The following is a 72,089-nucleotide window of genomic DNA, read 5'->3' on the forward strand; positions in this document are numbered from 1 at the left end:
ATAGATCTTATCCAACCCTAATTTAAACTAAACTTATCTGATCAAAAAATAATTTAACTTTAAACAAATAACTAAAGAAATATTTTTTTCCATCATTATCTCAATGGCTCCTTTCTTTTTCTTCTTCTTTTGCATATTATATATACAAAATTCAACGCAATCAAAATCCATTATGCTTTTTTGTTTTCCAAAACCCATAATTAAAATCTTAATAAAAAAGTTGACCATATTTTCACAACTTGTTAGATGAAGACATTTCTTAATAACATGAGTGGAGTCATTTCAAATGGGAAATGGGATGGGAGTGAATTTCATATTCCTTGCCTTTCACATTAACCATTGTTGTGGCAGAGTTTAAACCATTTATTTATTTTTCTCATTTACTAATGTCTACTTCAAAATGTTTCTTCAATTTACATAATTTATTGAGTGAATTTTAGAAACTTTTATTGTATATACAATTTTTTTATATAATGTTTATTCCAACTTAAATTATTTTTGAAATAGATCAACACCTAATTAATAAGCCACAACTTGGAGTTCCTATTATATATACATTTAATATTATATTAGTGCTAGAAAATTTGATACAACAATAAACTTATGTTATTGAAAAAGCATTTTAGTTTGCTTTTGTTAAAGTTAGTGTTGAAATAGATGTTGTAGCAATTTTTTCCAATAGAGTTGTTTTTCAAGTTAAAAAATGGAGCAAAAGAATAATGAGATACCAAAATTGTTTATATAGTTTGGATTAAACAATTCTATTTTTGAGGAAATTTTCCCAAAGAATGAATCTATTAAACAACTTTCCTGACACAACCATTGATTTAAACCCAATCTATCTAAAACTCACAAGGATGATTGTAACCTCAATGTTTCACAATTGTTTTCAGTCACTCTCCCCCAAACAACCTTACTTATAGAGTAAATAATCTCTCCAATAAACTACCAGCTCAATAAAATACTTTGATTCTTATAAAAGTTTGTTAAAACTCATGTTGTAACAGAAAGTTCCACAGTCAAAGTTCTAACAATCTCCTCATTTGACATTCTGGCAAAACCTTACAGTAAATGAAACAAAAAAAATTCACACATAATGAACTAAATATAGGGAACTATATTAATTAACAACATACTCCCTTAGCTATATGAATAATGAATCACCAAGCATGTTCAAGCTTCTCATCAACAACAATCAAGCATAAAAAGAAAGTATCCAACAATCATCATATCTCCAAGATAATAATCATCAAAATAGAACAACCATCCAAGTTAATAAACATCATAGTAGCAAAAGAACACCTCTAAGAAAGTATAAGCAGTTAGCACCAAGTTCAAAAACATTTGCTGCCAAATGTTCTCCTTCTTTTTGGCAAAGATGTCAAAAATAAACTTATGAAAAATTAGTGAAGGCTTCAAGGTGTGTATCAATGCCACTCTCATTAAGGTTATATTCTCCCCCACCTATATTATAGGGGTACAAAAGAGTTACTAGTAAATGAACGTCAAGATACAATGAAGCCAAATTATTCTCTATGTTTTTCACTGGCAGAAACAATTCAATGTGCATTGAGCGGAACATAGCAAGAATATCAATTTCTATAAAGAACTTCTATAATAATTCTTTATAGAACAATCTAAGAATATTATAATATAGAGGAGAAAAGAATAAAACTTTTTTATGTGTTTTTTGTTGTACCAAACAAATGAATTTTGACTCCTATTTATATGAGTTCTCATGTCTCTTCATAAAGACATAACTATCCAAATGGATAGCCACACAAACATAATTATTCAACAGATATCTACTTGAATAGTTATGACTCTTTGTTAATAATCAAACAACCTAACTTTCGATTACAAGAGACATAATTCATCACAATGAATAGTGACAACTCTTGGTTAATAACCAGGTCATTCAACTCTTTATAATTAAGAGACATAACTTATCACTATAAATAACGACAACTTTTAGTTAATAACCAAGTGATATAACTTTTAGTTACTTTTAACTTTTCATTTGAAACTATTGGAACATTTGTAGCACCCAAAACCCGGCCCAGATGTTATGGCCGGATCCGGCATGCCACATCAAAAACATAAAAAAAAAAAATTCCATTCTAAGTCCAAAAAATCGTACTTGATGTTCAAAAGATTAATTCATTAAAGGTTAAAGTGAATGGAAGCTGTGCACCAGGTAGGAAACCGGAAAAGAAGTGGTGAGTCCATCGGATCGCTAATACCAAGCTCCTTCGGATCCAATCCTAGACATGCATACCGCCATTGCCACACCTTAACGTCATGGATATTTCTAGGAAACCGATTTGATTAAGTCATTTTTAGGAAAAGTGATTAATTTTGGAAAATACTTTCATTGCGGAAGCTTTGCTTGTTGACGTGTTATTTTGAAATCAATTGTTGTTTTTGAAAACGCGCCTTAAAGCTATCCAATTTCAACAGTTAAAATAAGTATTACCTATCTTAGTAATACATATTAAAACCATCAAAAATAATTAAGCGGCCTTATTACATTTAAAAGCCCAAAAACTTCAAACGTAAATAAAAGGATGTCCAGTTCACCAGAAGAAAATCAAACTTTCAGAATGGGTGGCCACTCCGAATTCCCTCACAGCTCCAAGCCCACTATGGTTGGGGATTTCCTGCGTGGATGAAAATAAAAGGGGTGAGTTTGGGGAAACTCGATGTGTAAGGAAAACCCATTCAAAGCTCAAGTCAGCTCAAGCCTATTGGGCCTAAGCCCATTTAGGTAACAATGGTACTGGGCCAGAGCCCATTTCAGATTACAATAAACTGGGCCTTAGCCCCTTATTTAGATAATAGTATGGCCCATAGGCCCATTTCAAAATACATGCAACATCAATAAACATATGCAAGCCCATTTGGGGAGACTACTCAACCCACCAACCACTACACTCCACTCGTACCAGCCATACACTCCATGTGGAGAATAGCTCAACCCACCCAAACCTCACTCCATTGCTGCCTTTGCTTGCTCGATTATCGATAAATTGAGGCAAAGCCTCCAGTACGTGGACAAGCCACTTTCAGTACTTCCTCCGTCAATATCCTAGTCCCATGCATCAGATAAGAACAACATGGCATGCAATAAATAACAATAGTCAAACATGCATTTAGGTCAATTTAACCCTACGGGTATTTCGGTAATTTATCTCCCAGGGGTAAAACTGTAAATTTTCCACTTTTAAAGATATTTCAGTAATTTATCTATTTTAGGGTTTTTCATGCATATTCCTACCTTTCACGTACTAATGTAATCACTACTGAGGGTTCTTACGAATTGGGCCGATTGGCCCATCATTCCAATTTTGGCCCATTAAGCCCAAAAATATCGAGGCACGTAAATCATGCACTTTGCGGTCAAACATTGCAGCTTACCAAAACATTAATCGATTTACCTCACGAGCATTCGCACACTCGCAAATCTACAAAATATCGGTTTTCGGCTTTTTGGCTTTTGCCGATCTAGACTAAGAAAGAGGTCATTAGTTACACACACATTTTTATGACGATATCTTGTGAGATCCACACATGAACCGCCTACAATTGGATTACTAACACGTTAATCTAACTATTCAAATACAAACTACGATTAACCCCTTACAATATTCGCCAACCACACCTATAGATCATAGTAAGCTTATAAGAAATCAATAAGCAACTCATTAACAAATTTTTGTCAATGTTTACCACATAATCATAATTTCACTGCAAGCTGTCTTCCTAAGCAACAGTCACTAAATTATTTATAACTGAGCTACGAAACTCCAAATCAAGTGCCGTTAATTTTCCATGAAAATAGACTCATATATCTTCTATCCATAAAATTTTCAGAATTTTTGGTATGGCCAATCAATACCAGATTTTTCTTAAAGTTTCCCATGTTTCACTGTTTGACTAATCTAACCACTCTTCATTTCAAATCAAATTTCTCATTGTACAGAATTCAAAATATATTCTCGTTTATTTCATTTGAAACTAGACTCATTAAGCTTTAATTACATAATTTATTCAGCTTATTATTCTTCTCCCACAATTTATGGTGATTTTCCAAAGTCACATTACTGCTGCTGTCCCAAGCAGATTTATTACCAAATCACTCTTTCACACATACCTTGCATGCATGTTATTTAAACATGTATATCACCAATCAATCATCACATATCTATGATTTTACTTAAGTATAATCTCCATTTCATCATTTTAAAGCACAACATGTTAGCTGATTTTTCCCTTTAACATCTAAGGCACATGCATGCTCATTTGTTTGGCTCAACTTCACCTATCTTCCATTTTTCATCAAAAGAACATGAAACAACAACCATTTCCTTCATTTTAATTCATGACTAAATGCTCACAACACAAGTAAAAACCAAAATATGCTTCAAGAGTTAAGGTAGAATCAAGATGAACTCATGAACCTCAAAATAAGAAGCAAGGTACCAAGAACTTACCTTCAATTTTCCTCCTCTTAATGACCGAATACTCAAGAGCTTTCTCCTCTCCTTTCTCTTCTCTAACTTTCAGCTATGATGAACAAAGATGGACAAAACATTGTTCTTTTCACCCCTTTTTCTTTTAATAAAACTTCATATTTCATCCATTTAATAATACAAAAGACATGAAATTCTTATCATGAAACATTTACCTAACCCATTATCATGAAACATTTACCTAACCCATTATCATCGAACATTTACCTAACCTATTATCATGGAACATTTACCTAACCTATTATCAATTTGTATCAATTTGTACCATAAATTATGGATATCAAGTGTACATTTTGTCTACAACAACATGATGGCTAGCCACTTCATGTAAAATGGGAGGTTTGTCATGCAAATCCTCCTATTTTGCACTCCTATTTATTTGGCCACTTCAATTTAGCCTATAGCATTTTCAAACATTTTCACATAGGTCCTATTTCATAATTTCACTCCCTTTTTCTTATGGAACAAAAATTAATTAAAATTACCGGGTTCTATCTTAAGCTTAGGCCTTCTAGAGGCCCACTAACATAATTAAACCTATGCCAACATTCACAGGATTCCCAAAAATTGGGGCGTTACAACATTATAAATATTTTGAAAATGTTCCAACACACTATGTGGTATTCTCTAAGTCATAAATCAACTAAGCAAATTTAACCTTCTTGACAACTAGCTTCTAAATTTCAGCATTGATGAAGTTCAATTCAACCTTCAACTGATCAATGAATCTAGCCTTTTTTGTTGTTGTTGCTAATAGCAATATGGGAGCTATCGAATTTGTTGTTTCAACAACAGATTGAACATTCATGCCTTTAGTTGTATCTCTAAAATTTTTGAAATCATCAATATGTCTAGCATCAAAACAATAATATCGGTAGCATAACTATAAAAAATATTACTCCTCTTTCTTGTAAAAGCAACTAAAGTCTTGGATCCCCCTTATTAAGTACTACTCCCAAGATCATGTAGGAAGCCTATTTAAGAACTCTATTTTTCCTCAATCAACCTCTTAATAATTTTGCCAAGCCTTGTTGGAAAAGTATAACATTAGATGTTGTAACATCAATTTTATCATTGCATGTTCAATTATTCAATAGAAATAAAAACCATCTCTCCATTAAGTGTTGCACCATTAAAAATCATTATATGAAAGCAATCACTAGAAACCATATAATGTATGAAAATTAAAAATAAAAAATAAAAATAGCATAATTACTCCCTTTACTGCATTCCCATGCCTTTCTTTAGTCTAATCTCCCATTGTTTGTTTGCATCAAGTTTATTCAAGGGTAATTCAAGAAAAAGCTTATCCAAGGGGACAAAGTGTTACTTCAACAAATCAGAAAACTCGCAGAACAATGAGGATCTTTTCCATGAAACCTTGATAGAGTTTAAGTGATAGTTTAACTATCTTTATGCTGATTAGTATGTGTTAAGCATCAACTTGTCGTTGATCTTCATGAGTAATATGCGATTAATCTTTTCTAACATATATCTTCTCTAGTTGGTGTCTTCTCATTCTCTATGATGTTGAAACAATGTGAATAACATGTCTAAAAGTTTTGCATCTCAAATCATTCAACATATTGAAACAGCGTGGTATGATATGGCCAACAAAACCATGATAATGGTATACAAGTTTGACTTTCATTGTAACACCCTAAACCCGACCTAAAAGTTTAGCCGAATTCCGGATGTCACATTGATCACCAAAGTGATCTAGGTAAAATTTTAGTTACAAAACCTTAATTATCAACACAAAGTAGTTTAATTCAAATAGTTTAATCCAAACATTTTGTAGCGACGTGAAAATTTTTAACTTTGGGGTCGCTAATTGTGGCGATCTAGTGAAAAAGTTTGAAAACTAAAGTTCGATTTTGAAATAAAAAGGAGTCGCCACCGATCCTTTTTTATAGCTGTGATCGGACACGTATTAGATCTATTTTTTAAAACAAAAGAAGGCTGAGTTTAGGTTTACGTCAAAATCCAGAGAAAAATTAGGGTTCGGGAGTCAGTTACGTGCGAGGAAGGTATTAGCACCCTCGCGACGCCCAAAATTGGTATCTTTTAAACATGTGTTGTCTTGATTTTCAAAAGTACGAGTTCAATTTAAATTCTAATCGTGATCCAATTTAAAAGACGAGAACTTTCAATTTTTGATTTTTGAGAAGGATATACCGATTTAACACGAGCCGACAAATTCCATCCAACATAGCGATGAAATTCGATGACTTAATATTAAATCCGTACATTGCCTTGATTATTGAAATTAATTAGAAAACAAGAACGCAATTTTTGTTGTAATGAAAAGCAAAGCTAATATGGAATAAAAATGAATAACTGACATAACCAGAAATATATTGAAGCAAATAATAATCGCGGCAATAATCTCAAAAACAATAATCATGCATGCTATATTAAACTAAAACATTATAAATATATATATATGTATATATGAACATATATTAGCGGTGATAATAATAGTAATAATAAAAGATGTATATATATATACCAACTAATACATAATTAAAAAAGTAAGTGAAAATAATAGGTATAATAATGAATGTAATAATATACAAAAAAATACTATATGTAAAATGTATATACAAGAATAATGAAATATGTGTACATAAGATCGTATAAAAATATAAAACAAAAATATTAAAGTATATACATAATATGTATAAAAACGTAGTATGGTATTGGAAATATATACATGGGATAATATGGAAATATGTACATAGTATAATGTTAAAAATACATACTCGATATAGAGTTATATATATATATATATATATATATATAAGATCAAATGTAATACAAGATTAGAAATATGTACACATACAAAATACAATACTAAAAAATACATATATGTAATATATAAAATGCATAATATAATGTTTAAATATTTACATAATATATATATGCATAATAATAATGTTGAAAATACCTATGAATAATATTACGAAACATATACTTATATGTATTAAGGATATATACATAAATAATAAAACATATGCTAATATTAATGGTAATAAAATAATGTGAAATATATGCATAAGATTGTATGAAAAATATATATATAAATATTATGGTAGTTAAAAAAATATGTGGAATAATAAAAGAAACATATAACAAATAACATAAAAAACATAATATATATAAGAAATTAGATAATATGTACACAATATACATGTAAAAATATATGCATAATATAGTATTAGACCATAATAATACAACATTAAAATATATGATATATGTAAAGTATAGTATTAAGAACACATATATATAATATATGAAGAATATACATATACATATAATACTAAAACATTTAGGTAATATATACATATTAAAATAAAAACTTTAGTACTAATATTACATAAGTATATACAAATATATTAAGCATGTATACGTATTACAAGTATATAATTGTATAATAAAACATAAGCTCATAATAATAATAATAATAATAATAATAATAATAATAATAATAATAATACTAATATTATAAAAATAACAAGAATATTTAATAAGAAAATAAGAATAAACAAAAAAAGGACTAAAATTAAATAAAAAATAGAGTTGTGAGGCCAATTTAAAATAAAAACAAAGAAAAGGGACTAATTAAAACACGCGCATAACTTGGAGGGGTCAAAACGTAATATTGCCTTACCCTCAAAACGCAGCGTGGCAGTAAAGACTAAATTGAAAAACGGGTGAAATTACAGGGCCGAATTAAAACAAAAAAAATCTGATTGTGAAAGCATGAAAAAACGGAGGGGCTAAAAGTGCAATTAGCCCCTCAGATGAAAAAACACGCGAATCCTTGGAGCGGGTCGGGTCAGCAGACGGGTTAGGCCAAAACGACGTTGTTTTGGGGCTTAAGTATAGCCCCCAAAACGACGTCGTTTTGGAGGGCTATAAATAGGCCTAATTTCAGAAAAAAAATCATTTGTGAGGGGAAGAGAAAAAAAAAAGAAAGATAGGAAGAGAAAGGAGGGAGAGAGGGGGGCTATGGCCAGAGGGCCGGTCACCGGTGGCCGGAGAAGGTAAAAAAATTTCTAAATTTTTTCTTTTATTTTTTTGTTATTTGTTTATTTTATTAGTTTATTAGATTTTTATGTGTATGGGTGATAAAATTAATTTTAAAACGAAATAGAAATGAAAAAGAAATAACCTTTAGTTTTTAACTTCTGATTCTTCGATCTTTGTTATTTTCTTGCTTAGTCTGATGCTATTCTTGTATATAGATATAGACAGAATCCAGGGTTCAACATTTCTTTTTCTGTTTTTTCTTTTTTTCAAAAGGGAACCCCTTTTACATTTGTTTTTACAGCTTTTATAGCCTTTTTACACTGTTTGTTCCCCTATTGCGTGCTTCCTTCTTACTTTGCAGGGTATGGGCACGGTGGAGCAGGTGGTAGCAGGTGGGGGAGAGGTATGGTGGCTGACATGGTGAGGCAGAAGGGTGGTTGCGGCGCCACTTTAGGAGCTAAGGTTAGGGTTAGTTTTGGGCTTCTGTTGTAAAAAGGTAATTGGGTTTTGATGAAAATGGGTTTGAAATTGGGCCATTCGGGTTTTATGGGCTGAGGGTATAAATGGGTTTGTAAAAAATGTAAATGGGTTCAAGGGTATTGGGTTCAAAATTGGCCTGTACAGCTGCCCCTCTTTGCTCATTGTCGTGCAACGGAAATAGAGCAAAGACACAAAGAAAGGTCAATTTTGCTCAATCTTGCGGAGTCTTGACTTCATTGGCGCTCTTCTTGTTCAGGTAGTCTCCTTCCAGTCCACCATATCTTGTAGTTTCTGATGTATGCCTTGTAGCTGCATCTACTTCAATGTAGCTTCAAGGACATGAGATTTGTGACTTCGATCTACTTCACTTTTAACTTTGGAAAGATTAGATATACATCTTCAATCGGCTCTTCTATCGCTTCAGTGAGATAGGGTTTGTGGTTTTCTCTTTTGTAACTTTGGAAAAGCAAGATCTGAAATCCTTGATCAGTTCTACTGCAACTCCAGGGGAACGAGACTTGCAACTTTGACCTGCTTCACTGCAACTTCAGGGAAGCCAAATCTGGAGTCTTTCATCAGCTTCAATCTTTATTCTTACTTGGCATGTGATCTTGAGTTCAACTCGTTTCTTGCAATACGAATTGACTCTTTAAAAATAGACATTAAAGATAGAAATTGAGAATAGCTCAAGACGTGAGCCAAAGCTTAACTCACCTCTCGCAATATGAGTTAGCTTTTGAAACTTAAAAGCGATTTTGAAAAAGCAGAATTAGAGGGCTCAACTCACCTCTTGCAATATGAGTTGATTTTTGAAAAACATGAATTTAAAAGGCTCAACTCACCTCTCGCAATATGAGTTGATTTTTTTTTTGAAAAACATAAATTGAAAGGGCTCAACTCACCTCTCGCAATATGAGTTGATTTTTGAAAGGTAGAAATTGAAAAAACAAAAATTGAAATTACCTCAGCGTGTCCTGAGGCTCAACTCATCTCTCGCAATATGAGTTGATTTTTTTGAAACTTGATTTGAAAAGTAGATTTTGAAAAACAGAAATTAAAAGGCTCAACTCACCTCTCACAATATGAGTTGATTTTTGAAAAACAGAAACTGAAAACAGAAATTGAAAATATCTCAGCGTGCCCCGAGGCTCAACTCACCTCTCGCAATATGAATTGATTTTTGAAAAACAGAAATTAAAAGGCTCAACTCACCTCTCGCAATATGAGTTGATTTTTGAAAAACATGAATTAAAAGGCTCAACTCACCTCTCGCAATATGAGTTGACTTTTTGAAAAGCAGAAATTGAAAAACAGAAATTGAAACTACCTCAGCATGCCCCGAGGCTCAACTCACCTCTCGCAATATAAGTTGATTTTTGAAAAATATAAATTGGAAAAAAAAAGAAATTGAAAATACGTCAACGTGTCCTGAGGCTCAACTCACCTCTCGCACTATGAGTTGATTTAAAAACAGACATTAAGAACATAAATTGAAAATACCTCAGCGTGTCCTGAGGCTCAATTCACCTCTCGCAATATGAGTTGATTTTTGCAAAATATAAATTGAAAAACATAAATTGAAATTACCTCAGCGTGTCCTGAGGCTCAACTCACCTCTCGCAATATGAGTCAACTTTTTGACAAACAATAATTAAAAATACCTCGGCGTGCCCCGAGGCTCAACTCACTTCTCGCAATATAAGTTGAATTTTGAAAACAGAAAAACATCAAAATACTAAATCCTGTCATCTGGTGGAATTCAGGTGTCTTTTCCTTTGATTCAGTACAGCTATCATCACACCCTCTTGGTCTACTGGAGTACCTGTATATGTCATGCATGATGTCATCATGATATGCACATGTTTGTCTTAAATGCCTTTATGCCTACATGATTATGCAATGCGCCTTAGGCATGTTTGTCGTATGCCCCTTTTTCGTCACGATTTTTTTGGATCTGCGTTCGTTGCTTTGACTCTTGACTTTCTCTTCAGGCTTTGTACCCGTCTCCAAGTTTCACGATTAATCTGTGTTCCTCAGATATCATTCTTTTGTCCCTGGTTGAACTTTGTCCTTGCTTTGAGGCTCTTGTATTTGTCAAATTTTCATTCAGGTAATGCTTAACATTTCTTTTGTTTAGAGTATGTCATTTCACTATTTATCATGTAAATAAACACATAATGAGATGCATGAAAATGGTTAGGTAGGGGCAAAAAGGCTATCTCACATTTATTTATTTCAAATGTAGCAAACAAAGAAAGTTAATCAATGATAGTAAAAAGTGTCATAAAGAGAAAAGGGATCGCATTCAACGGATACAAATGCTCTAGATATTCAACACATGAACTCTTCCACGTTCCTTCATCTAGAATCTTTTTGAGCATGGCTTCTTGCATAGAAGATTTCGAGCTTTCCAAAAATGCTTCAAATACTGTAGTCTCGCTGTTTGACCCACTGTTCAAAATGCCTTGCTCTTTAAGCCCAGTGTTTGTTTCATTAGGATGCCCTTTTCGGGTTTTCATCCTAATCTTTTGTGTTAATCAAGACGCCCTTTTCGGATTTTCACCTTGATCCCTTTTTTTTTTTAAAGATGCCCTTTCGGGTTTTCATCTTGATTTTCTTTTTTCAAGCATAATATTTCTTCACAGCATCTGAATTTATTGGATTCGGTAACTCCTTCCCATCCATCTCAGTGAGAATCAAAGCTCCACCCGAGAATGCCTTCTTTACAACGTATGGACCTTCCCAATTTGGTGCCCATTTTCCTCGCAAGTCTTTTTGTATTGGGAGAATCTTTCTCAACACGAGTTCTCCTTCGTGGAATTCTCTTGGCCGTACTTTCTTGTCATGGGCTGCGATCATTCTCTTCTGGTACATCTGTCCATGGCAGATTGCCTTCAGACGTTTTTCTTCAATAAGGTTTAACTGGTCATATCGAGCTCGAACCCATTTTGCTTCTTCTAGTTTTGATTCGATTAAGACTCGTAGAGAGGGGATCTCAACTTCGATAGGTAGCACAGCTTCCATTCCATAGACCAGAGAGAAAGGAGTTGCTCCCGTAGATGTCCGTGCAGATGTGCGATATGCAAACAGAGCAAAGGGTAGCTTCTCGTGCTAGTCTTTATATGTCTCGGTCATTTTTCCAATAATTCTCTTAATATTCTTGTTGGCCGCTTCCACGGCTCCATTCATTTTCGGGCGATAAGGTGATGAGTTATGATGCTTTATTTGAAATTGTTCACATACTTCTTTCATCATCTTGTTGTTCAGGTTCATGGTGTTATCTGAAATGATTCTTTCAGGCAAACCATATCGACAAATGATTTCCTTTTTCAAAAACCTACAAACTGCGATCTTTGTCACATTGGCAAACGAAGCGGCTTCTATCCATTTTGTGAAGTAATCAATAACCACAAAAATGAACCGGTGTCCGTTAAAAGCTTTTGAAGAGATAGGCCCTATAACGTCCATGCCCCACATAGAAAACGGCCACGGAGAAGTCATGACATGAAGGGGCGAAGGGGCTACATGAATCTTATCACCATAAATTTGACATTTATGGCGTTTTCGTGCAAAACTAATGCAGCCACTTTCCATCATTAGCCAATAATAACCGAGTCTTATAATTTTCCTGGCCATAGTGAAACCATTGGCATGTGTCTCACAGATTCCTTCATGGACATCTTCAAGTATTTTTCTGGCTTCAACAGCACCCACGCATCTCAAGAGCACCTGATCTTTTCCTCTTTTATATAGGATGTCCCCATCAAGAATAAATCCCGCTGCCATTCTTCTGATTGTTCTTCTGTCGTTCACATTTGCTTGCTAGGGATACCTTTAATTCTTGATGTATTCTAAGATATCATGGAACCATGGCTGCCCATCTGGCTCTTTCTCAATGCTGAAACAATGTGCAGGGACTTCATATATGCTCATTTGAAGAGGCATTATTTTTGTTTCTCTGTTTGCTTTAAACATTAAAGCCAAAGTGGCCAGGGCATCAGCTAACTGGTTTTCTTCTCGTGGGAAGTAATTAAAAGTTATTTCTTTGAATTCTTTAATCAACCCTGCCACGAGATCACTATATTTGACTAATTTTGAATCCCTCACTTCCTAATCTCCACGGATCTAATAAATCACCAATGCCGAGTCTCCGTATACCTCTAAACTTTGGATGTTTCGTTCAATTGCTACACGAAGCCCCATGATACAGGCTTCATATTCCGCTATGTTATGGGTACAGAAGAAATTTAGCCTGGCAGTGAACGGATAATGGTCCCCTTCTGGTGATACTAAGATTGCTCCAATCCCATGCCCCAATGCATTCGATGCACCATCAAAGCTCATCTTCCATGACTTTTCTTTTGATGACTCACATTCTTTTTCTGTAATGCACATTAAGTCTTCATCTGGGAAATCAAATTTCAATGGCTCGTATTCCTTCATTGTTCGAGTTGCTAAGAAGTCAGCTATTGCACTCCCTTTTATCGACTTTTGGCTCACATAGACGATGTCATATTCTGATAGTAAGATCTGCCATCGTGCTATTCTTCTTGAGAGTGCGGGTGATTCCATCATGTACTTTATTGGGTCCAACTTTGAAATTAGCCATGTCGTATGATACAGCATATATTGCCTGAGTCTCCGAGCTACCCAAACCAGAGGCAAAGAAGATTTTTCTATGGACGAATACTTTGCCTCATATTGATAAACTTTTTCTTTGAGGTAGTAGATCACCTTTTCTTTCTTTCCTGACTCGTCATGTTGCCCCAGTACGCAACCCATTGAATTCTCGAACACAGTCAAATATAATATCAATGGTCTTCCAGTATTAGTGGTACTAGCTTTGGAGGATTAGACAAATCTGTTTTATCTTGTCAAAAGCCACTTGGCACTCCTCGCTCCATTCTCCGGATTATGTTTTCGAAGGAGTCGAAGATTGGGTCGCATTGGTTGGTAAGTTGAGCGATAAATCGGGTGATGTAGTTTAATCTCCTAAAATCCTCGACTTCCTTTTGCGTGCTTGGGGTGGTAACTCTTGAATGGCTTTTATTTTATCCGGATCAACTTCAATGCCTCTCTCACGACAATGAAGCCAAGCAATTTTCCTGAGGTAGCCCCAAACGTACATTTGGCCGGATTGAGCTTTAGCTGGAACTTTCTTAGTCTGTCGAACAACTTCTTCAGGTTTGCTACATGCTCTTCTTCCCCTCGGGACTTAGCAATCATATCATCGACGTAGACCTCTCTTTCTTTATGCATCATGTCATGGAATAATGTTACCATAGCCCTCTGATATGTTGCCCCTGTATTTTTTAAACCAAATGGCATCACCTTGTAGCAGAATGTTCCCCACATTGTTACGAAAGTAGTTTTCTCCATATCCTCAGGGGCCATCTTGATCTGATTATACCCCGAGAATCCATCCATGAAAGAAAACAAAGAGTGTTTTGTTGTGTTATCCACCAACGTATCAATGTGTGGCAAGGGAAATTATCTTTGGGACTTGCTCGATTCAGGTCACGATAATCCACGCACATTCGTACTTTGCCATCTTTTTTTGGTACTGGGACTATGTTAGCGACCCATTCTGGATATTTGGATGCTTGTAGGAAGCTAGCATCAAATTGTTTCTTGACTTCCTCTTTTATTTTCAACAACATTTCGGGTCTCATCCGTCTTAACTTTTATAGAACGGGTTTGCATTCTGGCTTTAATGGGAGCTTATGGACCACTGCATCTTCATCCAATCCTGGCATGTCTTGATATGACCAGGCGAATACATCTTTGTACTCGCGAAGCAAAGCAATCAAATTATGTTTGGTGTCCTTTGAAATAGAAGTCCCAATTTTCACTTCTTGCTTCTTTTCTTCAGTTCCCAAATTTATTGTTTCAATGATTCTTGATGAGGCAAAATCATTTATCCTCTTGTTCCACCATTCTTAGCAAGTCGGTGTGAGACATAGTCTTCAGCATTTTCTTCGACTTCAAATTCTCCTAAACAAATAGCCTTCTCAAAATCAATTTCAGGACTCATAACGGGTTTGTTCATGCTGTTGATATCCGAACACCTGAAAGTTGAATGGAAAAGGAAACTATAGAGGGGCATCCAAGTATTGGAACCAACAAACGAAATGTTATGCCATGGTATGAGGCAAATGTACAGACAGGCCATGAAATGAGGAGATGATTATGAAATTAGTGATAATGCGAAAGATCGTGACAAAATGCATCTTCATTGATATTCATTTAAATGATAAAAAGCGAATGCAAGCTCTTACAAAAGAATTCTATTATATCTAAGGACACAATAGAGGGTTAATGTTTGAGCATTACTCTAAAGACTTATAAACTACAAGAAGGTCCTTGGCAGTCCAATTGTTCAACATGAAACCAAGAGGACAAGGGCGTATCGTTGAAACATCTTTAATAGCCTCACTTCCTTTGTCAATGACATTTATACTGACATTCTGAAGACCCCTTTCAATTAATAACAGCGTGCTTTGTATATTATCCTGTCTGGGGTATATCATTGCCGCAGATGTAAATGTTTTTGACAAAAGAGGGTATGTTATGGGCTCCCATTCTACTTCTCGACCCAAAGTTCTCGCAATCCTTCTCTCCTGATCCTTCTTCCACTGTTTTCTTCTTTGACGCATGTCTAGCTGGAACCCCAAACCGTATTGGGCCTTGTGGTGCACTGGCTTTAGAGCCCTGACTATTCCTTACAGATATCTTCCTAAACCTTTTCTCGCTCGAGCTCCCTTCCTCTGATCGGTTTGACACCCATCCCGGTATTTCTTAACAATTTTGGCGCGGGAATTCTTTCCCAAGGATGGCGAATGTGGCATTGACAAATTCAAGGGATTGGAAGGAACATTCTAAAGCATCTTTACTCACTTCAATGTATGGTGCGTCGGTAGAAATAGATGCTACAATATCTTCTTCTCCCTCGACGGTGACCAAACAGCTATCCATGATGAATTTCATCTTTTGATGGAGGGATGATGGGACTGCTCCAGCAGAATGGATCCAAGGTCTTCCCAAGAGACAATTGTATGATGGTGTAATGTCCATAACTTGAAACTCAACATCATATATATAGGGACCCACTTCTAGAAGGATCTCGATTTTTCCCATGACTTCTCGTCTTGTTCCATCAAATGCCCTTACTGTAGAATGGCAGGGCCTTAGATAGGACAAATCTATCGAAATCCTAGAAAGTATGGTCAAAGGCATGACATTGAGTGCCGATCCATTATCGATGAGCACGTTCGGTATTATATAGCCTTTACAACGGGTTGTGATATGCAATGCTTTCACTGAGCCTCTACCATTGGGCGGTATTTCATCATCACTAAAAGAAATGAAATTATTCGCATTCAAGTTGTTCACCCACCTATCCAGTTTTTCAAGGGATATATTGTTTGCCACGTAAGCTTGATGCAACACCTTTAACAAGGCGTTCTGGTGAGGTTCTGAATTTAACAGCAGAGATAATACCGAAATTCGTGCTGGCTGCTTACTCAATTGTTCCACCACATTGTACTCACTGTGCTTAATAAATTTTAAGAATTCCTGTGCTTCCTCCTCGTCTACAGGCTTTTTAGCTTCTTGCTCAGGCACAGTTTCATACTTGTCTTCGGTCACATGCATCGGTGTTTTTCCTTTCTGTTTCAAGTCACTGTTCTTCTTCACTGATTCGACCTCTTTCAAATAACATCTTCCACTACGAGTAAAATGACCTACTTCCCCAATGCTTCCAGTCATGGCTTTGGGTTTTTCATCTTCAGGTGTGACGATATTGACGTCATATTTCCATGGTACTGCTTTATCGTCCTTGTAGAGGAAAGGAGATGGTACCTCGATTATAACTTTTGGTTTCACCGGCTCCTTCTTCGCGTCATAATAAATTATTAACGGTCGATCGGCGCTATACAGGAAACCTGATGATTGATGGTCAGAGGCGCATATTTCTCCTCTATCGGTCTCTTCACCTTTATAGAAAATCCCAATCTCCTTATTATCCATCATATTTTGCAGTAAACTTCTAAACTCTTCGCAGGATTGAATGTCGTGCCCCTTAATACCATGGAATTCGCAAAAACTTTGACCTTTTGTATGCCTTCCCTCGAATACTCTGTTAAGATGACAGAGCAACCCCTTTTCAACTAGCACCTCTTAGATTTTCTACAGAGGTGTTCTTATTTCAGAAACCCATCTTCTACTTTGTCGTTTGTCCTCTTCTCCCATTGCGCTCACATTTCCTTCGGTGTGGTTTGGGAATGGGTTCCCGGATGTACCGCCTGTGCCATCAAAATGCAGAATACCCGCATCGATGAGTCCTTGAACTCTCCTTTGAAGGCTAGGCAGTTCTCCGTAGAGTGCCCCTGGTTCCCATCATGGTATGCACAACTAGCATTTGGATCGTACCATTTCGGGTATGGAGGTTTAAGGGGTGTCATGTAATGGGGAGATATTAATTACTTATTCAGGAGTTTTAGGTACAGTTCCCCATACGACACAGGAATAGGGGTAAATTGCTGTTTCTCGGGATTGGGCCTTGTTGGTCTTGGTTCATTTCTGGGTTGGCTTTGAGAGGGTAGAGTGTTTTGTGGGAATGTCGTGACGGGCCTTTGGTTATTCATGGCGTATACAGGGTAGGAAGGAGGTGGTGCTTAGTAGTAAGGGGTCTGAGGAGGATAATAGAAATTCGGAGGTGGATAATTTCGAGGTCGGGGTTGATTTGGATATGGATTAGGGGTATAACGGCTTCTCATTCCCACCATATGGGCTTCTGGTTCTTTCTTCTTCGTGGGCGCTGCCCTTTTTGAACCTTCCATCCTCCCACTTTTGATGGTATTCTCTATAAGCTCACCGGATATTACAATATCCGCAAAGTCCTTCGTGGCACTTCCCACTAATTTGTCATAAAATGGCGCTTTCAAAGTGTTGATGAAAAGAACGGTTATCTCCGTTTTCCACTTGGGCTGAGACATCCCTCCATCTCTGTACATACTGTCTAAAAGTTTCTGACGGCTTTTTCTCCATCATTTGCAAAGTCATTTGGTCTGGCACCATATCTGATACATGCTTGTATTGCTCACAGAATGCTGATGCCAAGTCCTTCCAGGATCGGATCTTTTCCCTACTAAGCTGGTTGTACCACTGAAGAGCCGATCCTACTAGACTATCCTGAAAACAATGTATGAGTAGCTTGTTTTCATTCACTTAACCAGTCATTTTCTGGCAAAACATGACAAGATGAGCCTTTAGACATCTCGTACCATCGTATTTTTTAAAATTAGGCACCTTGAACTTCGGAGGCAGAACCAGATCGGGCACCAAACTGAGCTCTTTGGCACTTAGTGCAGAGAAGGCTTCAATACCCTTTATTGCTTTGAGTCTTTCCTCTAAGCTCTTATACTTCTCTTGAGCCTCGTGGTCAACGGTTTTCAACTTGGCTATTTCTGCTGGATCATCCAAATCTAGAACGAGTGGATCAGTAGGACTAGCCCCCGGGTTTGATACGAATACTCCTTGCCCTATGTGAGCAGGTGGCACTGCCCGTTGCTCCAAGTCTGTGGGTTCCCCTTGGGTGTACCCACTTTGTGTTGCGTGGGCATGCGGCAGAATGAATCCTGGGGGATAGAGCGGATCTTGACTGTGATTAACTCTTGATCGAGGTTCCTCGACGTCAAGACTCTGCATGGGTCCCTTTCCTTTAACTAAAGCTGACGTCATCTCCATCATCTTGGCCATTTGCTCTCTTTGTTCAAGCGATTCTTCTCGAGACCTCACCATTAAATCTATTGTCTCTTGCTGCGACTTGGCCAACTGCTCTTGTAATTCCCTCTGAAATCTTTCCATCCTTTCAATTATTTCATTGAATTCAGCCTCCATTGCCCTAGCTTGTCGACGCGTTCTATACAAATAACGTGGTTCCAGTCTCGTAGTATTACAACTGCGAATCGTATGTTTTAAACTCAGCGAACGATTATGGGATATGCAATGAATGAATGAATGAATGAATGCATAAATGTCAAATGAATGTTAGTCATGAAAGAAATGCAAGAAGTTGGTGTTGATTTCAAGATAGCCCCTATTTTAGGCATTTCATTCATCAAAAGAGTTCATTACAAAACATTTTGCCATTTTTGATTCAGCTTCCTAACTATATCGCCGTATTTCTTTACTCGCGCTAAGAACTCTGATATGTTTGATCTTTGACTTGGAGGGAATTGGCAAATGAGAATTTCAGCTTCTTCCGATAATTGTACCACGTGCATGGCTACCCCACGAACTTCATTGATCAAATAGCTAAGTTACATTTCTTTTTCCTGGAGGCCCTCTTCGTAAGCACGAACGTCTCTATCATACTAACTATCTTTTTCTTCCAAAGCCTTCAAGAGAGTATCTAACTGTTGTTGACGATCTTACAGCATATCTTCTAATTCTCGTATCCTTTCTTTTAGGTCTTGACGTTTAGATTGACTAGTCATTACCTCGATAGACACAGCTTCATATTCGGCGTTCTTCTTCCTCAGTTCTATCATAGCCCGCGCAGCCTTTTCCTCCTCTTTCTTCGCTTTTCCTTTCAAAAATTCCATCCCGCCTTTAATGTTGCTTATTTCTTCTTTCCATTCTGCCGACGACTTGCCCAGCCCACTATTTTTTATTGTGCCTCTTAACTTTTTATTTTCTAGATGGAGATCCTTTAAGTCATTTCTCACGACTTCAACTTCTTTTTGCACTTTCTCGGTTCTGGATCTTTCAATCTGAACGTCGATCTTCAATTGATAGTTTTCATCTTGAAGAGCACTGAGGTCTCGATACATCTTGGCCTTTTCTCGCTCAAATTCTTGTCTTGCCATTTCTAGCTCAGACGGCATTTCCCCCGAAAAAGGATTCTGGACGGTGTAGTTCGTTGACGAGATTTGCTGACTGTTCACTCGTTGCTTTCTCCATATGTCGTAATCTTGGGTAAGGGTATCAGCATATAGAGCCAATTCCATCAGATGAATTTTTGCAGTGTCTCGGACCCTCTTCATATACCCTTCTCCCGCAAAAGCAAACTCGGACTGTGCTAATCCTCCAGTGGCGGGTATGAATTGTTGCGAAGAAAATTGCCTTTGGACTAATAGCGGGGCATATCCAACTCCTCCCCATAATCCGAGTAGTGGTACTCAATCTTGATTTCCAACCTTATATAATAGAACCGAAGGGGGGATCCATGGTGCTCTCCACGTTATATCCTCAGCGCGAAGGTTCTGAAAAACTGAGACCCAATGTTGTTCAGTGACTTCCTTTGGCCATTCGTCCTTGAGATAAGCTTCCAACGGGGTAAATGTTTTTGGAAACATATGGAACGGTGTGCGCTCTACTTTCCAGAAGTGACTCAAAATCCAGACATTTAGTAACTGCGCGTATCCGATAAAGCGTCCCTTCCCCACCTTCCTACAATTGTTTAAGGATCTGAAGGTCTCGGCTAAGATAGTCAGGACAGGGTTAATTCATTGCTTTAATCTTTCAAAGAAATCTACCACCGCAACTTCTATGTGTCCAAAGACTTTCGGGAAAATGATCAAACCGTAAATGGCCAAAGCAAATAGATTCACTCTCTTCAACATGTCGGGATGGTTCAGAACCAATTCTCGTAGGGAAGACCATGGAATGCAAATGGTTTCATTTTTCTTCTTTATCTGTTTTTCGGCCCATGTGTCAGTTATGTCAGTCAATTTTACTATTTTTTTCTTGAAAGTCATCGACTTAGGCTCTTTCACGTATACTTTATAGAATTGCGCATTTTCAACACGAAGCAAAGCAACGTACTCCTCAATAGTCGGAGTCATATCTTCTAGATTGACGGTAAAACATTGGTAAGTCGGATCCCAAAATCTAACCATGGCTTGGATCAATCGTTCGTCTACGTTGACAGCAATCAAATTGGTTATGTCTCCATATCTCTCGGTGAAGATACCCTTAGTGTCTGAGTCCCACTGATTCCAAACCCGAACCAAATCTTCAAGGTTATTCTGGCAAACATTCACAGTTACGTACTCGGGCAGATTAGCAATACATTCCTCCACTAGACTATCCCCTTTTTCTTTCTGAGTTTTTAGAGACCAGTCCCGAACCATGGCATTCTTCTCGGTTGTTTGTATAATTGACTCTTCCATTAGAAACCCGTTTTTTGGTAACCAATCTCTAGTCAACACCTTCCTAATCGAAATGCCTATGATGCATGGTGAACAATAAAAATAAAAACAAACAGACTTGGTTAGTAACCACAACAAATATAATTTGAGAAACAAATTAAGCTACCTGATTCAATCTTCTTGCATAAACAGAGAAAATGAAAGGCAAGAGGCACTTTCCCCGTGTACTTATTTGGGTGACTATTAATGGACAGAGGTTCGGCATAGCTCTAATTGGGTGGCTCGTACGGTTCACTATATGTGGTTTCAGTTCTAGATAGGTACTCAAATTGTCCGTACTGTCATCTACTAAGATTAGTACGAAGCCTCGGTTGTAGCCCATCACAGGCTCACGAGTTCAATTCGAGGGATTACATTTACTTATGCATATGCGGAGGGACAAGTTAACTCAACGAAAGCATAAGTCATATGTAACCCGAAAGTATTCACTAGCCTGTGCGGAGGGACGAGTTAACTCACGAAGGCGTAGCGTTTACTTTCACTTAAACGGACGGAGCCCAGGTAGAGAGCTCATGTTATGCAAAATGCGAGTGCACGGTGTATGGGGAGAAACTCACAAACCTTTACGTTTTATTTGAAAACTAAACTAAAACCATACAACTTAAAGCTGAAAAGCAACAGGTTAGAAAAGTATATACAACGCAATACGAATGCATGATTTTTCAAAAACACAATTTTGGAATCACGACTAAATATTAATTTGAACAAGGAATTTTGAAAATTTTGACAACACATGTTTTATTCGATTCGACTCTCAAAATTGGTCCCCAGTGGAGTCGTCAGTTGTAGCGACGTGAAAATTTTTAACTTTGGGGTCGCTAATTGTGGCGATCTAGTGAAAAAGTTTGAAAACTGAAGTTCAATTTTGAAATAAAAAGGAGTCGCCACCGATCCTTTTTTATAGGTGTGATCAGACACCTATTAGATCTATTTTTTAAAACAAAAGAAGGCTGAGTTTAGGTCTACGTTAAAATCCAGAGAAAAATTAGGGTTCGGGAGTCGGTTACGTGCGAGGAAGGTATTAGCACCCTCGCGACGCCCAAAATTGGTATCTTTTAAACATATGTTGTCTTGATTTTCAAAAGTACGAGTTCAATTTAAATTCTAATCGTGATCCAATTTAAAAGACGAGAATTTTCAATTTTTGATTTTTGAGAAGGATATACCGATTTAACACGAGCCGACAAATTCCATCCAACATAGCGATGAAATTCGATGACTTAATATTAAATCCGTACATTGCCTTGATTATTGAAATTAATTAGAAAACAAGAACGCAATTTTTGTTGTAATGAAAAGCAAAGCTAATATGGAAGAAAAATGAATAACCGACATAACCGTAAATATATTGAAGCAAATAATAATCATGCAATAATCTCAAAACAATAATCATGCATGCTATATTAAACTAAAACATTATAAATATATATATATGTATATATGAACATATATTAGCGGTGATAATAATAGTAATAATAAAAGATGTATATATATATACCAACTAATACATAATTAAAAAAGTAAGTGAAAATAATAGGTATAATAATGAATGTAATAATATCTGAAAATAATACTATATGTAAAATGTATATACAAGAATAATGAAATATGTGTACATAAGATCGTATAAAAATATAAAACAAAAATATTAAAGTATATATATAATATGTATAAAAACGTAGTATGGTATTGGAAATATATACATGGGATAATATGGAAATATGTACATAGTATAATGTTAAAATACATACTCGATATAGAGTTAAAATATATATATATATATATATATATATATATATATATATATATATAAGATCAAATGTAATACAGTATTAGAAATATGTACACATACAAAATACAATACTAAAAAATACATATATGTAATATATAAAAATGCATAATATAATGTTTAAATATTTACATAATATATATATGCATAATAATAATGTTGAAAATACCTATGAATAATATTACGAAACATATACTTATATGTATTAAGGATATATACATAAATAATAAAACATATGCTAATATTAATGGTAATAAAATAATGTGAAATATATGCATAAGATTGTATGAAAAATATATATATATAAATATTATGGTAGTTAAAAAAATATGTGGAATAATAAAAGAAACATATAACAAATAACATAAAAAACATAATATATATAAGAAATTAGATAATATGTACACAATATACATGTAAAAAATATATGCATAATATAGTATTAGACCATAATAATACAACATTAAAATATATGATATATGTAAAGTATAGTATTAAGAACACATATATATAATATATGAAGAATATACATATACATATAATACTAAAACATTTAGGTAATATATACATATTAAAATAAAAACTTTAGTACTAATATTACATAAGTATATACAAATATATTAAGCATGTATACGTATTACAAGTATATAATTGTATAATAAAACATAAGCTCATAATAATAATAATAATAATAATAATAATAATAATAATACTAATAATACTAATATTATAAAATAACAAGAATATTTAATAAGAAAATAAGAATAAACAAAAAGGACTAAAATTAAATAAAAAACAGAGTTGTGAGGCTAATTTAAAATAAAAACAAAGAAAAGGGACTTAATTAAAACACAGCATATTATTTTGATTTCATACTTTTGTGATTATTTTATTTTCATGTGCATACATGTTTATATGAAACACCTTCATATATTATTACTACTACTATATGTATTATTTATTTAGGCTTTTCATGTGTATATATTACTTTGTATATTATTTACTTTTAATATTTTATGCATATTATTTATTTTGGAATTTCATTTATGCTTTACATATATATTATCTTTTCTTTTTTTTTTTTTTTTTTTTTAATACAGTTCAAACTTTCACTTGAATTATTCACTTTATAACATTTATTTTAAAATTCATTTGTACATTACTATTTAATATATTATTTCTTTTTTTCCTATTTTTTTAAATTCTTATATCTATTACTGTTTTAAAATTTTCAGTATAGTTTGTATAGTAATATTTCTAAATTTTTTTTCCTATTATTTATTTTATTTTATTTTGAAAAACTTATTATATTTATGTGTGTGATTTATTTGAAACTTCTTTAAAATTGGTTTCTTATTCATTGACCCTTGGATATAAATGGTGGTATTTTTATAATATATGATGTGCTGCTGTTGCATGTATTCTAAGTTGTCCCTTTGCATTTCTTTATTATTTTAGATTATTCATGAGATGTTATTGCCACGTGTTTTATTCCTTATGTTATCAAATTATCTTTTTTTAATAAAAATACATTTCATTTATTTATTACATTTTATTTGAAATTTTAAACAAGGCAATACTCGGTATTTGGGAGCTTTGGGAAAATTGTGCCCTAACTTACTGGGTTTCAATTTTTCTCTTTGAATCTAAATAACTGAGTACCCTTTTTCAATCAAAACGTGAGTTTTAAATAAAATCTTATTCTAGGGAATTCAAGATGTTATGTCCTAACTTACTGGATATGACACTTTATTTTCTCGAGGTAGGGATTTTTTTAAAAAAATAAAGGCAATATTCTGTATTTGAAATTTTGAGAGATTGTGCCCTAACTTACTGGGTTTCGATTTTTTCATTTGACCCAAATAACCGAATATTTTTTTTTAAACTTAAATGCATGACTTTTGAAAATTAGACAAACTTATTTTCGAGGATTTGAAATGTTGTATCCTAACTTACTGGGTGTGACATTTTATTTCTTCGAGATAAGAGGGTCTTAGCATTCCATTTAATTTATTCAAGTGTTCTTTTTAAAAAATAAAAATAAACGGATCGTATTCTAAAATCTTTTTAAACATTCGACGTTAAAACATTAATTAATCAATTCGGTACCAATTTTAGGCGTTACGAGGGTGCTAACCCTTCCTCGTGCGTAACCGACTCCCTAACCTTTATTCTCGAATTTTGTAGATCAAAATTGTCGTTTTAATAAATCATAATGTTTTATTAAAATGATCAAACTCAAGGTGATTCGATCACACCTCGGAAAAGATCGGTGGCGACTCCATTTTTTGTTTTTAAGTCGACTCCCGTTTTTCAAAATAAAAATGGTTTCGACACCAATTTGTCGAAGCTATCCAAGACCTTCGCGTACTGAGCCCATCAACAGAATCTAGAACTGTACCTGAAAGGGGAAACAGAATAGGGGTTGAGCTACACGAGCTCAGTGTGAGACCAAACCGACTGACTACAGGATCAGAAATAGAAAGTAGTTTAGAAGCGAAACGTACTTACAGAGCTATACAGTAACAGTTGGTACATTCGAAACGGACGTACCGGTAGACAACAGTATTAGAAACATACTAAAAACCACACTCAGTTACACAATCACAAATACTAGTCAGTCTAGTAACAAAACTCTCAATAGTCACTAGTTCCTATTCAGTCAGTCAGATACAATCAGGGTTTAACAATTTCACAGTGTCATAAATACTTTTCAGTCATAACAGACAGTCGCATTCACAAAATAGTCAATACGATGCATATGAATACAATTGAGTTAAAGAAAACCCACCTATCTAGCTAACACGTCTCTCTGTCTCCCATCACTCCTCAATGAAGCTATTAAGCTTATCCAACCAATCACTCTATATAGGACCTCGAAAAGCCCAGCGAACCCTACACTCCATATGATGTCATCCTGAGTTGCCTGGCACAATGACCATCAGCATTGTCCACGACCCTCAAGGTATTGGGATTGCCCACGACCCTCTGGGTATTAGGGCTAACAGTATGCGGATAAACTGCCAATCACATATATTACGCAACAAAGCTAACGTATAAGCTATACTATGCAATACGGTAAAGCGTGGTACAGACATACAATATGAACTGCCAGATCAAATAGTGGTACGTAGCATAGCTACTGTATATGCGGTACAGTGCAATGCGATAATCCGCTATACCGATAGATTGCAGTAAAACTACCAGTTCCGTTAATGGTATGTAGCGTAGCTAACGTACATGAGGTACAATGCAATGCGATCACCCATTATACCGTTATCAGTAAAGTCCACGACCCTCAGGGTATTGGGACTAGCAACCACAAGATCAGCTGCCAGTTCAGTTTAGTCAATCTTCATTCTCTTCAAAATCCCATTCAAAACACATTATGCACATGAATGTGTGTCAGCAGTCAAACCTATATAACGGAACAACAATTTCAAACAATAATTCAAAAGCAGACGTTCACATCCAATCAATCAGTTACAAAATCAGATATATGCACACTCATAACTTGAATTCAGTATCAAGCTTATCACACAACCAACTATAAACACACACATATCAAGCTCAGATTAGAGTCATAATTACCCTCAGTAAAGCTCAGTCAAGGTTTGGAACACACAGAGTTGCGCTTACACTTAAATTGACCCAAAATCATTATGTGGCGAGATAGGGTCACACGCCCATGTGAAGGGTTACACACGGCAGTGTGACAAAAGCACACACCGTATGAATTAGAGACACGATCGTGTGAACAGGTCGTGTAACCCACTGTCCAATTTCACTAAAATAGGATGCATGGAAGACACGACCGTGTGAGGGGTTTACACGCCCATGTACCCACCAAATACGGTCGTATGTTCCGAATCATATGCCCGTGTGGAATCTCCAAAATCACTCATATGGCCATATGGCCAGGCCGTGTGACTCCAGATCCCTAAAACCCTACTTCCCAAACCTATACGCCCGTATGCCCAAGGGACACGACCATGTGAATTCTGAAAAAATCTCCAAATTGACCACATGGTCGTGTGGCCAGGCCTTGTGGCACCCAATTTCGCCCGAAAACCCTAGTTCTGAAATCTACACTGGCGTGTGCCGGACGCCCATAAAAGAGGTTACAAAACCACCCTAAAATAGCCTTGAAAACACTGTTTTAGCCACTCAAACCATCCCCAACCTTAATCACATCAAGAATACATCGCAATATGACGTATTTCCTTCACTTTCAGCGATCAAAACCCCAAAACCTTCGGGTTATCACATATTCAATAAAAGTCAAACGTAAACTTTGCAAAATAAAATAATGTAGTTAAAGTTTAAATCCCACACCTGTTTTGCGATCGAAGATGACGAAAAAGGAGTGAGATTCCCAAACCCGCAGACAAACAGTTTTGGAGAATTGTTTTAGAAATCCAAAAAAGAAAGAAGAAATGAGAGAGTGAAAGGAAACGTAACTTTCAAAAAAAATAGAAGTAAAAATAATAAATAAAATAAAATCTAAAACAAATAAGTTACCAAAATAAAACTATTAAACCTCAAAATGCACTTGCAAAGACTTGATCCTACGACCTTGAAGTTTATCAACAATCACACCACCACCAGACTAGCAAGCCCATTCTGTCACTAAATCGCACAACTAAACACATATCTGCGACCTTCTCACTGTCCCTATGCTCAAGATTCAAAACTTCTAGGCCCAGAATTCGGGGCGTTAAAGTTGCAGTCTTAACTGCCAGAATAGATAACAGTACGTAGCAAAGTTGATGCATATGTAGTACAATGCGATAAATCACTGTACAAGTAAAATTAAAGTAGAACCGCCAAATCATATCAAAATCAGACTCCCTTCTCTTCACAAACCCACCTAAAATCCTTAACTTTGTGTAAGTGTATGCATGCACACAAATTCAGAGAACAGAAACATTTACACAGTCAGTCGGACAGAACAGATATGCAACACACCTCATAGACTAGATTCAAAATCATACATCACACATAATCTTCACGGATATCGAGTCTTAAACACTCTCACTAAACTTAACTAAGGGTCGGAGCACATGCAAACACCTATTCAGATCAGAAATGTACACAGAACCAATATAAGTGACTTAAAACCACACGCCCGTGTGCTCTGGTCGTGTGGTAATGCCTAGGCCGTATGGGAGATCAAAAGACCATGTGAGGAGGGGCACACGCTCGTGTGAAGAGAGGCACACTACCGTGTGACTAAGGCACACGCCTGTGTGGACCAGAAACATGGCCGTGGGGACAGGCCGTGTAATTCTCTGTCCATTTGTACTAAATTTGAGTACAGGGCTGACACGACGTGTGAAGGTCTCACATGCCCGTGTGCCCACCAGACACGGTATGCCCATGTGAGATCCCTAAATTCATAAATTAGCCATACAATCGTGTGGCCAGGCCGTGTGGCACCAAATCACTTAATCTCTTATTCCCAATCACACACGCCTGGGTACCCGTTGGATACGGCGGTATGAAAATTGACAAAATCCCTAAATCAGCCACACGGCTGTGTGACCAAGCCGTGTGGCACCAAAACTTGTCGAAAAACCTTAATTCCTAATTCCACACGGCCGTGTGATCCTATACACACCCGTGTGGCCTCGAAAACACCCCTAAACAACTGAAAATCAAGTTTTTTTGGTAAGTAAATCGACCCTCAGTCAATGAAACTTAGAACCACACCAGCCTAAGCAGATTTCCGCGTCATTTAACAGTGCTATCGAACTTTAACAATCAATTTCTGAAAGTCACCAAGATTTTTCATATTCCATCAAAAACAAATTTACAAATCATAATTAAAATAGAAGGTTTCGAATCCCACACCTATTTTGGACCTACGACGCTCCGACACCGACTTTGACGATGATGAAGCGACTCCTAGAATTCCCCAACAGCCCGTTCAAAAGAAAAGAAATAAAAAGAACCAAAAAGAAAAGAAACAGAGAGGAAACAGTGGGGAAGAACGTTCAGGGAAAAGAAATAAAATAAAATAAAATTATAAAAAGTAATTTCATAACAATAATTAATAATTATTACTATTAACTACAAACAAAACAAAATAAAAAGGCTCTTCAAAACACGCCCCTAAAGACTCAAACCTAGAACTTTAAGATACACTAACACACAATCTACCACCAGACCAGCAGGCCTATTCTGACACTTAAACACGCGATTAAACACAATATCACACCCTTCTCCAAGACCCTAACCACAAAACCCCATAACTCAGGTGTTACATTCATCTTGTTACATACATGTTGTCTAGGTATTGTTTTATGAAATGTTTTAACATTATACTTAACATTCCTTTTTTTTCTTTTCATATTTGATCATTCATCAACTTGTCACATTGAGATCTAATATGTCCAACCTTTTCATAGTGGTAACAAACATGTTTTTTTATTCTTTTTTTTACTTGTCGTAAGGGAAGAAGTAGATGTTAAATAACAACTAGCAGTTAGTGTGCCTACATTTTCTTAAGGATAACAACTAGCAGTTAGTTTTCTCTTAAGGATCTTGGGGATCTTCATTATTTCTCTTAAGGCATGCATGTATCACATCAGAAATATGCTCGTGAGTTGTTGGAACAAGCAAACATGAGCAATGCTAAGCCAATGCCTATTCCAATGGTTAGTGTTCCTACATTGTCTTCACTCACTGGAACTAAGCTGTCAGATGGAACTTTGTATCGATAGGTTGTAGGAGGATTACAGTATTTATGCTTAACTCGACCAGACATTTCCTTTGTTGTCAACAAGGTCAGTCAATATATGCACTCTCCACTCTCCTCATGATGAGCATTAGTGTACAATAAAGAGGATAGTAAGATATGTTAAAAGCACTAATGATTTTGGGCTGAAGTTTCAACCATCTGTAGTTACCTTGACAAGCTTCTCTGATGCAAATTGGGCAAGTTCATTGGAGGATAGGAAATCAACATCTGGTTACTGTGTGTATCTTGGAGCTAATCTTGTTAGTTGGTCCTCCAAAAAGTAAATTGTTGTGTATCATTCTACAACAAAGGCAGAATATTGAAGTCTAGCCAATGCCACTTCTGAGCTTGCTTGGTTTCAATCTTTGCTTACAGCAATTGGAGTTATGTTTACTGGAGTGCCAACAATTTGGTGTGACAATGTGAGTGCTGTCTCACTTGCAGCAAATCTAGTTCTTCATGCTCGAGCCAAGCATATTGAGATTGACTTGCACTTTGTTCATGATAGAGTGTTGCGTGGTCAACTACAGGTTAACTTTGTACCAGAGAGTGATCATGTTGCAGACATTCTTACTAACCCTTTGTCTGCTGGGAGCTTTCAACGTTTTAGAGATCAATTAAGTGTTATAGCTTTTACTGATTTTGAAAAAAAAAGTAGGGAGGATGTTAGATAACTACTAGCAGTTAGTTGATTTGTCAAGTCAGTTAGTCTGTTAGTAGTTAGATGAAGTCAATCGGTTGTTAGCTAGGTAGTTATTACTCTGTTATGGTAGTTACTACTCAATGCTATATAAAAGGGTGCTAATGACTTGTGCTAATTAAGATAAGAAAATGATTCGTTTCTTTACGTGAGTTTCTATCATTTGCTGATAGTAGAAACCATCTATTTAGATTTAACAAAAACTGTAGGAGATATAGGTTTCTTGCTGGTGCAACTAAGTTCATTGTGGTCAGGTTCGAATCTTCTAGAAGCTAAGATAGAATTACCTTTCTTTCAGGTCTTCATATAAACCTTACTCAGAATACATGAAAACATGTCTCGGGGCCCCTACCAACGTATACCTTTGTTGAAGTTGCTACTGAAACTAAAGTTGTAACAAGTTTTTCGATAATGTTGTTTTGCAGAAGTTCTAACTCCACATTTAAACATGCCATTTAAAATATTACGAGTTAAAATCGTCTGCAAAAGTTTATGAAAACTAATATTATAACATATAGTTGGACAGTCAAAAGTTTCTAACCATTATTATCTATTTTTTTTAATAAAAAAAAGCCCCTACCATACAAACTTGCTATCCTAGTTCCCTTTTTTCTTTAAAAGGAGCCCCTGCCACCATATATTTATATTATAAATGGGGAGTGTTTGGGGTTTGAAAACTTCCCCACATCACACGTGAAAGGGTGTGTGCTTTTTTCAACACAAATGTTACATCTGAATCAAGCATATGGTCCATGGCCAGATAAAAGGAAACAAATGTTATTTTCTACTTAAAGCATGCAGCTGCTATGGCATCCTTTTATTACTGATCATTAAAGTGGATCTATATTACTCAGATACATATACTAATACTCAGTTACATATTCATCTTTTATATATATATATATATATTCTAAAATCTGTTCAATCCAACTTTGTATTGCGGTATTTTTAAAATATATATTAGGTAAAAAAAAAAAAACCTTTCAGCATTTAGAAAATAATAATTTAATTTTTTTAAGAAAACTCTCAAATATTAAAAACGCATCAATTAAATTCTTTAATTAACAATTGTCATCATTGATCATTATTGTGTTGATGTTGTTGTTAACAACCGTTGAGTCAACCGTCGTAATGTTGACATGGTAGTCTAAAATGGACAACCATGTCAATAAAAATTAAAAATTGAAAAAAATATATTAAAAAATTAAAATTCAAGTCTAGAATTAATCTAGATGTCAAAACTTGAACAAATGGACATCCAAGTTCATTTTCATCAGATTGATATTTGTACAAATTCATTCCAACATAATTTTTTTAAATTATAAATAAACTTAAAAATAGTAAAAAGTTATAAAGTGATAAAAAAATGAAAAACTATGATTTCTACTTTTCTTATCATCTCGCATAAATCTCTTTTGTTTTTAACAAGTTTTTGATGTTCTTGGTGCTGATTTTTTTTCCTTGATTAAGACATTGGTATTTAATATACTTTCCAGGTGATTTTCTCGACCAACAACTAACTTCAATACATAATATAAAACTGTAATATCGGGAAAAAACAACGCTTATTTTATGAGTAGACATGTAAATAAAATACCAATAGGTGATTGGAAAATTGCATAAAACTTTTATGTATTTGGATTCAAATAAATCTTAAGAGTCATTATTATTAGAAGAAATTCATCTAAATATCACCATAATCTGAATAGAATTAGTTTTAGGCTATAAAAAATTTTATGGTTTCAAATTTCATAATTAATTTTAGTTCAATTGGCACCGTGATTATTACGTCGACGAGGAAGACATGAATTAAATAATTTTTTCTTTAATTTAAAAATTGAAAATGTTTTGCAAAATTAGAAATACTTGACTTTCCCTTTCCATTGTTTTGAGTTTTGACTCTCTTTTTTTGTCAAAGAACCTTATATTCAAAAGTCATAACCTCAAAACAGATGAAAACACCTATAATTATAATAAAAAAAAACAATGGGTTCAAGTTCCATAACTGAAATTAATTTAGTTAATTAATTCAATTAACACCATTGCTATTGAAACGAGAAAGAAATTAGTTAAATTTTTCTTTTTCTAATTTTAAGATCGAGAGAAATATGAATGAAAATAACATCGTAATGAAAATAACATTGTATGTGTTTTTTGCAAAATCCGAAATACTTCCATTGTCCTGAAGAGAAATTTTTTTATCAAGGACGTAACCTCAAACATGGAAACCTCCCACAATATTTAGTCATTTTTAAACATTTAACATCAAAATTCTTACTGCTCAAATAATGGTATATAAGTTTTTGTTGCATCAACATGTCACCAAAACGTATTATTGAATTGAGAAGAAAGGAATGTAAGAATGAATAGTCAATGCAAGCAAAGCGGAAATGAATCATTCTTGTCTGTTTTGCTGGAAACTAATAGAGAACAGTAATTTCTTCCCAAAAGCTATAAACATAGTAACAGATATAAGATTGTAACATGGCTTTGTTTAACAGATAGTATTAAGATAAATATCCTAATCCAATTCTGTCCTCAAAATTAACGTTTGTGTATGTCCCAAAAGTTACATACATTTGAACCTTCAAGATATGTCCCAAACCTATTTTATAGTTGAACAATTTTCAGTTTGGCACCCAATGGATATGCCATTTTTTTGTTTGAACCCGTTGGCCCCTCCTATGTGGCAAATGATAGTAAAAAGAAAAAGAAATTGTGACACATGTAAATAAAGCCACATCAAGAAGAAAAACTCAAAACATGGGTAGAGCTATAGACAAAAGCAATGAAATGAAACACTCTTTTATTTGTAGCTTTACTCGTTTAACATGGATGATACCCAAAAAAACGAAATAATAAAGCATATGTGAATGTTGAAATTTACCTATACTGGGAAACTCATAGTGAAGGCAAGATGCAGTGCCCACTAGAAATGTCAATATCAACTTACACAACATAAGATAACAACCCTTCTTAGCACCATACACCTCGAATGGATCCTGTTTCACCAATCATTGGCCAGCAACATAACATACATGCATACAAACATTGTCACTTGCTCAACCAGTAGATGAAGATAAGAAATGTGCATACAGATGCAACCAGAGAGAGAATGATGGTATCCATAGACTTTTTCCTCTTTATTGCAGACAGAATCTGATTTACCTGCAAAGTACAACATCATGGTGTAGACGTTAAAACATGACAAACCAGTTGAACACCAGTCACAAAGATGTTAGAAAGAAAGCTTAGGGTAAAAGGTTAAACTGTCCCAGAAACTATATATGCAGTCAAAATGAATTTCTCAAATTCACCAACATAATGTTTGGGAACTTGGATTTCAAAAGATGGATTTGGATTCTAAAAATAGTGTAAATTGAATGATAAAACATATATAAATGTAAATTTAGAAGTGAATTTGAAATTCCTACAAATATTTGTGAATTTGAACTTCATCCTTTTACCTTTCAAATATATAATCATTATTGAATCTCAACTAATTTTTGCATAATGTATGCATTTATTATTTTTATAGTAAATGAAATTCAAATCTTCCAGTACATGTTCCCACACATTGCATAAACTAGTAGTATATTTAATCATTTATGATAATTTCTTGCAGAGATTTCAAACAGTGTGGAAAAAATAATAGAAAAATAGCATTTGATTCGCCTAAACCTTAGGTTGTTAGAGTACTTCATAACTGCGTGAAACTTGAAACAATAATAGCAACATTGGTAAGCATTCATACCGTTGGTAGGCGGCTGCTAACATTGCTGAGCTTTGAATTAATCCCCCCAAAAGTAGAACGTTGAAGGACAAGTGCACCAAGAGTTGCTTGAGCTTGTGAAATAACATTATCCATCTGCAAAACCAGAATTCAGTTGGCAACTTAAATGAACTAAAAGTTATTGATGGTTAATAAAGTTCTTGATTTTTTTCAACAAGATCCACTATCATCTAATTTAAAAGAGAAACTATCCAAAATAAGGCTGGTTAAGAAAACAATCCGTACAAAAGAGAAAATCAGCAAACAGGAAGTCAAAAGTGTAGTCTAGCTTATACATCTGCAAACCCCAACAATAATGAATGTTTTTCTTCTTTAGACAGGTGAAAAATACGCAAAACAATGAAGTTTTATCAAAGATGTTTCTAATGGAAGCATACACTACTAAAAATGGGTAGAAGTAACAGCAAAACTTGTACCATATAAATTGGATATATATATTGGAAATCAATCAAGCTGGTAAGAAAACTTCAATTAATTTACATATCTCACTAGAAAACTCATAAAAATAATTTAGACAGATAGAAAAAGAAACAGGTGACTAAGACACATAACACAGCATTTCTGATCACTATTGTCAAAAGAAAACAAAGGAAGGGCACTTGAATTAGAATATGCCTAGTTGCTTACTAAAACTAAGAATTATTCCAACACGTCAAAGAGAACTAAGTTAAGAATTTGAAGCTTAATTAGCCTCTATAATAGGAAATTAACAAGTTTATCCCAGCTCTTATTTTTCATCACTTTTTAAGGGTCAAGGTATATCAACATCTTTGAATATTCTTGAACAAAATCAAATACTCCATAAGTCATAAACTACAATTGTCATGTCAAGATCCCAAATGTTGAAATCCTCTAATTAATTGAATGAGAAAACACCTGCACAATAGAAACTATAAAGAGCATATATCAAATTCTCAAAAGATTTTTTGAAATAAATTGTGCGGATGTTGCTAAGCTAAGACCAACTGTAAACCATTCTTTTAGATCTTAAAATGAAGTAAATGGGATGAAGGTATAACAAATGAGAAGATGACAGGAATGCATTCTAAAAAGCCACAATTAATTTCAGAGTTGTTTTTATTGGTTTGCTCTATTTGTCTCTCCTCGATCTCATTACTAATTAATTATTAAAATCTAAGTTCCCATCATTAACTGACATTTAAGGTATTTCTGTAGAAGGAATAAAGTAATATTGTCATGCTCACAATATATCATTAACTACGATTTATCTTACATACATGTCCTGTATTTCGACTGATGGCCGCATGCTCCTTAAGTAGAGCCTGTTCTGTGGAACCAACACCTTCTTCCAAGTCTAATCTAGTCCGATCAAATTCCCTAAAATCCTCCAGTAGAGAAGCGTGTTCTTGTTTAGCTCTAAGGCTAGAGCGAAGACGATAGAACTCCTGCACTTCAATCAGGTCTAATATCAGGTTAGTTTCTGCGCAGTTCAATCTAGTAACTCCTGTTAATGTTTTCATAGTAAAGGAATGTATATTTGGAGGTTCAAAAAGGTGCATATAGAAAGCTACAAGCCTTCAAGTGTCTACAGACACAGGAAGATGCCGAACTAAACTAGTATGCAGGGTAGAAAATGGTTGTAGAAACAAAGTATATTTCGTGTATTTGCAGGATGAGAAGATATGTTACATCTAGCATTCACTGTAAAGGCTCTTAATCTCGTCTTTTCTTTTATTATCAGTTACAAACAGATTGGGAGACATAAAGTCACTTTTATTTTAACTTTAAATTGAAGGACGGGAGAAGAAAAGCTTGTGATACAGGGACAAAATGAAAAAGCAAAGAATGAAGATTGTAGGGCAGACAGAGATAAATAAAAAATATTTTATGAACCACAATACCTGAGTAAGATCTTGAAGAATTTCCTGATGCCTAGTCAAGGTATGAGAAACCATTTCAGATCCACCAGATGAGACCCAGTCTTGCATTTTCATATTTACTTGTTGTAGCTGTTTTAGTAGTCGGTCGATACCAGATTCAATATCATTCTCTTCCGAGTCATTTTTGGTCGAAGCCTTACTGGAGACCAACTTACGATATGAATTCATTTGCTCATCCAACTGAGCTTCAAGTTTCCTTGCCTGCAATAACAGTGCACAAAGTCATTCATTATACGACTATTACCATTTCAGGATATATTCAATGTCCTTCAGGCAAATAAAAGGTTCTTAACGACAAAGAAGGTCATTTCAATGCCATAATCTCAATGCCATAAATTTAAGGATGTCAAATTAATTGCCACTAGAATTTGAAAATCTAAATGAAATATTCGGAGAGGAAAAATAATGAAGCACCTCTTTCAACAATATTTTGATATTGGTGACTCAAATCATACTCTTCCAGTCTTAACCTAAAAAGATTATCAGGAAGTGTATTGTACCTTGTCTAATGTAAGGCTGATTGTTGAACCAGTTATATAAGCTAGAATGGTAATGCACTGATGCTACGCATGGCAACTAAAACTTACAAAATTCATAACCCAGTTAATTAGATAATGCAGGAAATGAAACATTACAGTTCATTTTCTCCTTATAGAACTTCTTAAAAGAAGTCTATTACAATTTACAACAAGAAGGCTTATCCTCAACCAATAAGGAAGATATGTGATTTTATGCGGGACAACCACTCAAGCAATTTCAGTCTAAAATCAAATTCAATCAGCAAGTTAGAGGAGAGATAACAGCCACATATATGGTTCCTTTAAATTTTGACACAGTTCAAATTCTTAAAGAAAGTTAAAAATTTTCAATTTTGATATATCCTTGCAGACTAGGAACCTAATGATATTCAGGCAAGCCTTCACACCCACCGTCAAATTTCAAATGGAACTCTACATCAAAATATGGACTTACACAGAAAAGTCATCCATTTATATTTTTAATAGAATCCCGTTTACCTTATTCAGGGAAGGCAATCAATTAACTCTTATCAGCCATCACTCTCATCTACACCAGTTAAGATAGCAAACTAATCGAACACTGATATCATCATATTTAATTGAATGACATCACTAATACCTCGAATTCTAGTTGCCATCAAGTAAATTGACACAAGGTTAAATTGGATTTAGTTTTATTATATTGCAATATCAACCACACAGAAAATCCAGAAGATAAAGTAAATATTTTAACAAAGAAATTCAAAATTCGTCTTCATCAATTACTATAGGAAACTTCCAGCATTTCCTCCTCACAGGTAAACTCTCAGCAGAAAAGATAAATTTTTAAAAAAAGACGTTGATCTCTTTGTAATTAGAGATGAAACTAGATTCACAGACACCATAGACCGGACCATTCATTTAGGGCAAAAAATATGCAAAGTAAAGACAAAACAGAAACACATGAAACCTATGTTAACTGGTGTCAGATATGAGTATGTGTTTAACACAACTATGCTCATTTTTTCTAAGCTTTTTGATATATTAGGAGAATTATACCCCCACGGCCCACAGATCTCTCAAAATTAAATGAACAAACAAAAAGTGCAATAAGTTTTAGTAAAACAGTAAATCTTAGCTAAATCTTTAATTAGTATAAACAGATCCAGAGTTGGAAATTAACAAAAAGTTTTAACTTTTCTCTACAAGCAACAAATCCATAATCTATAGTTGTTTCCCCCATAAAATTACCCAAATAGAGGGGGGGAAAAAAAACAGGTTCAGTACATTGAATTTCCAGATTTCAATTTCATTTGAACAAATTCCGAAAAGAAAACTCAACTACTTCAAAAAAAAAATGAAGAAATTTTGAAGATCTGATAAAACAAAAACAAAAAAAAAATTCGTTTACTTCATTGAAAATTTCTAAAAATACCAAATAAAGAAACCTAAACTTCCTCCACAATTCACACCAAATTCAATAAAATCTAATTAGAATTATATAACCCTAGGTTTTTTCGATGCCAAAATATTTATATTTTTTCTAATCAAACAGAATTAAACCACACCTGTTTGCGTAGAGCATCCCATGAGACAGGCACTTCCATTGTAATCCACAGATCGATCGCTTAACAAATTATTCTTCTTCGTTCGATTTTTTTTTTTTTCAAAGCCTTCGAAATTTCTTCTCTTTTTTTAATATTTGGAGGATTCTATTTATTTATTTATTTATTTACTTACGAGTTTTTCAACTATTTTGATTTGATATGTATAAACAAATATATATATATAGTAAAAAAAATTTAAAAGGAAGAATAATAAAAAAAATATTTGAAGGACTAAAACGCTTCGTTTTGAAGAAGGCTGTAGGTTGAAGGGTTGTTTGGAGACAGGGATAGGTCGTCTGCTCTTTGAACCCAATCCTAACGGCAATTAGGTTCAGAGATTTAAATTAGGTTAAATTTTGCTATTAGTCCCTGTACTTTGCAAAATTTATATATTTAGTCCTTATATTTGATTAATTTTAGTCCTTGTACTTTTTAAATTTTAAAATTTTAGCTTGGACCCAAATAATAACCGTTCTATTTAATTAAATTCAATTACTAGTCATGTACTATGTATACAGTTGTAAATTTAGTCACTATTCTCTAATTAAATCATTTTAAGCCTCTATATTTTTTGAATTTTAAAACTCTAATATTGATATAAATGATGGCCTTTAATCCATTGACTGGATTTTTGTGATAAATATGTGAAAGTAACAAGTTGACATAGCATTATACATATGATAATATATTTGCCGCATCAAATTTTGGAAATAGCATAACTTAATAAATTTAACAATTATCGTTTGGTGAAGACTGAAATTTTAAATTTGAAAAGTAGAAGGACTAAAATGACCAAATTAAAATATAAAAACTAAATCTACAATTTCATAAAAGTTTAGGGACTAATAACAAAATTTAACCTTGATATTATTATAGTGCTAAAATGCCATTTAAAACTTGAATTTAAATTTGGTATGTGAATTTTGCTTCAGTTTCAATTATAGGATTAACTTTTTTACTCCGTTCATTCATCAATTTCTTATCAAATATTGTATCCTTTTCCTTTTATTTTATTTTATTTTGCTAAGTTGAAGATTAAAATTTGACTTGAGTTTCAAATTCTACAATAATAAAACCAAAATTTGAGTATCAATGCAGTTGAATAATCACTAAATGTCATTGATATATAATTATTTTGAGGGTGTATTTTATTTTATTTTATATCTTTTATATAAAAATAGTATTCATAATGATATTTGAACTCAAAATATTATAATTTTTAATATGTTTATTTTACCATTTAAAATAAAAACCTTTATTTATTAATTTATATTAATTTTATAAAAATATTTATTCCATAATTTTATTTTTCATCCGCATCTTATATATATCATAAGTTAGTGGTTGAAAGTGAGTTTTAATAGAATTATTATAATATTTTGTTGGATTAGTTTTGGTTAAAATAATTTATTTGGTAAGTTATTGATTTAGGTGTATTAGCCTAATGGTTAAAATGTTCACTGCCCAAAATGTAATCTGGATTTGAGTTACTCTATTCGCATTGCTATTAGGACTTTATCCTTCTCTTATAATATAAAAAATATATATTATTTAATATTTTAGTACATCTCAAACTCAACACTTCTTTTTTAAAAATTGAATCACTTTAAACCATCAAAAGTTAGTGTCAGTAAATATCTTAGAGAGTTTGATCAATTTGGTTTTTAATTTTATTAGACCAACTCAAGATTGGGTTTCTAAGCTATGAAAGGAAAATTACCCTCCAAAAGAATCTATACCCTTGAGGAAGAGATAACCTACTAAATTGATTACTTGAATTCAGGTATGAGTTTCGAATAAAGACATGTATCAGAAAAAGAGATTTTTCTAAAAATTCCCATGTATTTTAAGTATCATTAAAATTCATATACTCGTATCTCTGTGTCCAACACAGATACTTCAAAAAAAAAAAATAGAGTCCGAACAATATTAACACCTGAAAAGCAAGTAAATATCAAGAAATCTATGAAATTCAAAGAGAGATAACATATGCCATCACTGAAATGTGGCTTATGGTTTACTTGCAGTGATTTCATCATATCATTGTCATCTAATTCTTTATGGACAGAAGCTATATATATATATATAAAGTACCTGAAAAGATTGACAATCAATGGAAAATGGGCATTCAGGTCCATGCAATGTTGGCCAATATCCACTAACATAGAACAGATACACAAGGAAAAGGTGGAAGAACAGGAATAAAGGACATATAAGGGAAATCTTATGCAAACATGCAATCTAAATGCAGGGAACTTAAAAGATTTGGATGGAAACATTCTAACGGTAAAAGTACTATGGAAGCCGTATATTAAGAGTCAGATTCCATTTTACTCCATTTACTCAAAAAATGGACAAATTAGCTCTTTTATATTAGATTAAAGAGCAAACTAATTGTTTCTACTAAAATTAGATCCATTTCTATTGTTAAAAATTGCCTTGATTGATAGCACCTACATGTACCTCATTTTGACATACAGGGATCAATTTTTAACAGTAAAAATAGATGATAGTTTTAACAGAATGACACTTTGCTCTTTGATCTAACATACGATAACTAATTTGCCCATTTTTTGAGTATAGGGGACAAAATAAAATCTGACTCCCGATTCTAACACTTTTGTAATGGACATCAAGCATTAGCAGCCTCAAAAGTAATGCACTGTTTTCAAAAGCTGCTCATAGAAGATGGTAAAAACACATTCTTAGCTAGAACAAGTATTGCTATCATCAAGATTATATTCCATCATGTGATGCACCACTAACATGTATATAAACCACAAAAAGAATCTATGATGCAGTAAAAGAGAGAATGAAAGAGAACATAAACATAAGAAATATTGATAAAAATTACAAAAATTGTTTGCCCAAAGCTTACATTGAAGTGCCGGGATATGTCGCACACACTCGTACCAACAAACAAAATCTTTTTTCTTTGGTTTCTTTTACTTTTTTTTTTTTTCTCATTATCAATACGTATTCTGTCCATTCTCAACACCTAAACCATATAACACACCGGAATACTTTTCCAACGAACCACTAAAGAAATTCTCTTTCAGTTTCCTGAATGTACAAGCCGTGAGCAAACTATCCGAACCTGCTTGATGACAAATCCCAACTCTTTCCACTTCCAATAACTCCGCGAGCTTATTCAATCCACCGTGCAAACTATTGCAGTACTTCATCAAATGTTTGATATCATACAAAGTGGGAAAGTAAATGTTTATCAAACTAAAGAATCCAACTTGTGTATCTGGCAAATTCTGGCAAGTTAAGAGCTTAAGCAAATACCCGAAATCGTAACCACTATGGAAAGTAACCCAATGCACATTATCATTCAAAACAATCCCTGATGACATTAAAAGTTCACCAAATCTCATTGCATCAATACCCTTTTCATTGTTTTTCTTGAAATCAATCCCACTTTGTCTTAAAAGCTCGATAGAATCGTTAGCGAACACGTCTTCGTTGACGTTAAATTCGCGGAAATTGAATTGCCAAATGCAGTATTTATCAGTTCCACATGTAGGTAAGTTCCCTTTCTCATCTGAGAAAGTAAGACCTAATTGAACAAGTTTTAACATATCAACATTGTCTTTCAAAGTTTGATAGTGATAATCATAACTGCTTTTGAAATAACCTACGGGACGTAATACAATGCCTGGGAATTCAGTATCCATGGCAACATAAGGATAATCATCAACTATATCACGAATCAAAGCAAATTCTTCCTCAACGTTATCATCCCATACCTCACGGATATGAATTGAATCGCTCTTTGGCAATAAAGACATCACTTGAAAACCCAAAAAGAGAAATTTTATAAAAGATTCGGATTCAATTTGAAGAAGAAAACACAAATCTGCAAAAATTATAATAAATTTTAAGGCTATAAATCATCTAAATAATGAACCCAGAAATGAATCTCGAACAATAAAACGAAAGAGAAACTTACCTTGAATTGGGGGAAATTTTGGGTTTTTTTTTCTAGGGAAACAAACACAGAAAGGCGAGTTCTAGAGAGAGAAAATTCCTGAAAGTTCTTTCCTTTCACTCTCTCTCCCTAGGACTTCCCGTTTGGAATATTATTGGAGGTCCTAAAATGGGGTTTCATTCTTTTCTTTTCTTTTTTAATTTCTTTTTGGTCTTAAGAAGAAATGGTCGTAATTGTTTGTTTTTTTTTTTTCTTTTTTATTTATTGTTTTGTTTGTTTCCTGAGAAAATTTGGTTTTTTTTTTTTCTCTTTTGTTTTAATGAAATCTAAACTGAATTTTACCCACATAACTGTTCGCGGATTTCAAATTTTCTAAAACCAAACTTTCAACCGTTTCGATTTTTACGGTTCATAAAATTAATATTTTAATATTCCTTTAATGCTTCTATTCCAATTTCTTCATTAAAAATATAGTATCTTTTATTTTTACAATTTACATGAGTATGGGCCGGATCGGGCTGAGTTTAGACCCAATTTAACTAAAAATTTAGATCTACATTCAAAACTTGTACCAGAAAATAAGTAATTTTTTTAATATCATTTTTAAACTTGTATATTGTTTAATATCATTTTTTTGCCTGAAATTATCACTTTGACCCTTTTTATTATTTTTTTCGGTCACTTTTACCCTTTATTCTCTCTACTTTTTTTCTTCACTCAAGTTAGACTTCTTAACTGTTTCATTAAAAAATAAAAATAAAACCAACCAATGACATGCTGGAATGTGTAAAAAATTAAAATTTATTTAAAAATTAAAAATCCTAAAATTTCAAAAAAATTCCCAAAAATATGAAACTAAGAAAATTATAAAGACTTAAAAATAACAATCAATTTTTGAAAATTAAAAAATTAAAAATTATAAGTGTCGAAACCATTTTAAATTTGAAAAACAGGAGTCGACTTAAAAACAAAAATGGAGTTGCCATCGATTTTTTCCGAGGTGTGATCAGTTCACCTTGAGTTTGATCATTTTAATAAAATATTTTGATTTATTAAAACGATGATTTTGATCTACGAAATTCGAGAATAAAGGTTCAAGAGTTAGTTGCGCACGAGGAAAGGTTAGCACCCTCGTAACGCCCAAAATTGGTACCGAATTGATTAATTAATGTTGTTAAGCCCAATTTCTGCCCGGGCCCAATCAAATCAGCCCAAATTAAACACCCCACTAAACCGACCACTAACTCCATCACCCTACTAAACCATCCACTACCTCCATCACCCCCACACCCTACTAAACCATCCACTACCTCCATCGCCCCCACTAACTCCATCACCCTCCTTGTTATAAGTTGTAAAATTTGGCTATAAAAGCCATGGAAAAAACTATTGTAAAGAGAGGGAATTTTTTAGAGAATACACATACGAAATCAAAGAGAATACAAATCAGATTTTTAAGGTAACTTTTTGTATTATTCAATTTTGTTTACTTTATGTTCACATTTTTCTTTACACAAACGAAAGAAGGGAAAAGAGAGGAGTTTACCTCGATTTTATTTCCTTTCGATTTGGCCCCAAAGTTTTCATTTTAATTCAATTTAACCCTTTTTTATTTTTGTTATTTTGTTGTTAAATTAATGAATTTGAGCTTTATTCTCATTATTTTTATATTTATTTTTTATTATTTTCTATTAATTTAATTAATTTGAGTTATGTTTCATATTATTATATTATTTATTATTATATATTTATTATGTAAATATATATATATATATATTTAAGCGAAGTTAATTATTTTAAATATAAATTTCTATTATACATAGACTTATTATATTATATTTTTATACCATTGTTTATTATCGGTTACCATTTTTATATCAAATTATTATTATTTACTATTTCTCACTATTACTAATTTAACATTGTTATTCCAATTTTTTTACTATTATCCCCATATTTAATGTTATCGTCAACATATTTTTGTTATTATCATCATATTTTTAATATTATTATTAATACTATTAGCATAATGTTTATTACATTATTGTATTTATTATTAATGTTGTTTTATTAATTATTTCTATTAATTACTATTATTATTATTTTTATTATTTATATATGGTTAGCATTATTCTCATATTATTATTTTCATGTTGTCTATTATCATCATTTTTAAAAAATCTATGTCCTTAATTCATTTATCTATTGATCTTCTCTCAAAATTTTTCAAAATAAAGGCAATGTTCGGTATTTAAAGAATTCGAAGAATCGTGCCCTAACGTATTTATTTGTCTTGAATATTCGAATATCCTCTTACCAGTTCACTCTCAAAATTTTTCAAAATAAAGGCAATATTCGGTATTTAAAGAATTCGAAGAATCGTGCCCTAACGTACTGGGTTTTGCTTTCTTTGTTTGTTTTGAATATTCGAATATCCTCTTAAGGCTAAAACGCACGTTTTAAAAACAAGCTCACAATTGAGGGTCAAAAATGTTATGTCCTAACGTACTGGATGTAATGTTTTACCTTGAGGTGAGATGGTCTTTAATACACATTTGACTTACCTAAATGTTTTAAAAGCCAATAAAAGGAGGATCGCGTTTTGAACTCTGTCCAAATCTTTAATTTTCGACATTAAGACACTAAATAATCAATCAAGTACCAATTTGGGGCGTGTCGAGGGTGCTAACCCTTCCTCGTATTTAACTGACTCCCGAACTGGTTTTCTATTTTCGCAGACCAAAATCGTCGTTTTGAAAAAAAAAATTATTTATTAAAAACGACCGTGTTTTGAGGTGATCCAATCACACCCTATTAAAAACGATTGGTGGCGACTCCCAACTTTTCGTTTTCAAAAGTCGATTTCCCGTTTTCAAAAAAATGGTTTCGACAAATGTAACGTCCCCCCTACCCGAGACCGTTGCCGGAGTCAAGCAGGAGACATTACAAAACTTATCTTAGCACTTAAACAGTTTTCGTAGTAAACTATCCATCTGCGTCACAGTCGCTAAAAAAATCATATCTCGAGTTACGAAACTCAAAATCCAATTCCGTAAATTTTTCCTGAAACTAGACTCATATATCTACTTACTAATTTTTTCTAGAATTTTGGTCAGGCCAATTAGTACAGTTTATTATAAGAAGTCTCCCTGTTTCAGGGTTCAGCTACTCTGACCCTTGTGCACTTCGAATCAAATTTCTTCCTGTACAGAAATCCAATGACTATGCCATTTGTTTCAATTAAAATAGACTCAATAATGAATCCATACATATAAAGTTTGAGTCCTAATTCTTAATACACAATTTATGGTGAATTTCTAAAGTCAGAACAGGGAATCCAGAAATTGTTCTAACCCTGTTTCACCAAAACGTAAATATCTCATAAAATACAACTCTTTTACCAATTTTGTTTCTTCCATATAAAAATAGATTCATTAAGCTTCAATTACATATTTTATTCATCATCTAATTCACTTTATACTATTTTTGGTATATTTTCAAAGTTGGACTACTGTTACTGTCCAAATCTGTTTTAGTATAAAATGTTGATAACTAAGTTTATAACATCTTCATTTCTTCTTTCTACAACATTTACCAACAATTCCTCTTATTACTCTTCACTAACATATCAAAACATACCATTCTTAAGGTTTTGGTAACATTTACAAAACATACCAAAATATCATTTAACAACTTAGATACTTTCAATATAACCAAAAGACATCCTAGGTACAATGCCATTTTCCAAAAGATAGAAACTTCACCAATTTGAGTTTGGGGATCGGCTTGTATGTCGAGTCCTTATACTTTGTACCTAGCCTGCGCATGACGAAACAAACCGTACGCTGAGAATACTCTCAGTGGTATTTCCATAAACAATAGCTTAATCAACTTTAAAACATGGTAATTCAAACACATTATTGCTATTATTCAATATCAATCAAGACTTTAATAACCTTTACTTTATTTACCCTTATTAACATAACTCGGACACTAACGGATACACGGATCCAACCCACACTCCGGATAAGCACATAGTGCTTCATCGGAACAAATCCGAACTTTAACATTATAGTACACAAAGTACTTCATCGAACAAATCCGAACTTTAACAAGAGTCGACACATAGTGTCTCATCGACTCAATGTCGGAATATCCCAATACTTCCAATTCCTATGACATGTCAACTATATCCGACTAGCCCGACATTGTTAATAGGGTATTCAAAATCACATTCATTTCAATATGGTAAAAATACTTACCTCATTCACATTTTCATACAATATAAATATCAAATATAGCAATAACGATTAAGCTCGGTTTATAGAAATAAAAACCACTATTTATCGAATTTAATCGATATCTTCGTTCACTTTCTCTTTTCCCTTCTTTGATGACGATCCGTGCTACGTTTGCTACTAACAATCATACAATTAAAATTCATCAATATACTAATTCATAAAACACATTTTCACTTTCTATCAAACTTTTACAAAAATTCCAATTTCGTCCTTTTTCCATTACTAATCTTTTTCTTTAACTTAAGCTTCATATTCTCTTTTAATCAACTCATTAACAATTTCTAACTCATAAAATTCATTATAAAACATAAATTTTGAGCTCTATTCAACTTAATCCCTATTTAAACCTAACTTAGAATTCTTTTAATAAATCACTCAATTTTCACTTCTAACTTCAATTCCTATCAATTTAACCCATAAAACCTCAATTTATTCAACTAAATCAATATCTAAAAATTTTCTATTTTTCTTCATTTTAACCTCATACATGTAGAACTTTGAATTAGGCATCCATAAACATAAAAATCATAAGAAAATGAGCTAAAACAACTTACCAATTAAACTTTAGGGCCTTAATACTCAAAATTTCCCTTTTCTTTTTCTTTCTTTCTTTCCTTCTTTCTTTCTCACGTTTGCTCTCTGTAACTCTTTCTATGTTTCTTTACTCATTATTATTTATTCATTATACTATATTATATTATTATTAACCTATAAAAAATATAAATTAACATGTGTAATAGCTAAAACATAAAATATCTTATAGCTATTACACATATATACCAACTATTACACATGTTATATCATACATTCACACACATGGCACTTAGGGTCTAATTGCTAGATTAGTCTCTTTTACTTCTTTAATCTATAATTAAACTTTTGTTCCTTATGCAATTTAATCCTTTAAACTAAATTCAAGCTACTTCACTTAATTAAACACTAAATAACCATTCAACTATAATTCATAAATATTTCTAATAAATATTCATGAATAAATTTCACGGAAACAGTACTCAAGACTCAATTTCCGATACCGTAACTTTCGGTTCATTACAATTCTCTCCCCCTTAATAAATTTCGTCCTCGAAATTTACCTGAAAAGAGATGGGGTATTGAGATCTCATCGCTTCTTCTGGTTCCCATGTAGCTTCTTCAACACTGTGACTTCGCCATAGCACTTTTACTAAAGGAATACGTTTATTACGTAATTCTTTTACCTCTCGTGCTAGAATCTCAACTGGTTCTTCTTCATACGATAAGTCGTCGAATCTCTACATTCTCGGTCGTAATAACATGTGAAGGATCCGATCGATATCTTCTTAGCATAGAAACATGGAAGACATCGTGCATTTTCGTAGTTCAGAGGTAAGGCCAATCGATACGCCATGGTCCAATTCTCTCAATAACTTCGTAAGGCCCAATAAAACGAGGACTTAATTTTCCTTTTGACCAAATCTTAGAATTTTCTTCCAAGGTGAAACCTTTAAAATACTTTATCCCCGATCGAGTATTCAATATCCCGTCGTTTCAAATCGCATACGATTTCGTCTATCAAAAGCGCTTTTCAATCTTTCCCAAATTTTCTTAATCGTATTTTCCGTTTCTTGAACCAATTCAGTCCAATCATCTTCTTCTCATTCAGTTCATCCAACATACGGTGATCGGCATCTTCGTCCATACAAAGCCTCATACGGTGCCATCAGATACTTGATCGAAACTATTATTATACACAAATTCGGCTAATGACAAATAATATTCCGATTAGACTCAAAATCAATCATACAGCTCAAGCATATCTTCTAAAATTTGTATTACCCGCTCAGATTGACCATCGATCCGTGGATGAAAAGTCGTACTAAAATGAAGTCGAGTGTCGAAAGATTCATGTAATTGCTTCCAAAACCTTGACGTAAACCTTGGATCTCTGTCAGAAATTATTGATTTTGGAATACCATGTAATCTAATGATTTCCGAACATAAACCTCAGCAAGTTTCTTTAACGACCAATCGGTTCTCACAGACTAAAAATGAGTGACTTCGTAAGTCGATCAACTATTACCCAAATAGCATTCTTTTTACTTGTAGACATCGGTAATCCCGCCACAAAGTCCATCGTTATTCGGTCCCATTTCCATTCGTGAATATTGATGGGTTGAAGTAATCCCGATGGAACTTGATGTTCGCCTTCACTCGCTGACAAGTCAAACACTTTGCCACATATTCGTTATATCCTTTTCATTCCGACCACCAATACAATTCACGCAAATCACGATACATTTTCATACCTCCGGATGAAATGCAAATGGACTATTATGAGCTTCTCAAGAATTAACTCTTTCAACTCGAATTATTCGAATGCAAAGTCGATTCGAAATCTTAAGCGACCATTTCCATCAATGCTAAAATTTTCATTGTACCATTCCGAATCATCTCTCTTTTCTTTAACAACTTATCATCTTCTAACTGTGCTGATCTGATTCGATCAAACATTACTGGCTTTATTCTTAATTCAGTCAAAAGGCTTCCATCTTCAGTGATACTAAGTTGTGCAAACATTGCTCGTAATTCAATCGCAGTTTTTCTACTCAGTGCGTCGGCTACTACATTAGCCTTCCCTGGATGATAGTCTATGACACAATCATAGTCTTTTAGAAGCTCTATCCAACGCCTTTGTCTCGATTCAAATCTTTTGTGAAAGTAGATACTTCAAACTTTTATGATCCAGTATAAACATAGCACTTTTCACCATAAAGATAGTGCCTCCAAATCTTCAAGGCAAAAATTACATTGCTAATTCTAAATCATGAGTTGGATAGTTGCGTTCATGCGGTTTCGATTGCCGTGAAGCATAAGCAATGACTTTCCGTTCGCATCAAGACACATCCCAGTCCACTCAATGAAGCATCACTGTACACTACAAAATCTCTTTCTGATTCTGGTAAAGTCAACACCGGTGCCTCTGTTAACATTCGTTTTAATGCTTCAAAACTTTTCTGACATTGCTCATTCCAAACAAATGGAATATTTTTCTGTAGTAGCTTGGTCATCGGTAAGGCTATCTTTGAAAATCCGTTGACGAATCTTCGATAGTAACCAGCCAATCCGAGAAAACTTCGTACCTTTGATACATTCTTAGGAACTTTCCACTGAATAACTGCTTCAATCTTCTTTGGATCCACTCTAATTCCATCCGCTGATACGACATGACCAAGAAATACAACTTCTGATAACCAGAATTCATACTTGCTCAATTTTCCGTACAATTGCTTTTCTCGTAGTATTTGCAAAACAATTTGGAGATGTTGCTCATGATCTTTTTCTGACTTGGAATACACCAAAATATCGTCGATAAAAACTACTACGAACTGATCCAAGTATGGTTGAAAAATCCGATTCATAAGATCCATAAAAGCAGCAGGGGCATTTGTCAGTCCAAATGGCATCACTAAAAATTCATAATGCCCATACCTCGTACGGAATGCCGTCTTCAATATGTCGCACTCTTTTACTTTCAACTGATAGTATCCCGACCTTAGATCAATCTTTGAAAATACGGAAGCTCCTTTCAGTTGATCAAACAAATCATCTATTCGGGGAAGTGGATACTTGTTCTTGACAGTCAATTTGTTGAGTTGTCGATAATCAATGCACAATCGCATCGACCCATCTTTCTTCTTAACAAATAACATTGGAGCTCCCCATGGTGATGTACTAGGTCGTATAAAACCTCTGTCCAATAAGTCTTGCAACTGTACTTTTAATTCCTTTAGCTCAAGAGGGTGCCATACAGACGGAGGTATCGACATCGGATCTGCACTGGTAGACTTCAATCACAAATTCTACCTCTCGATCGGGGTAATCCGGTAATTCCTCGGGAATACATCGAAAATTCACATACAATCCAATTTTACTACATCGACTTTCAACTGAATCCGAATTAATCACATATGCTAAGAAAGCATTACAACCTCGATGAAGAAGCTTGCTAGCTTTAATGGCCGAAACAATACGAATTGATCTACTAGTCCGAATACCATTTACTTCAATTCTATCTTCACTTTCATTCTGAACAATAAACTTCTTCTTATAACAGTCTAAAATCACTCCATGTTCTGATAACCAGTCCATTCCCAAAATAACATCAAAGCCGCCAAATGGCATAATCAACAGATCAACAGGGAATATTCTATCTTGAATCATTAACGAACATCTTCGACATATATGGTTCACTAAAGTAGTTTGTCCCAGTGGACTAGACACTTCTATTATAACTTTAGACAATTCAAACTCTAATTTTTTTGTCTCAACTACTTTCAGATTAACATATGAATGTGATGACCTGTGGTCTATTAAAGCATAAACGGTTTGAATTCAATAAGAATATACTGTCACCACATCGTGAGCATCTTTCTCTTCTCGAGTCCTCACAACATACGCCGAGCTGGAGCTCTAGCTTCAGATTGTTGTGTAGCACTCTCACTAGTTCTTCTAGTACCACCTCTAGCAAACGAACTACTTCGGCCTGATCCCGACCTCTGGAAGCAAATTCAGATCTTTGCACTACTGTCGGTGTTGTTCCAGATATCTTTGGGCAATCTTTAATAAAGTGATCGGTAGCTCCACAACGAAACAACCTCCAGTCAATTTTCTACACTCCTCTTTGTGTCGGTTTCCACAATGCTCACATATTGGAATTTCAGATTCGAATGGACTTTGACATCGCCAGAGACACAGAGTCTCGTTTTTCCGACCTCGATCACTCCTTTTCGATCGAGAATTAAATCTCCAATTACCTCGTGATTCCTTTGACCGCTTAGGTGCGGACTTGAACTAACCATTCGGGACGTTTTCACCGAATGAGCAACTTGGACTTTTTATCCCTTCCAAGAATTTGTTCAATCATCTTAGCTCTTTCCATTAAATCCGCAAACTCGGTGATTCTAAGAGGCATCAACTCGTAGTCTAAATTCATCACGTAATCCTCTTAAAATCTTTTACATCGGTCGGCTTCATCGGTACAAACAAACTCGATGGCATATCTCGTCAATCTCGTAAATTCTCGCTCATAATCCACTATAAGCATCTCACCTTGTTTCAGTGTTAAGAACTCTTGTCTTTTGTCTTCTATGTACATTTCTCCCAAATACTTATTTTGAAACTCTTTTGAAAGAAGTCCCAACTTATCTGTTCCTCAAGTACATTCGAATCTCGATTCCCACCATACTAAAGCTTCCTCTTGCAAGTAATGAGACAACACACACTAAGCTTTCTTGTGGTGTACATTCAAGTTGCTTCGAACTCTCTTTGTAGTCTTTAACCAATTTTCAGCAAGAGTCGAATCAATTCCTTGGCACCCAAAAATTCTGTAGCTCCATATTTTCTCAATTCTTTAATTGGAGCTCTTCGGTAGTAGGGATAGAGGACGAGCAAGCATAGTTCCTACCGCTTTTGAAGGGCATCGCGATTATTCTAAAGACTTCAGATTGTCACTTCCAACATTCGGTTGATTTCCCATGGATTCACACTTGGAGTTGCAGACTCGATTCATTCACATTATACGGTTCATCATCTTCACTATACATCTCTTGATCAGTATCCTCAATGCTTTTATCGACATTCTTAATGCTATAAAACAAAAATATTCAACAAACATATCAGCATCCAATCCCAACTCAAATTTGACTCAGTAATGGCATGTACCTCTAGATTCCCATTGACATTCGATTTAGTCCTAGAACCGACTAAACCTAAATAGCTCTGATACCAATCAATATTGTAACGTCCCCCTACCCGAGACCGTTGCCGGAGTCAAGCAGGAGACATTACAAAACTTATCTTAGCACTTAAACAGTTTTCGTAGTAAACTATCCATCTGCGTCACAGTCGCTAAAAAAATCATATCTCGAGTTACGAAACTCAAAATCCAATTCCGTAAATTTTCCCTGAAACTAGACTCATATATATACTTACTAATTTTTTTCTAGAATTTTTGGTCAGGCCAATTAGTACAGTTTATTATAAGAAGTCTCCCCTGTTTCAGGGTTCAGCTACTCTGACCCTTGTGCACTTCGAATCAAATTTCTTCCTGTACAGAAATCCAATGACTATTCCATTTGTTTCAATTAAAAATAGACTCAATAATGAATCCATACATATAAAGTTTGAGTCCTAATTCTTAATACACAATTTATGGTGAATTTCTAAAGTCAGAACAGGAATCCAGAAATTGTTCTAACCCTGTTTCACCAAAACGTAAATATCTCATAAAATACAACTCTTTTACCAATTTTGTTTCTTCCATATAAAATAGATTCATTAAGCTTCAATTACATATTTTATTCATCATCTAATTCACTTTATACTATTTTTGGTATATTTTCAAAGTTGGACTACTGTTACTGTCCAAATCTGTTTTAGTATAAAATGTTGATAACTAAGTTTATAACATCTTCATTTCTTCTTTCTACAACATTTACCAACAATTCCTCTTATTACTCTTCACTAACATATCAAAACATACCATTCTTAAGGTTTTGGTAACATTTACAAAACATACCAAAATATCATTTAACAACTTAGATACTTTCAATATAACCAAAAGACATCCTAGGTACAATGCCATTTTCCAAAAGATAGAAACTTCACCAATTTGAGTTTGGGGATCGGCTTGTATGTCGAGTCCTTATACTTTCAGTACCTAGCTGCAAGCGACGAAACAAACCGTGCACGCTGAGAATACTCTCAGTGGTATTTCCATAAACAATAGCTTAATCAACTTTAAAACATGGTAATTCAAACACATTATTGCTATTATTCAATATCAATCAAGACTTTAATAACCTTTACTTTATTTACCCTTATTAACATAACTCGGACACTAACGGATACACGGATCCAACCCACACTCCGGGATAAGCACATAGTGCTTCATCGAACAAATCCGAACTTTAACATTATAGTACACAAAGTACTTCATCGGAACAAATCCGAACTTTAACAAGAGTCGACACATAGTGTCTCATCGACTCAATGTCGGAATATCCCAATACTTCCAATTCCTATGACATGTCAACTATATCCGACTAGCCCGACATCGTTAATAGGGTATTCAAAATCACATTCATTTCAATATGGTAAAAATACTTACCTCATTCACATTTTCATACAATATAAATATCAAATATAGCAATAACGATTAAGCTCGGTTTATAGAAATACAAACCACTATTTATCGAATTTAATCGATATCTTCGTTCACTTTCTCTTTTCCTTCTTTGATGACGTATCCGTGCTACGTTTGCTACTAACAATCATACAATTAAAATTCATCAATATACTAATTCATAAAACACATTTTCACTTTCTATCAAACTTTTACAAAAATTCCAATTTCGTCCTTTTTCCATTACTAATCTTTTTCTTTAACTTAAGCTTCATATTCTCTTTTAATCAACTCATTAACAATTTCTAACTCATAAAATTCATTATAAAACATAAATTTTGAGCTCTATTCAACTTAATCCCTATTTAAACCTAACTTAGAATTCTTTTAATAAATCACTCAATTTTCACTTCTAACTTCAATTCCTATCAATTTAACCCATAAAACCTCAATTTATTCAACTAAATCAATATCTAAAAATTTTCTATTTTTCTTCATTTTAACCTCATACATGTAGAACTTTGAATTAGGCATCCATAAACATAAAAATCATAAGAAAATGAGCTAAAACAACTTACCAATTAAACTTTAGGGCCTTAATCCTCAAATTTCCCTTTTCTTTTCTTTCTTTCTTTCCTTCTTTCTTTCTCATGTTTGCTCTCTGTAACTCTTTCTATGTTTCTTTACTCATTATTATGTATTCATTATACTATATTATATTATTATTAACCTATAAAAATATAATTAACATGTGTAATAGCTAAAACATAAAATATCTTATAGCTATTACACATATATACCAACTATTACACATGTTATATCATACATTCACACACATGGCACTTAGGGTCTAATTGCTAGATTAGTCCCTTTTACTTCTTTAATCTATAATTAAACTTTTATTCCTTATGCAATTTAATCCTTTAAACTAAATTCAAGCTACTTCACTTAATTAAACACTAAATAACCATTCAACTATAATTCATAAATATTTCTAATAAATATTCATGAATAAATTTCACGGAAACAGTACTCAAGACTCAATTTCCGATACCGTAACTTTCGGTTCATTACAACAAATGTTTTAACGTCGAATGTTTGAAAAGATTTTAGAATACGATCCTTTTATTTTTTTTAAAAAGAACACTTGAATAAATTAAATGGAATGCTAAGACCTTCTTATCTCGAAGAAATAAAATGTCACACCCAGTAAGTTAGGATACAACATTTCAAACCCTCGAAAATAAGTTTGTCTTTTAATTTTCAAAAGTCATGCATTTAAGTTTAAGAACAAAAGATATTCGGTTATTTGGATCAAATGAAAAATCGGAACCCAGTAAGTTAGGGCACAATCTCTCAAAATTTCAAATACAGAATATTGCCTTTATTTTTTAGAAATCCTTACATCGAGAAAACAAAGTGTCATATCCAATAAGTTGGGACACAACATCTTGAATTCCCGAGAATAAGCTTTTATTTGAAACTTATTTGTTTTGATTTAAGGAAGGGTACTCGATTACTTAGATTCGACGAGGAAAATCGGAACTCAGGAAGTTAGGGCACAATTTTCTCGAAGCTCTCAAATACGATGATTGCTTTATTTTGAAAAAACTTTCGAATAAAAAGAAACAATTAAATGAAAAGCATTTTTATTTTAAACAATAATCTGTGAATAAAATGTCGCTAATAAATTACAAAACACAAATACTAAAAAACAATTCACGAAAACTACAAGATGGACCAATTTTAAAACTAACATAGACAACTAAAAGAAATGATAATAAAATAACATAGTTAATAACACAAATAATAATACGTTAATAATAATATTAATGGTAAAATAGAAAATAATATATATATATATATATATATGAGGATGATGAAAGTATGTAAGTAATAATAATAAAACAATAATAGTAATAATAATCATGACAAATATAAAAGAAAATATATAAGGTAATGAAAATATAGAATTAATTAACGATAATAATAGTAATAATAGAATAATGCTAACAAGAACCATAAACATAGTAATAACGGTTAAAATAATAATAACAACAACAAAATAGAAGACAATAATAATAATATATTAATAAAAATAATAATAATATAAGGGAAAAATATTATATAAGAAGATATAAATAAATGATGAAATAAAATAAAGGTATATAAGGTTTTAGGTAAATAAATAAATAGAATAAAAATATAATAATAGTAGTAATAACCGTACAAAACTATTTAATATAGTATCATGGTAATAATAAAAATAATAATAATAAAATAATAAAAATAAAAATATGTTACTAATAATAACAATAAATAAATAATGGTAATAAATATATATAAAATAATAGTAACAGTAATAAAATAATAATAATAATAATAATAATAATAATAACAATATTAAAAATAACACTCTCCCCCTCCCTTCTAAATCCGGCCATCGGTCCGCCTTACTCGATCACGGACCCCATGAGTCAGTCATCACGCCACCACTACTACAATGACTGACCTTAAAAAACTCTTTTTTGGTAATTTTAAAATGGTTAAGCTTCTTCCCCTTATTTTTACTTTCGTATAAAAAAACAAAATAAAATTGAAAGAAAAAAATAAAGAAACAAAGAACTTAAAACGAGAATAGGCAAAAAAAACCTCTTTTACTTTGATCCTTGATTAATCTCCAAAAACCAGCCCCTTTTACAATAGTTTTGAATGGCTTTTATAGCCAAATTTTACAATCGATTCCTTTTTCTTTTTATAGGCAAGTGGGGTGATGGAGTTAGTGGGGTGGTTTAGTGGGATGGTATTTGGGTTGTAAATGGGCTTTGTATCTTGGATTGTTGTTTATTGGGCCCCAGGCTAAAATTGGGCCCTACAGTTGCCCCTCTTTGCTCATTGTCGTGTAACGAGAATGGAGCAAAGACTTTAAAAGGGTCAATTTTGCCCGGTCTTGTCGAGTCTTGACTTCTTGATGCTTCCTTTCTTCAGGTAACCTCACTTTAACCCACTGCATCTTCAGGGGTATAAGAATTTTTGTTTAAATCTGCTCCACTACCGCTTAGGGAGATATGATTTGTAATTTTCAGCCCGTTTCCCTATTGCTTAGGGAGATAAGGCTAGTCTTTAATCTGCTCCGCTACTGTTTAGGGAGATAAGATCTGTAATTTTTAGCCTGTTACCCTACTGCTTAGGGGGTTAAGGCTTGATGTCTTCGATATGCTCCACTACTGTTTAGGGAATATCTGTATTTTCCAGCCTGTTACCCTACTGCTTAGGGGGTTAAGGCTTACCGTCTTCGATCTGCTCTACTACTGCTTAGGGAGATAAGATCTGTAATTTTCAGTCTGCTTCCTTGCTATCTTAGGAAGATAAGACTTGTATCTTCAACCTGCTCTCTTGCTACCTTAGAGAAATAAGGCTGGTGGCTAAAATCTGCTCCATAGCCGATACATGAAGATAAGACTCGCCATTTTTGATCTGCTTCATAGCCGATACATGGAGATAAGATCTGTAATTTTCAGTCTGCTTCCTTGCTACCTCAGGAAGATAAGACTTATGAATTCACCGATGTTGCTACACTGTCCTCTAGGGAACATGCCTTGTAGACTCGGTTTCATATGCCTATGTTTATGCCAAATGATTAAGATGCTATGATCAAAATGAATCAGATGCCCCTAATCAAATGCGCTATAAATTATATGAATGTAAAAAATGTTATGAGAATAATTCATTTTTTAAAAGCTTAAAGTATCATCACTCGTTATTCATCAGAGTTTTATCACTGTTGCATTATGCTGCCTTGTGACAGCCCAAAATAGGCCCTAGCCGGAATGTGGTTTCGGGACCACTAAACCGAGTCATAAAAATAATTAATTGTTATATTCTATGCTTACTATGTGTGTGCATGCATATGTGGAAATTTCATTCTCTAATTTTACCCATTTGTATGAGAAAGTATTAAATAGGGATCAAAGTGAAACATGGTGAAATATGATAGGCTAATTTTAAATGGCTTGTTAGTACATGTTAACAAAAGGTGGAGTTGCATGTCAAATAATCCCTTCCTAAGGAGGAGTGGCGGCCATGACAAGGTTATGGGCAAGGAACATGTTCCCAACATGTTTTACTAATGGATGATGTTAGAAATAATAAACAACTAAGCATGGGTGAGAAAAGAAAAAAAATGTGTGTGAGAGAGTAGCATCCCCCATTGCCGTGCAACCAAGAAGAGAAAACAAAAAATTTGTTCATGCTTGCTCTCTCCTTTTGGCCGAAAATACTAAGAGGAAGAAGGATTTTTGCTTCATTTCCTTTGTTTAGAAGAGATCTAGAAGGAGATTTGGCTAAGTTTGCATCAAGATTAAGGTATGTATGAGGTTGTGTTGGGAGTTTCATGCATGGTTTGGTTGCTAATTTGATGTGCATGTTAGCCATGGCTCAAATCCTTGTTATGCCATGGAAATGGTATTTGGCCAAAGTTGTTATGGTGATAAAGCCATTGCATGCTAAGTGTGAAGCTTGATGATGATGCATGCAATGATGGATTGTCTACTCTTGAGTAAGATTTTGAGTTTTCTTTTGTGTTTAACCATGATTGAAGTTGAATGGAGCATGATTGTCATATTCGCCATGATGCATTCATGAGCATGGTTCATGCTTCTTGCATGTTAGTTAAAATTTGTATTTTGGATGGCTATGGACACCTTGAAATTCGCCATGCTCATATTGTATATATATGTTTGCACATGATGTTTTGGCTATGAAGTAAGTGATGAATATATTGGTTTAAAGAAGAAGATGTGGAAGAATGCTTGTGAAATTGCAAGCACAATTCGCCTAGCACACATATAAGTGCTTGATGCTATATTATAAGTTTTGGGCCACAATGTGCAAAGCATTAACTAGTAAAATGCATGCTGTTTTTGTGAGGTATTAAGTGCAAAATTGACCTCAACATGTACATGAATATTCGCCTTGGGTAGCCTATTGAAGGCCTTAGCTTTTCCTTGATGCTCAAATAAATTGTATTGAATTGCTTGATGTAGTATAAAATGTGCATGACCATTGTGTATTCAAGCTAAAGAGTGGCCATATGACCATTTAAACTCCTTGTCATATTCGCCATAAGCAAGCACAATGAGGTTTTAATAAATTGAATTTGTTTGAATTAGCTCAAGAGCTAAGAGGGCCACAATTGGACAAGGGAAGGAAAAGGTGATCGAATAGCCGAAAAAGCCGTTCGACAACATCCGAGGTAAGTCCTCAAGAAGTGACCCTACTTGAATTATGTGAAATAAAGTATGGATGTGTATTGATTATTGATTATGTATGTATGAGCATTTGAATTCTACCCGGCTAAGTCCCAAGGCGAATATGCTTGTGATTATATTTGCGTTTGAGCCTTAGTAACGAAAATGAAATATGTATGTCCAATGATTATTGATGTATGTGTACATGAGAAATTGAATGATATCCGGCTAAGCCCCAAGACAATTATGCTGGAAATTATATCCGGTTAAGACCAAGGCAATTGTGCTAGTGGCTATATCCGGCTAAGACCAAGGCATTCGTATGAAGTTATTCTATCCGGCTAAGACCAAGGCATTTGTGCACGTGATTATATCCGGTTATATTCAAGAATCTTGGGCTGGAGGTGAGTGTTGGTTGCTGTAATGAATTCAATTAGTACACTCGAAAAGCCCAAAGGATAAGGTACGTTATATGTGCATTGAAAGTCGACATGTTTGAGCAACATTCGCTCAATCGACTAATGAATTTCAGTTATTGAATTGATTGATACTTTGTGAAAGTATATAATGATGAAGTGTGAAGTAAGAATGTGTATTAATGAAATGATGCATTTGGCTATGTGAATGTATTGCTGTAATTAGAGCTGATTATATTCCTTGAGACTTACTAAGCATAAAAAAATGCTTACCCGTTACTTTGGCTCTCTTTTATAGATTTCGCTCGATAGCAATCGGATTCGGGACCAATAAAGTCGAAGTCATCCACACTATCCACGCCTCTATTTTGGTATAAATTTTGGTTGAACTTTGAAATGGCATGTATAGGACTACCCCTTGTTGGTTGAATATGTTGTGATGTATATATATACGGCCATGCTAAAATGGCTCGTAAAAGTGAAGTATCGACTTAGACTAATTGTGGTTTGTATGTATATATTTGGTGTCATGATGTGGCTATGGCTTGGAAATGGGAATGTTGGTCATATGATCAGCCATTGGCATGGTTAAAATGATCATATATGAACCTATGTATGGCAAGACTAGTTGGTTCATGGAGACTACCAAATAGGTAAGACCTACCTTAAAAACAGATGCTGCCAGCTGCAGTGACGTGAATGTGAAAAATCACCAAAATTCGTAGGAATGGAATTAAATAGTGAATAAGCTATGTAAATGAACCTTGATGAGTCTATTTTCATATGGAAGAAACGAAATGGTCATAGGAGTTACATGTTAAGAGATATTAAAGCTATTGTGAGACAGGGCCAGAACGGTTTCTGGGTTCCCTGTCGCAACTTTAAAAATTTACTATAAATTATCCAAAAAGAATTAGGAGACATACCTTATATTTACAGATTCCATTTTGATTCTAGTTTCATTAGAAACAAACGGTACCTGCATTAAAGCCCTGTACAGAGAGATATTCAAGTTATACCGCGCGAAGGTCAGAGCAGTCGATCCCTGTAACATGGGTGACTTTAACTAATAAACTGTACCAATTGACCTGACCAAAAATTCTAGAAATAAATCCATGGATGGATATATGAGTCTAAATTCAGGGAAAATTTACGAAACCAGTTTCCGAGTTTTGAAACTCGAGATATGATTTTTAAGGCGACAGTGACGCAGTTTTCCAGCCTGACTGGAAATGTCAAATGGATGGGCAAAACAAGTGAACTTGGCTTGTTAACCCCTCGTGTCCGACACCGGCGATGGTCTCGGGTTCGGGTGTTACAATTTTATTGGTATCGAGCCACGGTTTAGTCGATTCTAGGACTACCGTGATGTGTTTGGGGTCTAGCTATACATGCCATTAAATGATGAATCGATAGTGTGGTGATTTCGACAAATTGACTTTGTGTTTGTTTATAGCAATGGATCCCGATCCCAACCGAAGCGATAGCTGATGATGTGGAGAGTGTGGCGCTGCCCGCGCAAGGGACAGCGCCGGCGGACTCTCAACCTATGGCCAGTAATCCTAATGACGAGGCTAGGCAAGCCTTTTATAGTGTGATGAACGAATGGTTTAATCAATACATTCGAACCAACACTACTGTTCCACAACCTCCATTCCCGACAAATGCAACCCCGACCCACAATACCTCCGGTGACTGACCAAATAAGGTCAAGTAAGCCCCAATCGATAGGATTCAAAACATGGGGCCACTGAATTTAAGGCTACGGATGATGATGATGCCGAAGCGAGCTGAATTTTGGTTAGATAACACTATCCGGGTGCTTGATGAGCTATCCTGTACACCCGATGAGTGCTTAAAGTGTACCATCTCCTTGCTACGCGAGTCCGCCTACTATTGGTGGAGTACTCGACTTCGTGGTGCCTAGAGAGCAAGTGACTTGGGAATTCTTTCAAACCGAGTTCAAAAAAGTATATCATCGAGATTCATCGACCAAAAGCGGAGGGAATTCCTTGATCTTAAGCAAGGTTCGATGTCGCCATTCCGACTACGAACGAAAATTTGTGAGGCTTAGCCAGATGCGCGAGAATGCATTTCGTCCGAAGCTATTATGTAAACGCTTCGAGGATGGGCTGAATGATGATATAAGGATGTTTGTTGGCATCCTCGAGATACGAGAGTTCGTAGTACTTGTTGAGCGAGCTTGTAAAGTCAAGAGCTTAGAAAGGAGAAACAAAAACCGATGTGGGAACCGGAGAATTCGAAAGAGGTCCTCGGAAAGTCTCTTCAACAAGCATCAAGAGATTTGAGATGATGCGAGCCGGTCTAGAGGCGTTTGGGCTTTTCTAGACGAGGACGCGATCGACCCCTGTGACCACACGAGTCACTTCGATCGCCGATGGTAGAAATGATCGCCGAGAGAGGCGGAGTGTCCACATTGTGGCAAATGGCATTCGGGAGCTGTTGGTTTCGTGATCGCTCTGCTATAAGTGTGGATCGGCCGACCACTTTATGAAGGATTGCCCGAGGATGCTTGAGCAGAATGTGAGTCCGAGTGGAAACCCGGTGCTACCATCGCCGAGGTAGGCCACCTAGAAATATGGGCAATGTCGATGGCGGTCGAGAGAGGATCTAGAGATGCTACCATCGATCCGAGGCTCGTGCTCTGCTAGGACTTATGCCATACGCGCACGCGAGGATGCTGCCTCTCCGGATGTTATTACGGTACTTTCACTCTTTTCAATACAAATGTGATTGCTTTGATTGACCCCGGTTCTACTCATTCATATATGTGAAACCTTAGCATCCAGCAAGACTTTGCCCATTGAGTCTACTGAGTTTGTAATTGGTGTCAAACCCTTGGGTCATTACGTGCTTGTCAACAAAGTGTGCAAGAAAAGTCCCCTAGTGTTCCGAGGTTCTTGTTTTCCGGCGGACTTGATGCTTTTGCCGTTCGATGAGTTTGACGTTATTCTTAGTTTGGATTAGTTGACCATGCACGATGCGGTTGTAAATTGCAAGAGCAAGACTATCAATTTGAGGTGCGCGAATAATAAAATAATTCGGGTTGAGTCTACGGACTTAAAGGGGTTGCCAGCCGTAATATCAGCGATGTTGGCCCAGAAATATGTAAGAAAAGGGTGCGGCGTACCTTGCGACGTGCTCGATGACAAGGAATCGAAAAGAAACCCGAATCTGTGCCCGTGGTTTGTGAATACCGGATGTTTTCCCAAGAATTGCGGGTTTACCATTGCTCGGAAATAGAATTTGGCATCGAATTGGTACCTGGTACCACTCCAATTTCAATAGCTCCGTATCGTATGGCACCAACGGAATTAAAGGAGTTGAAAGCTCAGTTGTAAGAATTGGTGGATAGAGGTTTTGCTCGCCCGAGTTTTTCGCCTTGGGGTGCGCCAGTATTGTTCGTGAAGAAGAAGGATGGAACCATGCGGCTGTGCATCGACTATCGTCAGCTTAATAAAGCGACGATAAAGAACAAATATCCGTTGCCACGTATTGATGACTTGTTCGATCAACTCAAGGAGCCTCGGTGTTCTCGAAAATAGATTTGAGATCGGGCTATTATCAATTGCGAATCCGAGATTGGACGTACCCAAGATCGCGCCTTGTAAGCGAGATATGGTCACTATGAGTTCCTAGTGATGCCGTTTGGGCTCACTAATGCCCCTGCGGTATTTATGGATTTAATGAATCGGATCTTTAGACCATATTTGGATCGATTCGTAGTCGTGTTCATTGATGACATCTTGGTCTATTCAAGAAATGAGACCTGAACATCTTGAACACTGCGGTTAGTGCTGCAAATTTTACGGGATAAGCAATTATATGCTAAGTTCAACAAGTGTGAGTTTCGGTTAGAGAGGTTAGCTTCTTGGGTCATGTGGTATTCAGACGGTATTCGAGTCGACCGAATAAAATTTCAGCCATACTTAATTGGAAGCCTCAGAAATATTAATGAGGTTCGGAGCTTTTTGGGGCTTGCTTAGGTTATTACCGACGATTTGTAAAGGCTTCTCAACGATAGCCACGCCGATGACGGCTTACTCCAAAAGGATGTTAAGTTCGAATGGATGAGAAATGCCAAAAAGTTTCGATCAATGAAAACTTATTTGATGAAGCCCCAATTCTAGTGCAACCCGAGTCCGCAAGGAGTTTGTCATCTATAGCGACGCCTCTCTACTTGGGTTAGGTTGCGATTAATGCAAGAAGGTCGAGTTGTGGCCTATGCGTCGAGGCAATTAAAGCCATATGAGAAAAATTATCCGACTCATGATCTCGAATTGGCCGCCATCGTATTCGCCTTTAAAGATTTGGCGACATTACTTATTTGGTGAAAGGTGCCATGTATACTCGGATCACAAAAGTCTCAAATATTTGATGACCCAAAGAGACTTAAATCTGCGACAAAGACGTTGGCTCGAGTTGTTAAAGGATTATGAGTGATCATTGACTATCACCCGGAAAGGCGAATGTGGTTGCGGATGCCTTGAGTCGTAAATCGTTATTCACTTTACGAGCGATAAATGTGCACTTGTCCGTCCGATCCGACAAGTATGTTAGTGGCTGAATTGAAAGCCAAACCATTATTGACACACCAAATTCGAGAAGCTCGGAAAGTCGACGACGAGTTGGTTGCAAAACGGGTGCGTGTGTTCGAACAAGGACTCGGAGTTTCAAATCGACGATGACGATTTTTGAGGTTCAAAAGTCGTCTGTGTGTCCCAAAGAATTGAACTCATTTCGATAATTCGAATGAAGCCCATTGTAGCCGAATGGCAATCCACCCGGGAGTACGAAGATGTACAATGATTTGAAACGTCGGTTTTGGTGGCATGGTATGAAGCGAGACATCTCCGACTTTGTTTCGAGATGTTTAATATGTCAACAAGTGAAAGCGGAACATCGGTGCCTTCGTGGATTACTTCACCAATCACGATACCCGAGTGGAAATGGGATCGAGTCACAATGGACTTTGTATCCGGACCGCCATTGTCGCAAGTAAGAAGGATGCGGTTTGGGCCGTGGTAGATCGATTGACTAAGTCGGCCCACTTTGTCCCCGACGTCACGGATTTTTCAATGGACAAATTAGCGGAATTGTACGTTTCTCGATTGTGAGATTACACGGGTGCCTATTTCCATCGTGTCGGATAGAGATCCGAGATTTACCTCGCGATTTTGGAAAAAGTTGCAAGAAGCTTTGGGTACCAAGTTGCATTTCAGACCGCCTTTCACCCCCAAACCGATGGTCAATCCGAGCGGATAATTCGGATACTTGAGGATATGTTAAGATGTTGCGTCCTCGAGTTTAGTGGTTCATGGGAACGGTATTTGCCGTTGATTGAATTCGCACAACAACAAACTTTCAATCAAGTATTAAAATGGCACCTACGAGGCCTTGTACGGTCGTAAATGCCGTACACCATTGTTTTGACCGAGCTCGGTGAAAGCAAGATTTTCGGTGGATTTGATTAGGGATGCTGAAGAAAGTGAAAGTAATCCGTGAAAGTCAAGATAGCCTCCGATCGTCGAAGTCGACGCGGATCTGAAGCGTAAGGATATCGAGTATCGTGGGTGATAAAGTGTTTCTCAAGGTATCGCCTTGGAAAAAGATACTCGTGTTCTACCGTAAGGGCAAGTTGAGCCCGAGGTTCATTGGGCCATATGAGATATCGAGCGAGTCGGTCCGATGGCATATCGCTGATTTTGCCCCCTGAACTCAAAAAGGTTCACGATGTCTTTCACGTTTCGATGCTTCGACGCTATAGATCCGATCCATCGCACGTGATTAGTCCATCAGAAATTGAAATTCAAGCTAATATGAGTTATGAGGAAGAACCGATTCGTATCCTATCACGAGAAGTGAAAGAGTTGCGAAACAAGCGGGTTCCGCTAGTGAAAGTGTTATGGCTCAAGCACGGGATAGAAGAAGCTACTTGGGAGACCGAGAATTCTATGAAAGAGCGATATCCAAACCTATTTACCGGTAAGATTTTCGGGGACGAAAATTTCTTAAGTGGGGGAGAGTTGTGACAGCCCAAAATAGACCCTAGCCGGAATGTGGTTTCGGGACCACTAAACCGAGTCATAAAAATAATTAATTGTTATATTCTATGCTTACTATGTGTGTGCATGCATATGTGGAAATTTCATTCTCTAATTTTACCCATTTGTATGAGAAAGTATTAAATAGGGATCAAAGTGAAACATGGTGAAATATGATAGGCTAATTTTAAATGGCTTGTTAGTACATGTTAACAAAAAGGTGGAGTTGCATGTCAAATAATCCCCTTCCTAAGGAGGAGTGGCCGACCATGACAAGGTTATGGGTAAGGGAACATGTCCCCAACATGTTTTACTAATGGATGATGTTAGAAATAATAAACAACTAAGCATGGGTGAGAAAAGAAAAAAAAATGTGTGTGAGAGAGTAGCATCCCCCCCCCATTGCCGTGCAACCAAGAAGAGAAAACAAAAAAATTTGTTCATGCTTGCTCTCTCCCTTTTTGGCCGAAAATACTAAGAGGAAGAAGGGATTTTTGCTTCATTTCCTTTGTTTAGAAGAGATCTAGAAGGAGATTTGGCTAAGTTTGCATCAAGATTAAGGTATGTATGAGGTTGTGTTGGGAGTTTCATGCATGGTTTGGTTGCTAATTTGATGTGCATGTTAGCCATGGCTCAAATCCTTGTTATGCCATGGAAATGGTATTTGGCCAAAGTTGTTATGGTGATAAAGCCATTGCATGCTAAGTGTGAAGCTTGATGATGATGCATGCAATGATGGATTGTCTACTCTTGAGTAAGATTTTGAGTTTTCTTTTGTGTTTAACCATGATTGAAGTTGAATGGAGCATGATTGTCATATTCGCCATGATGCATTCATGAGCATGGTTCATGCTTCTTGCATGTTAGTTAAAATTTGTATTTTGGATGGCTATAGACACCTTGAAATTCGCCATGCTCATATTGTATATATATGTTTGCACATGATGTTTTGGCTATGAAGTAAGTGATGAATATATTGGTTTAAAGAAGAAGATGTGGAAGAATGCTTGTGAAATTGCAAGCACAATTCGGCCTAGCACACATATAAGTGCTTGATGCTATATTATAAGTTTTGGGCCACAATGTGCAAAGCATTAACTAGTAAAATGCATGCTGTTTTTGTGAGGTATTAAGTGCAAAATTGACCTCAACATGTACATGAATATTCGCCTTGGGTAGCCTATTGAAGGCCTTAGCTTTTCCTTAATGCTCAAATAAATTGTATTGAATTGCTTGATGTAGTATAAAATGTGCATGACCATTGTGTATTCAAGCTAAAGAGTGGCCATATGACCATTTAAACTCCTTGTCATATTCGGCCATAAGCAAGCACAATGAGGTTTTAATAAATTGAATTTGTTTGAATTAGCTCAAGAGCTAAGAGGGCCACAATTGGACAAGGGGAAGGAAAAGGTGATCGAATAGCCGAAAAAGCCGTTCGACAACATCCGAGGTAAGTCCTCAAGAAGTGACCCTACTTGAATTATGTGAAATAAAGTATGGATGTGTATTGATTATTGATTATGTATGTATGAGCATTTGAATTCTACCCGGCTAAGTCCCGGCGAATATGCTTGTGATTATATTTATGTTTGAGCCTTAGTAACGAAAATGAAATATGTATGTCCAATGATTATTGATGTATGTGTACATGAGAAATTGAATGATATCCGGCTAAGCCCAAGACAATTATGCTGGAAATTATATCCGGTTAAGACCAAGGCAATTGTGCTAGTGGCTATATCCGGCTAAGACCAAGGCATTCGTATGAAGTTATTCTATCCGGGCTAAGACCAAGGCATTTGTGCACGTGATTATATCCGGTTATATTCAAGAATCTTGGGCTGGAGGTGAGTGTTGGTTGCTGTAATGAATTCAATTAGTACACTCGAAAAGCCCAAAGGATAAGGTACGTTATATGTGCATTGAAAGTCGACATGTTTGAGCAACATTCGCTCAATCGACTAATGAATTTCAGTTATTGAATTGATTGATACTTTGTGAAAGTATATAATGATGAAGTGTGAAGTAAGAATGTGTATTAATGAAATGATGCATTTGGCTATGTGAATGTATTGCTGTAATTAGAGCTGATTATATTCCTTGAGACTTACTAAGCATAAAAAAATGCTTACCCGTTACTTTGGCTCTGTTTTATAGATTTCGCTCGATAGCAATCGGATTCGGGATCAATAAAGTCGAAGTCATCCACACTATCCACGCCTCTATTTTGGTATAAATTTTGGTTGAACTTTGAAATGGCATGTATAGGACTACCCCTTGTTGGTTGAATATGTTGTGATGTATATATGTACGGCCATGCGAAAATGGCTCGTAAAAGTGAAGTATCGACTTAGACTAATTGTGGTTTGTATGTATATATTTGGTGTCATGATGTGGCTATGGATTGGAAATGGGAATGTTGGTCATATGATCAGCCATTGGCATGGTTAAAATGATCATATATGAACCTATGTATGGCAAGACTAGTTGGTTCATGGAGACTACCAAATAGGTAAGACCTACCTTAAAAACAGATGCTGCCAGCTGCAGTGACGTGAATGTGAAAAATCACCAAAATTCGTAGGAATGGAATTAAATAGTGAATAAGCTATGTAAATGAACCTTGATGAGTCTATTTTCATATGGAAGAAACGAAATGGTCATAGGAGTTACATGTTAAGAGATATTAAAGCTATTGTGAGACAGGGCCAGAACGGTTTCTGGGTTCCCTGTCGCAACTTTAAAAATTTACTATAAATTATCCAAAAATAATTAGGAGACATACCTTATATGTAAAGATTCCATTTTGAGTCTAGTTTCATTAGAAACAAACGGCACCTGCATTAAAGCCCTGTACAGAGAGATATTCAAGTTATACCGCGCGAAGGTCAGAGCAGTCGATCCCTGTAACATGGGTGACTTTAACTAATAAACTGTACCAATTGGCCTGACCAAAAATTCTAGAAATAAATTCATGGATGGATATATGAGTCTAAATTCAGGGAAAATTTACGAAACCAGTTTCTGAGTTTTGAAACTCGAGATATGATTTTTAAGGCGACAGTGACGCAGTTTTCCAGCCTGACTGGAAATGTCAAATGGATGGGCAAAACAAGTGAACTTGGCTTGTTAACCCCTCGTGTCCGACACCGGCGATGGTCTCGGGTTCGGGGTGTTACATGCCTACTTGCTCAACTAGCCTTTTCCAACAGAAAACCTGTAGAAACAACCCATTTTGCTCAATTGGATTGCCCCACTGTAGTTCCAAAGTCCCTTCTATTGTACCTTCTGGGACATAAAGTTTGTATTTCCCACTGCAACTTCAAGGGAATAACATTTGGTTTCTTCTATCCATCCTACTGCAACTCAGAGGTATAGGATTCATACCATCTTCTTCAATTAAATGATCTGTTACACCCCTCTCTGGGTAACATGACCAGATGCGTATGTAGAATATCAATTTTCTTTTTCGAGTTGAGCCCATCTAATGCTTGGGCGAACACTGCTCGTCATTCATCGAAGTTGTATCACCGATGCAATATCTTGTATCTTATACTTTTGATAAAAAAATCTAAAGAGATAGTCACAATTTAGACTCCTCTTTCCAACCTTAAGTTTGGTAAGTTCTAAACAATAGTCCTGTTTCAATTATTTAGAAACTTCTAGAGTAATATGCAGAACCTTTTTTGTAAAGGTATTATTAGTCTATTAATTATTATTTCAATGCAAAATGTTTGAAAAAGATCATAACAATGGATAAAAGAGAAAATAATTGGGAGCATAGCTCAAAACAAATATGTTAATCAAAATATAGCAAACGTAATAAGAAGGAAATTTATTAAGACGTATCTTGAAAAGATAGCAAATTTAAAATGGGCAAAATAGAAAACTAGATGCCCCAGATATCGCAGCTTGAGCTTCTTTGTACCAACTTCTTGAGGACCATTTTGAACTCAATTTGTGTTTAGGGAATCTGGAGTACTTCGTTGATGCCCCAAGACGTAGCATACTTCTTCATTGTTAATTCAGACATAGCAAGACTATTGTATGCCCCACTTTGATTCAAATTTGAGCTGCCCTTTTCGGGTTTTCAACTCAAATCCCCTTTGGTCTCAAGGCGCCCTTTTCAGGTTTTCGCCTTAGCCTCTCCTGTTTCTTTTTCTTTTTTTTTTGTGTTTTTTTTTAAACTGTTAACTGTAACTGAATCTAAGTTCACGGAATTGGGCAGGTCATTGCCATCCATCTCGAACAATATCAATGCTCCTCCAGAACAAGCTTTCCTTACTACATAAGGTCATCCCTGGTTTGGGATCCACTTTCCTTTAAAGTCCTTTTGTATAGAAAGGATTTTCTTCAATGCCAGGTCTCCAATTCTCTAGGATGAACCCACCTTTGTCGCAAGCCTGCATCATCTGACCATGACGGATATCCTTCAAATTCGACTGATCATATCGGGATTGGATCCATTCTATCTCATCTAACTTTTAGTTCTGGCAAGACTTGGAGAAAAGAAATAATGGACAAAACACTTACAAAACTAATGAGAAAGGTGTTGCCCCGATGAAGGTCTTAGCCGACGTTTGATAAGAATAGAGGGTAAACGGTAACTTCTTTATGTCAATCTTTACAAGTCTTGATCACCTTCCACAATATTTTTTTGTTGTTTTTTCTTTCTTTTGTGTTTCTTTCTTTTTGGCTGCCTTTGCTGCACTGTGATATGGTGTCTGATCTTTGAACAGACTACAATCTTTTGACATTGTGCAGTTGTATTAGACATGATCTTTTTTAATATTACCTGTCGGTACCCCTTTTTTATGACTATCGACCTTGTAACATTGGCATATGAAGCGACCTTCACCCTCTTCGTGAAGACATCGACGATTACCAAGATGAGTCAGTGTATATTAGACAAGAATGGACTGACAACATCCATGCCCCATATATAGAAAATTTGCGAAGAAACGGATGTGTCACATAAGTTCTGTCTTCCTCCATTTGGCATTTACGGCATAACTAATACAATCCCCTTCCTTGGTGGATTAGCAGTACCCAAACCTCATGACTAGCTTACCTAACGTAAAATCATTAGCATTTGTCTTTTTAACACTCGTATAGACCTTTTTTTAGCATCCACAAGTCTTAATAGCCCAGGCATATCTTGATACGATCATGCGAAAACATCTTTGAATTCTTAAAATAATTCCATGACGTCTCGCTTTGTCTTTGCGGTGATGCTAGCTTCGATCTTTGCCTCTTTCTCTTTTCCTAGGCTCACTGTCCACTGACTTTTTGTAGAGTAGGATCTGTTTTTCACCTTGCTCTACCATTCTTAACAAATCAGAAGATAAATTACAATCTCTGTCATCTTCAAAGTCTTGAGGTCTGCTTAAACACATATCTCACCCCAAAAAGGGAGTCAGTTACAGCGTTACTCATGTCGTTGATATCTGGGGACCTATTGTAGGTACAAAGGCATATTTCCAAAGAATAAATGATTCTAAAGATGATTATTCGTATGATATGATCATGAATGAAGAATGAAAGAATATTTAAAAGACAGTCCAAAGAATAAAAGAATGTATACTATGAAATAGAAAGAATGAAAGAATATTTGCTCAAAAAGATGCATTTTATTGAAATAAAAATTCTAGACACAAGCCTATGTCACAAAAGGATTCTTATTGCCTCTAGGCTTAAAGCAACAAGGGTGTTTTGAATATTACTCTAGATTAGCTCTAAAAATACAAGAATATATTCCACAATCTCATTGTTCAAAACACTCCCTGGTATGTAAGGATTTGGAAACTTTTATTCCCCGATTCTCTCTTCGAATATGTCATTCAGATTCTCCAATGTTCCTTCCCCTTCTGACTTGTTCAAGGCATTGCAACCATTTTGCCCTTACTTTCAAATATTGCATTTACTCCATTGTCAGAGCGATTAGGTTCTGAGGAATCGTCAAACTTCACAATTTCCATTTCAATGAACCTTTCGACCAACTTTTTAAAAGAGAAGCAATTCTCTATCGAGTGTCCTGCGATTCCTGCATGGTATTCACATTGAGTACTTGCATCGTACCATTTGGAATATGGGGACTACAACGGTTTTAAGTAGACAGGGGATACAACGTACGCATCAAATAGACTTTTGTACAGCTCCCGGTACGTTATTGGAATGGGAGTAAACTGAAGCTTCTCTGTGCTTTGCTTTGTATTGGGCTCTTGTCTTGGTGAAGCTTGCTGGCTCGTAACCACCGTTCTCGGTTGTTTTACCGTGATTGGTTTTCCATAACCCATGCTCATATTGCTAACTTCGTTTTCTCTCTTCTTTGGGGCTGACCTCCTGGTGCTTTCCTCAGCCTCTATCTTTCCGTACTTTATCGCATTCTCTATCATTTCACCGGACATCACTATGTCCTCGAAACTCTTAGTTGCACTGCCTAGCATGTGATTAATGAAGGGTGCTTTCAAATTATTAATGAAGAGCATGGTTGTTTCTTTTTCCAGTAGTGGTGGTTGGACTTGTGTAGCAACTTCCCTCCATCTCTGGACATATTGCCTGAAACTTTCACTCGAATTTTTCTCCATATTCTGTAATGTGATCCTGTCAGACGCTATGTCCGTCACATGGTCATACTACTTCATGAAGGCCTGTGCTAAGTCCCTCCA

At 35.0% G+C, this 72,089-nt stretch overlaps 2 protein-coding genes and 1 long non-coding RNA gene across 3 annotated transcripts; all 3 read right to left on the reverse strand.

Annotated features, from left to right (window-relative positions):
* Positions 1–2,460: 2,460 nt before the first annotated feature.
* LOC128293686 (uncharacterized) lies at positions 2,461–4,625 on the reverse strand. The gene is made up of 2 exons (XR_008283855.1): positions 4,494–4,625; positions 2,461–2,660 (listed from the first exon to the last, which is right to left on the reverse strand). It is a non-coding gene; the product is annotated as an uncharacterized LOC128293686 (long non-coding RNA).
* A 28,657-nt stretch (positions 4,626–33,282) lies between these two features.
* On the reverse strand, positions 33,283–38,465 carry LOC108486767 (Golgi SNAP receptor complex member 1-1). The gene is made up of 5 exons (XM_017790981.2): positions 38,253–38,465; positions 36,149–36,388; positions 35,525–35,692; positions 34,248–34,361; positions 33,283–33,661 (listed from the first exon to the last, which is right to left on the reverse strand). The coding sequence occupies exons 1-5, from the start codon at positions 38,289–38,291 to the stop codon at positions 33,548–33,550; spliced, it is 675 nt and encodes a 224-aa protein (XP_017646470.1). The 5' UTR covers positions 38,292–38,465; the 3' UTR covers positions 33,283–33,547.
* A 2,645-nt stretch (positions 38,466–41,110) lies between these two features.
* On the reverse strand, positions 41,111–42,606 carry LOC108484441 (probable CCR4-associated factor 1 homolog 6). Its single transcript, XM_017788228.2, has 2 exons — positions 42,247–42,606; positions 41,111–42,153 (listed from the first exon to the last, which is right to left on the reverse strand). The coding sequence occupies exon 2, from the start codon at positions 42,083–42,085 to the stop codon at positions 41,261–41,263; it is 825 nt and encodes a 274-aa protein (XP_017643717.1). The 5' UTR covers positions 42,086–42,153; positions 42,247–42,606; the 3' UTR covers positions 41,111–41,260.
* Between the last annotated feature and the right edge of the window lie 29,483 nt (positions 42,607–72,089).

This window comes from Gossypium arboreum, chromosome 6 (assembly GCF_025698485.1).
Source record: "Gossypium arboreum isolate Shixiya-1 chromosome 6, ASM2569848v2, whole genome shotgun sequence".
NCBI lineage: Eukaryota > Viridiplantae > Streptophyta > Magnoliopsida > Malvales > Malvaceae > Gossypium > Gossypium arboreum.

Excerpts from the sequence above, each read along its gene's own strand:
- LOC108486767 (XM_017790981.2), bottom strand. The coding sequence starts at position 38,291 with ATGGAAGTGCCTGTCTCATGGGATGCTCTACGCAAACAG. Across the intron at positions 34,362-35,524 it reads TCAGTCGAAATACAGGACAT|ATGGATAATGTTATTTCACA; the intron begins GTATGTAAGATA and ends CTGGTTTTGCAG. Across the intron at positions 33,662-34,247 it reads TTAGCAGCCGCCTACCAACG|GTAAATCAGATTCTGTCTGC; the intron begins GTATGAATGCTT and ends TGTACTTTGCAG.
- LOC108484441 (XM_017788228.2), bottom strand. The coding sequence starts at position 42,085 with ATGTCTTTATTGCCAAAGAGCGATTCAATTCATATCCGTGAGGTATGG.